The 54,373-nt window shown below is 40.1% G+C and overlaps 3 protein-coding genes and 1 long non-coding RNA gene across 4 annotated transcripts; 2 read left to right on the forward strand and 2 right to left on the reverse strand.

Annotated features, from left to right (window-relative positions):
• Window positions 1-5,957: 5,957 nt before the first annotated feature.
• Window positions 5,958-6,527, forward strand: LOC133905659 (monothiol glutaredoxin-S12, chloroplastic-like). Its single transcript, XM_062347427.1, has one exon. It carries the CDS (start codon window positions 5,958-5,960, stop codon window positions 6,525-6,527), a length of 570 nt encoding a protein of 189 aa, XP_062203411.1.
• Window positions 6,528-17,845: 11,318 nt separating this feature from the next.
• On the reverse strand, window positions 17,846-18,253 carry LOC133906656 (uncharacterized). The gene is made up of 3 exons (XR_009907825.1): window positions 18,194-18,253; window positions 18,040-18,100; window positions 17,846-17,940 (listed from the first exon to the last, which is right to left on the reverse strand). It is a non-coding gene; the product is annotated as an uncharacterized LOC133906656 (long non-coding RNA).
• A 715-nt stretch (window positions 18,254-18,968) lies between these two features.
• LOC133906655 (fatty acid desaturase DES3-like) lies at window positions 18,969-24,801 on the forward strand. Its single transcript, XM_062348617.1, has 8 exons — window positions 18,969-19,467; window positions 19,955-20,044; window positions 21,328-21,394; window positions 23,054-23,146; window positions 23,256-23,441; window positions 23,753-23,830; window positions 23,974-24,111; window positions 24,268-24,801. Exons 1-8 carry the CDS (start codon window positions 19,097-19,099, stop codon window positions 24,520-24,522), a joined length of 1,278 nt encoding a protein of 425 aa, XP_062204601.1. The 5' UTR covers window positions 18,969-19,096; the 3' UTR covers window positions 24,523-24,801.
• Window positions 24,802-41,857: 17,056 nt separating this feature from the next.
• Window positions 41,858-45,280, reverse strand: LOC133906505 (jasmonate-induced oxygenase 4-like). The gene is made up of 3 exons (XM_062348426.1): window positions 44,761-45,280; window positions 42,892-43,225; window positions 41,858-42,442 (listed from the first exon to the last, which is right to left on the reverse strand). Exons 1-3 carry the CDS (start codon window positions 45,264-45,266, stop codon window positions 42,116-42,118), a joined length of 1,167 nt encoding a protein of 388 aa, XP_062204410.1. The 5' UTR covers window positions 45,267-45,280; the 3' UTR covers window positions 41,858-42,115.
• Window positions 45,281-54,373: the final 9,093 nt, after the last annotated feature.

The following is a 54,373-nucleotide window of genomic DNA, read 5'->3' on the forward strand; positions in this document are numbered from 1 at the left end:
AACGTGGTTCCTAGATTCATCGTACTCTTCCTTGACTCGTACCTAATCTCGGGACGAGATTCTTTTAGGGGGGAGGTTTGTCACGTCCTAAAACTATAATCACATAATTAAGCATAATCATGCTTCATAAGCATTATGTTTGATTTGGAGTAATTTTGTTTCGAGCATTATAGCACTTGGTTTTAAGTCAATTGGATGAGAGAAAGAAATTCAGGATATAAAAGAAATGAATCCGTAGTTAAAACTAGCTTCTTTTTCTAGCATGTGGGGCCCACATGGGTGGTCAACCACTCCCTCTCTCCCTTGGACAGCAGCCCCACCTGCTCTCTCTCTCCGAGCACCCTCACTCAGAGATTTCGGGTATAGCCCAGAGGTTCTGGGTTAATTTGATTTAGATTTAGCTGAGCACCCTCACTCAGAGCCCCACCCAGACATTTCGGCCTAACTTGGAGGTTCTTAACTCAGCCTAGACCTTTTGATTTAATTCAAAAATGGATAAGAAATTCCACACTTTGGGATACAGTTCTTTATACTTCATCTATTTCACGATTAGACAATTAGTTGGTAGATATAATCGCGGTGATTAGATCTATAAATCGAAATTAGCATTATAGTTGGCTGGTAGATATAGCTGCTTGTGGAAGGCCTTCGGGGGCAGGGAGGCCAGAGGAGTAGAGGACATGGTCCCGAAGACTTAAGAGATCTACGGTGGTGAGTTATGGCTGCGGCTGAGGGGAATTGTTAGATCTATGGTTTGGTTTGGGAGGATTGTGCAATGATTTCTTCTTCTGTTGCCGTTGCTTGGGCTTAGGGACCTTAGGAGTCAACTTCTGTGGCACAATGAGGGTGTTGGTGTGGCGATCGAAGAAAGAAGACATAGGAGGCAAGAGTAGGGAAGGTTGGGGTTGGTCACTGTAGAGGACATCGTCAATGTGGAGGTGGGATAGGAAGGAGATGCCCTTTTTGGAGTGTATCCGATTCAACCATGATGGTGTGATGCTAGCGGCAGCAGGCGCTGCATTGAGCAGTGACTGGTAACACGACATCGCCTCCCTCTCTAACGAGCTAGAATAATGGTGGTATTGGGATGACTGAAGAGGAAGAAAAGGGAGGAGACGCATCTCTCAAATAAATAAATAAATATAAAAGGAAACATATAAGACACCATTAATTTCCCTGTTTAAATTGAACCAATCCATAAACATGCCATACGTTTTCACATATCAACACGTGTTCACATAATTACGATGGTACATATAGGTATAGTGAGCTTGGCACATCTGTTACTACCACACACAAGACTCTAGGTGCCAGAATGATAAAGGATATATAGGTTGTATTCAAGAAAAAAAACTCACAGCAAAAGTTCACCAACCATATGTTCCGTAAGAGGTACTCACAATAAGAATAACATGTGGGATCTAGATTCATATCTATACTTCTATAAAATACACGAGTTATGACAGATCCAATCAATCTCTACCATCCACCTGAATTAATCAAACGATCATCATGCAAAGTTGGACCTGTTACTCTCCCATTATGCCTTCTATACCTAGACACCCAATATTTATCTTTCATATATTCTAAAAATACATTCAATCTCCTATTATATGCCTTTCATACTTAGATATCTAATATTTGCCTTCCATATATTCACCGTCAGGTATCTCCAGAGGGTATGTCGCCTCCCGCACTTTGCCTACAACATCGGATTTTTGGAGAGGTTGCATCGCCACCAACACGTCGCCTCCACTGCCGTCTACCACGGAGGTCACCTCTATCACGTTATCTTTACACTAAGGTACTATGTGAGAATGATTTTCATCCCCTTACAAATCGGTCACTATCTCGATCTCCCTCACAACATTGCTACAGGCGGTTAACTCTAGACGATACGGACCCCTCCACCCTTCTATCCAGGTAGTCGTCATTCTCTTTCAATCTGAAATTACATGATCATATTGTGAATTTTGTATATGCAAATCTCTCTTTTATTATGCTATTTTTTTTTACTTATTCGGATCTCTATATTCTGGATTGATTACACATGTGTTAAACACATGTGCAGTTGCTAGTGTTATTAAGATGTTGGTAATACACTGTGGAAATGCGAAGTTATTTGATGATTTACATAGTTGACTCAAACTTATAAGACTTGCCTTTTTAACGCCAATTATAAAAGCATTCAGGGCAAAGCGAATCTAGCTTTGCGTCAAAGAACATCCAAGTACTCTTGTGCACAATCAACTCCATCCATGTAGCTTGTGAGCAATTTGAACAAATCAAGCACTACCTGACGATGGCAACGACTGTAGACTTTTGAAAGGCGCTGACGGTGTTAAGCATGTTGGCGCAGGCTTTTATGCATCTCTCCGTCCACAAGGAGTGAAGATATCTCTGCCTCGAGCACTAATGCACAAAGTAGGAAGAAGCTGTGGTCGTATATATGGACTGCAGATGTACCTCGAAAAGTCCACACTTTTGCATAGAAGCTAGCTTCTGATGCTCTTGCAACAAATGCAAATAAGAAGGGCAGGGAGGGAATAGCTAGATGGCCGGCAGTGGGTGGCGTCAGCAGTAGCTAGATTGGAGCCTGATCATGCAAGAGGAGAAAGACAAGGTTACCGTGCTCCGGCCACCATATGCTGCTTCGGCCAACGGTGGTGGCGAGAACGCCGATGATGACTTCGATGGCGGTAAACAGGAAGACAAGAGACGAAGGACGACGAAGCTAGAGCCATCCGAGTAAAACCACTACAACTTGTGAACTATATCTAGTACTGTACTGACTGCTGACTCTTGAGTACGCTACGGTAGAATTGGCGTAGTGCGACGTATATCCGGTTCTCCCGGTCGTCAGTCTGTTTTTACCGACGGTTACAGCAGATTCGAATAGGTAGAGGAAAGGAACCCGTATAGTATTACATGGTAGATGATCAATCCATTAAAAATGAGCTTATGATATTATATTAAAAGTGGCTCTTTAGTTTAGGGGAAAGATATTTGCACATAATTGAATCCAAATATGTCTTCATATGATGTTTAGTGCCAAAAGAGCTACTGAAATATCATGGTTTCAGGTTTGTGCTCCTCCTTGTCCCATTTTAGTCAGTTCTGTGAAATTAAATTTCCCAAAATAGGCCTTCTGACTATTTGACTAGCTCTCCAGGGGCGTTAAAATTTAAACACACTTGATTCAGTATCAACTCGTATGCTGCATTGCTTTTGTATTTACCGGCACGATGAATAGCACATATAATATTCTGCATAAGATAAAATCTGTCAACATTCAACAAGGCAAAATAATTTCCACTTTTCACATCTTATTTTGTTTAGTACTTGAATATCTGATTGCACTAACTTAGTGACATCTAAAGGTTGCTGTCACTGTCGGATCCCTCATTCGGATCATATTGTGCAACTCATACCAGTCCATGGATCAGTAGTTGGTACACGTATATTTCTAACAGAAGTAGACTTCACAGTCATATATCTATTAAAGTACGAAATTAGAGTATGAAACAGAGTTCATTACAATAAAGACCCATATGCATAATTAAACAAAGCATCACAACACAACGGAGATAACGCAAAAGCGACCCAAGCCCTACAGACAACTTGAGTGCAGACGAAATCAAACTTTTCTATTCTTCATCTTCACCGTCGATGAAGTCGGTCTCTGGATCATCTGAATCCACATATAGCAAAAGTGAGTACATAAGGTACGTAACAAGTCCTATCTCAAGGGAAGATATTAGATACATAAAGGTAGATTAAGGATAAGGTTGTAGAGTTTTTATGTTTTACAAAAATCTAGTTTTTTAATGCAAAATTCAATTTGCAAAGACTATCTTAAAACATTTTTTAGGGAACACATAAGTTGAGCTTACGGGGTGGTTGGCCCTGGGGGAGAAACTTCCATCCCGCCAGTTCCCACACTTCTTTTGCCAGTGGATACACAGTCCAGGATATTTCAGGGATATAGTCAAACACTTTTTGAAAACACGGGCACACTGCCCACTCACACGATAAGGAGATACACATTCCGAAAAGCTAATCATTGTGATCGAATCATAGCATGTCCTTGACCGAGGACACGGCTATCCGGATAGGTTTAACACTCTGTAAAGGTTGTACACTTTACCCACAAGATATGCTCAGACTCCAACCTTAACAACTGGTGGAACTGTCATAACGAGACGCAACGTCCTCACAACAAGCCACAATATCTACCCACGGGGCACTAAGATACCAGGGGTTTTAGAATATTCACGGGAAGGACCATTTGGCAATCCCAAGGCTCTGACATGACCTTAACAACATCACCAGCTGGACCTTGGGTTACGCACTGCTCAAGTCTTCTCCTGGTCCCCGTTGCCACTACCGGCCTCCGAGTAGGTACCGAACTAAGTTGAAGGGGTTGAGTCATGTCCTACCCATTCAGGTCATGTGGTTGTACGATTAAATACTAGGTAGTATGTCACAACAAACCCGTCCTTATACGATCGAAGCAAGTGTCTCCCAGCAAGAACACCACAAAGACGAACCTTGCTCTAAGGTAATTCCCACCTTTGTGGGGTACCTTATTCAAAAACACACTAGAATTTTTATGAACACATCTTACACACACACCAAGCGTACAACACTTCACATTTTTGAAAAGATATGATTAACATATTTAATTATCCTGGTTCTTTCAGTTGAGCAAATCAATCATAAGCATGTTAGTAAATGAGCATTCATCCAAACAATCATTATAGTTGATGTTGGGACCTTCTAGGGTTTCAACGGAATAAAGTTGACAATATCAAGGTATGGTATAAACAAGCTAGGTCATAACTACATTAGCATATTCTTTAAAATTACATTTATTAACTTAAGCATGCATATCTATATAATTAGAAACAATGGCTCTAAGGGTTGTGTTTGAAAACATAGGATCAACATGATCAACGTTGTAGGACTTGTCTTCTTGAAGTCATTGTCCGTTCCTTCTTCAAACTCCGGATCCTTTGTGCCTTCCTCTAACAAACGCAACAAATGACAAAAGCGCGCACATAAACAATCAATCAAATGATTATATTAAAAACTAATTAAATTAAAAAAATTATGAAATTGACATGATTGGGTAGATCTCGAATTTAGATGAATATCGGTAGAAGAATCGTCGAAAACGGAGTTAGGACGGAGGAGAAACGTGCTTTAGAAGGTTTGTCAAGAGAGAAAATCAGAAGAAAAAAGGAAAAGAGCAGAATATTCTTGTAATATTTCGATTTCAGCTCGGTTCTGGAGGCGGCTCGAGGTTGGGCTGGGCTCGGGATCGGTTTGGAGCTGCTGGGGCGGCTGGGCTCGGCGAAAAGGCTGGGCCCACCTGTCAGTGAGGGAGAGAGAGAGGATAAGGGGGAGAGAGACAGTCGGCTCGGGCGGAGAGAGCGAGAGGAAGAGGAAGGAGGAGGCTATGGGAGGGTAGCGGGTGACGGCGACGCGCTGGCGAGCGGCAAGGCAGGGCGGCGGCGGCCGGATCCGGCCCAGGCTAGGGTAGATCTGGCCGGCGACGACAAGGGTGACAGTAAGAAATCAGCGACAGGCGACGGCGGGAAGGTGGCTATGGTATGGCTTTCCGGTGGCTTCGGGTGAGAAGGGAGAGAGGGGAAGAGCGGTGAAGCTCACTAGCGGCAAGCTCCGGTGTGGTGGCGGCGACAGTGCTCGGAGAAGGAGTGGGGGAGGCGGTGGAGGTGAGGGAGAGAGAGGTGGTGTGGAGGGAGGAAGAGGGTACTATTCATCTTTACAGGGGGTGACGATATGGGCACGACAACGGTGTGGGGCGTGAGGCGAGGCGCGGGGCTCGAAGGAGTGGTGTTAGATGTGAGGATGGCTGCAACGCATGGTGACGGGATAGGCAGCGTGGCGTAGAGCAGAGCCCTGGCGCACGTGGCGGCGAGCAGCGCCGGGTCATGGGGATGGGACAAAGAGAGGGATTTCTGAGGACTTTTTTTCCCTCTGGGAAAAACACGGGTGTAACAGTCGCAGATGAGGAGACGCCAGATCGAACTGTCCTTGCTAATGCCTGGAAATCATGGATGGAAGAACATATAGAAGCCACAGGTAAGGCACCACCAGGGAATTTTGCAGGAAACACCACCTGGGTTGGTGCCCCACAGAGGCCTCCAGACTTGCAGTTGACGCCTGGTCGCCATGTTCAGCTGACTGTTCCACTAGAACAGCTGATAGATCGGTTGGTGAAGGAGAACAAAGTGGTAGCCTTCATCAAGGGATCTAGGAGTGCTCCCCAGTGTGGATTCTCGCAAAGGGTGGTGGGAATCTTGGAAGCACATGGAATGGATTTTGTAACGGTTGATGTGCTTGATGAGGAACACAACCATGGGCTGAGAGAGACCCTGAAGACGCACAGCAACTGGCCGATGTTTCCACAGATTTTCGTTGGAGGGGAGCTTGTGGGAGGCTGCGATATTATTTCATCCATGGCTGAAAAGGGGGAGCTTGCTGCCCTATTTCAGAAATAGCGCTCATGTGTTGGAAGTTTAAGTATGCACTCCAGCCATTTTTACAGTTTTACCTGAGAACTTTAACTTATCTCTTACCACTATTGTCCATTGCTGTAATCATACTTAGGTGGTTGCAAGGAAAAATTATTTGGCCTAAGATAATGGTCACTTGGATTTTCATGAGGCTGCAGTCCTACTGATGTGATATATCATATATCTGGTTATTTTTCTGAGAGGAGGCTTAGAGTTGGAGGTTCTCTGTATTTCTGCCATTGCTTCAGATCTTGTTCATGAATAAGTTGTAGCTTCATGTCAAACAATATGCTGCATACATCAGTGGCAGATTGATGTGAAAATGGTTTTAGTACAATAATGTTTTTTTAGTAGAAAAACTGGGCTGTAAGATGAAACTCGGAAAGGTGAAGTCGTGGTTTTTGCACAGGCTGCATGACTACAACACAAAATGTGAAATGATTGAAATTATTTTATTGTCTCAGCAAGTTATCTGTTATTATGATTTTAAATGACGATATTCTTCTTTCAATATCAAACAAAAAATGAAATGTGCCGTCAATATTTATTCTTACTTGAAGTTGTAGTTCTTTTCTTTCTTTTTTGGAGACTGGAAGTTCTTTTCCAGTTGCGCTAAAGTTTTTTTTGCAAGGTGGCTAAAGTACTTGGATCGTTTTGTATGGATTTCAGGATCTATTCAGTTTTCTGATTCGGAACTTCAGTTGTTCAAAGAAAGAAAGCTGGAGGTATCCTGTTCTAATTTGTAGGTTGCATTGATTGTTGTATGACTCTAGCAGAAAAGTTTGGCAGTTAAAGGAGCTCAGTTTTGTTCCCAGTTTATCTGAACTATCGCTCACTTAACAGTGAAGGGCACGTCAGTCATTGTAATTTTCAGTAAAGTGTCTGCTGGATTCAAGAAACCTGCTACATGCCTCCAGGTAAGTAGTGACTCGGCACATCTACCCTTGATTTCTGTTTGGAGCCCTGTTTTCTGAACTCAAGTCTGAATTGCATATCTTACTAGGTGTTTCATCCTTGACAATTGCTGCGACTTTGTGGGTATCACAATATGCAGATTGCAAAGATTGATATTATGGACGTGCATTCTTTTATGCCATGACTGCACTGTAATGTCATGAATATGAGGAGGATGAAAAATGAAGAGTCTGTTGGATCTGTAGTCATCTGAAAGCTTACCGTGACTTGAATGACATGTCACAACATGGTGAAACAACAATCGTGAGGAGCAGGGACATAACAACAGTCTTCATTGAAGGCCTTCTTTTATGCTATTGCAGTCCACTGGTGGAGTCTGATTGGATCTGGGCCTCCAGATGCGCTGATCCTATTAAGTCTCTGCTTCTTGAATGTCTTTCTGAATATTGGCAACGCTACTTGCATCATGCCATCTGTCTTCCAACAAATGAATTTTGAGATTTTGTAACTTGTACACCTATATATACTCTGCTGTTAGTTGGATCCCATTGCACAGATATGATAGCACAACCTCATTTTGCTGGTACTACATTTTTCCTTCAGTAGGAAAAGCGTGAAAATAAGCCCAACTACTAGAGACTGCTTGATCTTCTTTTCCAGTTGCGCTCAAAGTATTTTTGCAAGGTGGCCAAAGTGCTTGGATTGTTTTGTATGGATTTCAGGATCTATTCAGTTTTCCAATTTGGAACTTCAAGTGTTCAAGACAGGAATGGAAAGAAAGAATTCTGGAGGTATCCTGCTCTAATTTGTAGGTTGCATCGATTGTTGTATGACTGTAGCAGAAAAAGTTTGGCAGTTAAAGGAGCTCAGTTTTGTTCCCAGTTTATCTGAACTATTTCTCACTTAACAGTGAAGGGCATATGAGTCGTTGGAATTTTCAGGAAAGTGTCTGCTTGATTCAAGAAACCTGCTCCATGCCTCCCGGTTAGAAGTGACTCGAGACATCCACCCTTGATTCAGTTTTTTGAGTCCTCTTGCCTGAACTCAGGATCTAAATTGCATGTCTTACTGGGTGTTTCATCGTTTGCAGTTTCAGTGACGTTGCGGGCATCACAATGCAGATCACGATGATTCATATCTTGGACGTGCATTCTTGTGTGCCATTACTGCAGCGCCATGTCATGAATATGATGCGGGTGGAAAATGAAGAGTCTGCCGGATCTGTAGTCATCTGAAAGCGTACGGTGACTTGAATGACATGTTACGGCATATCAGGACAGTGCATGCGTGAGAAGCAGGGACATAATAGCAGTCTTTACTGAATGTCTTGTGCTATTTCACTGCACTGGTGGGGTGTGATCGGATTTGGGGTCTTTGTGCGGATCCAGATTCCGGTGCTGGTCCAGCCCTAGTTAGTCTCTGATTCTTAAATTTCTTTCTGAATATTGTCAACACTAGTTGCATCATGCCATCTGTCTTACAACGAATGACTTTTGAGATTCTGTAACTTGTGCACCTATATAAACACTGCTGTTAGTTGGATCCCATTGCACGGATATGATAGCACAACCTTATTTTGCTGGTACTTCAAATTTTCCTTCAGTACGAAAAACGTTAAAATTAAACCAACTACTACACATACATTGCTTGGTATTGAACCTTGCTTAGTTGTCCATTGCTTGTTTTCTAGTATAAAGCAGCATGCGGAAGTTGTGATCTGCTTCTTTCGGCAACTTTGTGAGAAGCACTAGTTGCCCGAGTTGTTGCATCATCAAAAGAATAAGTTCCATATATCCATAGACTTTTATTACACTTTGTTTGTTTGTATCCTTCCACTAATTTGTTGGTTCTTGTGCTTGTTAGGCATCTTCATAAGATAAATCTCCCTTTGATTAGGAAAGTTTCGTCCATGTGAGCAGGGAACTTCCTCATATGGAAACTATGCTAGCTGCACTCTTTCTTTGATTTCTACATGGACGTATGATAAATATGGTGATGATCCTGGCCGTAGGATGGTGGATCATCTATCAAGGCTAGGCATTGCAAATTACGTAGGTAGTAGTCTCTCATTCTCAAGCGTGTATGGACCACATGCAAACTATCTAGCTTGTTCGAATGAGATGCCTTTTGTTTTTCTTGTTTGCTTCATTGTATAGTTGTCTGATGTGCACATATACTAGCTAACTTTACTCTTGCTGGCTTACTCTTTTCAACTTGACAATAAACGTATGTACGTGGCCATATTTACATATGCGTGCTCTGAAACGAAAACGACATGTATTCTTCAAGTTCTTCCACCATCCAGCCAAGAGGGGTTCCCAAATGTACAAGTGTTCAAGCTAGATTGCAAGCATATTCGATATGAAGTCAAACAAATGGAACATCAGAGCAAAATTCAACCTACCACCACAAAATTTCATATATAAACTTGAGATGCACATTGAGAAAAAAAATGAAAGAGAAATTACACCAGAAAGGAAACCGAGAAAGATAAGGACAAAATAGAAAATGATAGAGCACTATCCTCTAAAATTGTGTTTCTTTTTTTGTTTTCCTTACATAAATCAATTCCAGAATTTGTGTTTCTTTTTTTGTTTTCCTTACATAAATCAATTCCAGTTGCTTTTTTACATAGAGTCTGTCTAGTTGTTTGTTGACATATTTTTGTTCCAAAATCTATCAAATTTTTGTCCAATCATATAGCACTATGTGGAGAATTTGAATGATTTTTTGAGATAAATCTATCAGATTTCCCTGGGCTGGATTCAATAATCTTAACGGGCTAGCCCGCGACATATACATAAACTAGCTGGGTGAGATCCACAAATTTATATATGGGCTAACCCACAAAACACAGACAAAAAAGCATCCATATACAGGAAGACCCACACAAAAAAAAGACAACATAAAACACACAAACGAGTTTGCAAAAAATCCCATAGCAAAAAAAATGAAAAAAGCCCAAAACGACCATCTTGCAGCGCAAGAAGAAGCCAAAAAACACTCCCTCATCTCCTGACTGCTCACAAACACAGACAAAAAAAAAGCTTCAAAACAATGGAGGAAGAAGAGAACATAATAGAACCTGGAGAAGATGGCGACCGAGAGAAGAAAAATGTAGGCAAGCAACCCAAGTTCAATTATCCAGCAGTTCATGATACCTCCTCCTCTTTCTCTGTTATACAACATGTTCTAAATTTGTAGCACCAGAATAGCTGATGCTTGCTCATCTCATCTCATCGAGGAATCAGAAAACCTTATCTTCAATCCTTCATGCATGCATGCAGTAGATCTTGATTCGTTGATTGTGGGACAAATTAATCCAGTTCAATAGACATAGATGTAAGATGAAGCTTAGGAATATGCATGATCTATCTCCAAACAACTATAATGTAGGCTTGTGCAACAAAGACAAACAGATGGAGAAAGAGATATAAAAAGAGAGGAAGACATAAAAAAAAAACAGCCAGGAAAGTAAACCCAAACTCACCTCCAAACACGGTCTAAAAAATATTGTCTTCCTGCATATAGTCTGATGATCCAATCCTACAAAACACACAAAAAAAAAACACACACAAGTGATCACAGATAAACATGTATATCACAGAAGTGGAATATGACAGATAAATGCTACAAATTTATATAACAGAATATATGTATAACACAAATGTTTCAAACTAAATATGAGAAGTGAGCATATAAAACACTCAATCTTTCTGTATATGTGTATGAAAAAAAATAAAAGATACATGTATATCTCAAAAAACTTCTCTCTGTTATAAAACAGACAAGTGTATTCCACTAAAAATATATGAACACAAAAAAAATATCACACAAAATAAAATGTACATGTATACCACAGAATACATAAATATCAGAGATACATACACAAAACTAAAAAATATGAGGGGAGACAAGAGTAAAGGTATGAAAAAATGAAAGAGATATGAATACTCAGATGCACAAATAGACAAAAAGATATAGAAACACATAAAGATTGAAACAGGTAACAACAAAGACATACAGATAAAGTGAAGATAAGAAGGGAGATAAACAAAAAGATAGAGAAAGAAATACACGAACATAGAGATAATTAAACAAAGAGCTTACAAAACAAATATATAAATAGAATAACAGACATAGATATGAATACTCAGATGCATATGGCCATTGGATACAACAAACAAAAAGAGAGATACATAGATATACAACAGACGAAAAAGAGAGAGATAGAAAAATAAACAGTTACATTTTATCATAACAAAAGGTAATTGTTTATTTATGCAAATATCTACAGTGAATTAGAGAGAGAGGGAGGGGAGAGAAAGAGATAGAGACACACAAACAAACATACACATAAATAGAAAGAATAACAGCTATTGACAGAATCAAAAGATAAAGACACATAAGAGATATAAACAAAGGCAAATACATACACAAGCATACAGAATAACAGAAATAGAAAGAGGGACACCTATTGACAAAATCAAAAGAGAAAGAGACACAAGATATATACACAATCAAACATATACACAAAGATAAACATATACACAAGAGATATACATAAAGACAAATATATACACGGCATAAACACATACACAAACAAACATAAATAGAGATAGAGAGAAATTGAAAGAGAGAAATAAAGAGATAAGAGACAAACACACAGAGAGAAATAAAAAGATACTTAGAAAAGAAAGAGAGAGAGAGATAAATAGAGAGAGAAACAAAGATAGAGATACTTAGAGAGAGAGACATGACATAGACAAAACACACACAAACAGAGAGAAAGAGAGATGACACAATAAAACAAATAACCTATTGACAGAGAGATGACATAGAAATAGAGAGAGACATAGATACATATAAACAAAGCAAACATATATAAATTGAGAGAGGCATAATTAAACAAAGCAAACATATGAAACCTCTTTCTATTGATAGACAGAGATACCTATTCAAAGAAAATTAAAAACATATATATAAACAAAGCAAACATATATAAATACAGAGAGCCATAGAGAGACACATAATTAAACAAAGAGAGATAGAAACACACATAAATGAGCTTACATTTCTATTTCTACCTATTTATCTGTCACGGAAATAAATACCCAAAACAAAACAATCAGCAATGTATAAATTAACTTGATTAAAAAAACAACACAATCATCACTGCAAAAATAAATACCCAAAACATAGTCAAAATATATTGCTCTGTATCCAATAAAGACATTTGTTGCCTACATACGTTCATACATTTGACTGAGAACAAAAAAGAAAATTTACCTTGCATGATATGGCTAGTACCATGTTAGAAGACTGCATCAATGGGTCTTTCCTCAGCTAATATACCTGACCAAAGAACAGAAGATTTCATATCAATAAAACATAAAAATTACTACATACAAGATATACAAGAGTGGCTATAGTGACATGAGTAAAATTCATACAAGATATGTGAACAAGCTTGTCTATGTGTGGGTACTGGACACATACATTCGTATGTACAAATATCCCATAAATACATAAATACATACATACATACATTCATACATACATATGTACATACATATACGTATGCGTGCTTAAATTTGTCGTATGATTAGCTCATCTCTTTTTGCAAGCAATTCATCCCTCTGATCTCCCACACCCCCAAACCAAAAAAAACTTACATATTCTAAAATTTTTGCAAAACATGTTCAGATGCAATTGATTTTGACATAAATTCAGAAACAGAAACAGGAAAAAAGAAGCAAGACAATCATTTGCGGAGACTATTACCCCTGGTGTGATTTGGTGAGTGCGTAACAATATTTTGATAAAAAAAATTTGCAAACTTCCTTACAAAAACTATTTCTAAAAAATACATTGATGCAGAAAAAGCATGAAAAAAATAAAACAATATGTCTAAAAACCAAATTAATCTTATTATTCGTATGACACGGATTGAGAGCAACAACTTCACAGATCATCTTACCCAACAAACAGACGCAGAGAGTCTGCAATGGATACACAATGAGGTATTCCCCCTCTGTTATATTATATTTAAAACTTAAAGAATTGAAAATGGATACATGTATATTTCTTGTAATAAATATAAACACATTATATTTCTATTTTCCATAAAACAAAACAAGAACAACCAATTGGGGGCTACACAAGACTCCTAACAGATCCACTTCCATACCAGGTATGAAAAAAACAATTTGTAGAACAAAAAATCATTATAAGTTGATGGTAATGCTTATGACTATTATTATCGTCAATCAATTATAAGGTGGAGAACAACATATTTGTGACAACAAGCAGGTTAACTGACAACAACATAACATTGCAGCTAAATGATTTGTCAACCAAGGTATTTTATGTCCCCTCAAAAAAGAAAAGCATAATGCAATATGTATAAATGTGAAAAAAATAAAGACCTCAATAGACAACTAACCTTCAAATTTCAATGCCGATACAACCTTATGCCAGTGTTAGTGGAGACACAACATTCAAAAACAATAAAGAGAGACAGTCAAATAGTTTCATAAGTCATGAGGTAGCGCCACCCTTCATAAATAAAAAAAGGATGAAACAAAAATAAAGAATGTGAAATGGATACTAACCAAATGTTTTGGTAGATGGAAAGTTCAGAAACGTGTGTTCAAGAAGAAGGACAATGGAATTTAGACCTGATCAAAAACATTGAAAAAAATCCGGTAACCAAGCTGTCCAAACAAAGATATTCAATACATATATCACTGGAGTAAATCATCCCTGGTCTATTTCTTATGTATAGACATTAAAGTTGATATTATTGATGAGTAAAGAGCAATAATATGTGGAAGCAACCAAACATCAAACATGGCAGCTGTTTTATGTGAGCAGGAAGTTGGCCAGATAAGAAAAGAAGCAAGACATCAAGAGGAAAGATGCAATGAGGGTGCTGAACTAAATGAAGACGACATAGATAATTTTCTGGAAAATGAGAGAATGATAGCAACTCAGAGCAATAATGTGCAAATAGATAGCGAATGCACCCCAACAGTAGGGACGAAATTCAAAACCCTAGAAGATGCTCATCGTTTCTTTAACTTCTATTCATATTTGGCTGGTTTTGCAATAGTCATAGCACATAGTGCACGCACACAAAGCAAAAAATAAATAAATAGGTGGTACGGATTACATACAAATGCAATAGACAATGGAGGAACCAACAGTCAAAAGGAACAACAGAAGAAGAACAAGAACAAGGAGATGAAGAGGTGGCTGCAGAAAGAGACACAAACATTCTCATTAAAACATATTGTCAAGTTGTGATGGTTATTTCAGAAAGAAATAGTGTATGGAAAATTACAAGAGTAAATCTAGATCATAATCATCCATTGAGTCCAAGCACGCAAACAAAATTCTTTAGAGCTCATAAAGATATGACTGAAGAAGAAAAAAGGATGATAAGGACCTTAAATGATTGCAACATACCTACAAGAAAAATGATTACTATTTTGTCATATCTTCTTGGAGAATTGGCAGCATTACAATATGGATCAAAAGATGTCAGCAACCTAAGGACATCAATTAGAAGACACCAAAATGATATGATGCAAGCAATTGGTTTCTTCACGAGAAAAACGATAGAAGATCCCACATTCTTGTACAAGATCAACATGGATAACAGTAATAGAGTGAAATGCATATTTTGGACTGGCACAAAGGCAAGAGAATACTACAAATTGTATGGTGATTGCATCAGTTTTGACACTACATACTTGACAAACAAATACAATATGCCATTTGCACCTTTTGTGGGAATAACAAGTCATGCAAAGACATGCATATTTGCTTGTGCACTAATCTCAGATGAGAGCACAAATACATTCAAATGGTTGTTCATAATTTTTCTGGAAGCAATGGAAGGAAAAATTCCAAAAAGTATCATAATTGATCAAGATGGTGCAATGCGATCAACTATAGAACAAGTGTTTCCAAAAGCAAGCCATCGTAATTGTTTATTCCACATAAAAAATAAAGTGAAGTAGAAAACTGGAAGAATATTTTAGGACAAAGAACTACATATGGAATTTGAGGACATAGTGAACAACTTGCTGACAGTGGAAGAGTTTGAGAAATTATGGACAGAAATGGTAGACAAGAATAACCTTCGTAATATAAGATACTTGACACACATTTGGAATACAAGACAAAGATGGGCACCGGTGTATTTCAAACATCAATTCTATCATTTCATACAAAGCACTGCAAGAAGTGAATCAACAAATGCAAGGTACAAAGCAAATGTTGGACCTACATATAGTGTTACTAGCTTTCTAAAGGAGTATGAAAGGATACAAGAAACTATATTTGACAACGAAGAGCATTCAGATCATGAATCAAACATAAAAAAGGCCATCAAAGCTTTGGTCTGGATATTGGATAGAAGAACAAGCAATGCTGCTATACAATAGAAAAAATTTCAAAAATTTTCAGTTTCAGCTCAAAGGTACAACAAAACTAGATGTGACAGTCGTAGAGAGGGACAAAACATATCAGGTTTACAAATTAGATTATCACAAAAAGAAAGAACATAGAAGTAGGGCTTTCATTGTGATGATAGACTTAAATGCAGAAGAGTACACATGCATTTGTGTGAAATGTGAGAAAGATGGCCTCTCATGCTCACACATCCTGAAAGTAATGTTGGAGCAAAAAATCAAAGAGACTCCAGATAAATACATAATAGAGAGGTGGAGAAAAAGAGGAAGGAAGAAAGAAATATCAAGCACATCAAACACACATGTGGTTTATAATGTAAGTCTGAGATTCAATATACTCTCCAGAAGGCTTGCAGATATTGCATCCAAAGGGGCAAGAACAGAAGGCAAATACAAGTTTGTGCTTGCAAAAATTGCGAGAATGGAAGAGCTAATGGACAACATTGATGCAGAAGAATAACCACAAAGTTCAACAGACTATATACAATCAAATGAAAATGTGCAGATAAATGGAGAAGACATAGATTCAGAATCAATTATCCAAGTGCAAGATCTAGATGTGACAAATACAAAAGGGAGACCACTATCAAATAAAAGATGGATGCCAACTGTTGAAAAAAATGCTAAGTAAGCAAAAATTGATGGATGCCAACTGTTGAAAAAAATACTAAGTAAGCAAAAATACAATTGTGGACATTGTGGAGGGGCAGGACACAATGTTCACGATTGTAAATTCAAACACCTACAGTTTGATTTGAGCAAAAAGAAGCAGAAGAGAAAGAAGAAGGACATCAACACTACTACAGAAGGTAAAAATAGAACCATTACTGCAATTTTTATAAAAAATTTAAGGTAACTAAAAAAGTTATGACTGAATTTGTAGCTTTTACTATAGTCTAATAAAGGATGAATTTGTAGTAGAAGGACAAGAACAGAAAGACAAAAGGAAGAAGAGAAATACAAATGACAGCTCAACTCAAAGACAATGAGAAAAGCATAACACAGGACTAAGCAAGGATTTATATCAATAATTTGTACTAAAATAGCAACAATATTTCATCAAGTATTATCTGATGAATAAACTACAAAAGTACTATGATGGTTGATCATTATGTAACTAAGTTCTTCATTACAATATATTTCGTATTATCTAAGGAACATATATGGGATACTTCCAAGGATCATATGTTTTGTGTATGTGCTGCATTTTGTGTATGGGCTACTTCCAAGGATCAACTCTATAAAATTGTTGGTTACAATGGGGCCATTAGTTAGTCCAATGTTTGTATAGATCTACCTAACATGAATGAGTATACAAACAAAACTACAAGAAAAACAAAATAATAGAGATGCAGGACCACATCTCCCAGCTTTATCAACAACAATAAGGCAGCTTGAGGGCTCAACACAGAGTAAACCACAAACAGCAGGCATATAACATTATCATGCAGCCAACAATAGAGATACAGGACCACATCTACCAGCTCCATCAACAACATAGAGGAGCAGCGCAATGACATCAAGCCTCCAACATCGAAGCCTCACCTTTCATCAACTCGGCAAAAAGAACAAGCCAAGCAGCACACCTTAGCTAACAAATATTACTGAAGAATGATAAGGACGATATCACTAGGACGGCAACCAAGTATGCCCAGCTATCACTAGCATCACAGAGGGGGTGACAAAAAGTGGTAGCTAACCATCACCTATCAGCAGGAAAATAATAGAAAGGCAACAGGCATTCTTCCCAGAAGCACAACTACCAGCAATAGGTAAGGCTGACAAACAACATAGGTCAGCCATATACCTCTCAAAACAATAGGGCTATCATAGGCAAATTTTGGAGGCCACAGCTCAGCTATCACAAGCACAAGCAACAGATAAACAGAGATTTGTTTGTGGATTAACCTGACTGATTACAATGGAAAATAGCGAGTGCGCACGTCAGAAATCCGAAAATAGCTTGCTGCTCCACGAAGAAACTGCCACACCTGAAAAAATTGCTACTCCCCATCGCCAACATGAAAGCACAAACAAATCAGAAGGGATTAAACCCAACAAACACTATTTAGATCAATGAAGCAAAAATCAAATGACCTTACCGAAGTGCAGAAACAACTAATTGCATCTCCCCATGCCTAGCTGCTTGCAACAGACCAAACCCTAGCAGCGAAAATAACCAAAAAAGAGAAGAAATCAAAGGAGCACCGGTCAAGGAGCGATGTGAGAAGAAATCAACAATAACCAATAACACACAGATCAAAAATCCACCGAGTGGCCCGCTCATCGTGAGCTGAACGAGCGCACGATCTGGACAAGGAATGGAGGATGAGGAGAGCGAGAAGAGAAGAGAGAGAGCACGAGTCTTCGAGAAAAAAAAGGAGGAGAGAGACACCTGTCTGCTGGTTAGGATAGAGTCGATGCTGCCGATGCAAGATAGAGGGTGTAGAAATCGAGGCTAGAAATTTCAACCCGGGTACAGGCTGGCATCCTTAATGGGTTGTGGTGCAAGTCGATTAACAATAAGGAAAAAAATCCACAACAGTTAATCAAACCGAGTGAGATTTTTAAAGCAAATCAAACGGTCACAAATTTGACAGATTTTTCATCAAGAATCTATTGACAGATAAATAGCAAAAATATTTTACATAATACTTGATCACATCATCTCCTATATAACCAATAGTTTTTGGATGTTTTATGGTAATTTATACTACATCAGTTTTAAAATAGTTAAAAATTTGGTTAAATACTTGTTTTGTAGAGGTTTTTTCTAAATACTAGGAGAATTAGCCTAGGATTTTTTAATTTTTTTAAATAAAAATTTGCAAATTTATACGCCCGTTCATATTTCCAACGGGCGATATGAGTCCAGATTTCAATGTTTTAAAACGGGTGTATATATTTTCAATTTTTTATTTAAAAATAAAAAAGTTCATTAGCCTAGATCACGATGGCTGACGCCAAACCGTTGAGCCGAGCGCGTGGATGATGACCATTGAGTGGGCCGGCCAGCTTATAAGTAGGTGCGACACCCTCCCTCTCGTCGGAGACCGAGTCACGTGCACCTCCTCTCTCCTCTCCCCTCCTCTCCTGTCCTGTCGTGTCGTCGTCCACCGCGCCCGCGCCGTCTTCTCCGCCTCCGTCCGGTCGAGACCAATGCAGACGACGCGGACGCAAAGCCAACCAACGCAACAACCACCTTCGCCGTTAGCCATGTCGTCCGCGCCGAGGAAGGCCACGAGGCGCCCAGACCAGGAGGCGGCGGCCAAGGCCACGGAGGACAGCCGCCAGTTCTTCGACGCCGGGAAGCCGCCGCCTTTCCGCATCGGCGACGTCCGCGCCGCGGTGCCGGCGCGCTGCTGGCGCAAGAGCCCCTGGCGGTCGCTGTCGTACGTGGCGCGCGACGTGGCCGCCGTGACCGGGCTGGCCCTCGCGGCGTCGGCTCTGGACAGCTGGGCGGCGTGGCCGCTCTACTGGGCGGCGCAGGGCACCATGTTCTGGGCGCTCTTCGTCCTCGGCCACGACTGGTACGCCCGTCCGTCCGTCCGTCCTCGTTGAATTGGTTGCACACACCACAGGATAAGATGTTAATTAATTGCCAATAAACACCTTAATCAATTACCCCTCTAGTTTAAAATAAATATCGTTTTAGATTAAGTACAATCAACGATTTCAATTTTTAATTATAAATTATTTACGTATTAAGTTTGAATATTTAAAAATAATATAGATAAATTTATCTTGAAAAATATTTTTATAATAATATATTTTTATTATATTTTATTAATATATTTTAACAAAAATAAAAGTTAAAATTGTAGTTTAAGAATCATGTCAATATCTAAAACGATATTTATTTCGGATAGAAGGGAGTTATATATATATATATATATATATATATATATATATATATATATATATATATATATATATATATATATATCTCCTTACTCTGGTGTTAATTAATTTAATTAATCAAATGTGTATCTCGGGTGGTTGCATATATTATTGCAGTGGTCACGGGAGCTTCTCCGACAGCGTGATGCTCAACAGCGTGGTGGGCCATCTCCTCCACTCCTTCATCCTCGTCCCCTACCATGGATGGTAGGTTCGGGAAAAAAAAATCGGCAGCGTGTTTATCAATGGACCTATAGAAATATTTATTATAATTATTGGTATTTTATTTAAAATTTATTTGGTATATTTAAAATATTTGATAAATCATGTTTACCTATGAACTCTAAATTTTATTTATTAATAAAAAATTCTGATAGGTGCTACATCTCTCTGTTGCATCATGCATCCTTAATTACATGTCTTCATTAACAGATAGATATATAGATGCACGTAGGTACCTAATTAATCTAGCTTATGAGCATGTGATGTGACCGCAAGGTTGACTTTTTGCGCGACTTATATCGGTCTTTGGCGTCTTTAGTTTAGCTTCCAGTATAAAATAATGCATGGTTAGAGCACGTACAATTAAGTGTTTAGAGGAAATATTTATAAAAAAAATATAGTTCTTTTCTCAACAATACTGTCACATATGCTTAGAAAGAAATAAGGATGTTTATTTAAACATCACTGCTTATATTAGATAATTAATTATATTTAAACATGTAATGTATTAAAAATTATATTTTTTTAATGTTTAACACTCTCTTTCTTTAAATATTTAGCTATAAACCACTAGTATTATCATTTCCCTTAGTGTGTTTTTTTACTTGGTTTTCTTCACACTTTGGGAAAGGATCAACATAAAAATTAGGCACACAATGATCGGTCAGAAGTCGTTAGATATTTATTCTCTCTGCTTGAATTTAAAAAGTTCATGAGACAGGGAATCTCTGAAGATATAGTAGTACTGTAGTAGTATATGATACTGGAAGACGTCGATGCCAAAATAGGAGTATTTTGGACTTCTATTTAACTCTCTCTTGTGTGCATAGTAGAGACGTTCAGTGCTATTGTGTGCTAACATTTTTACTGTTTCATCACTTCGTTTTAAACAAGGGTTTGTTGTTTTTTAAAGGACGGGTGTGCTTTATTATAAAAACTCTTTTCTTTTTTAATTAATGACAGAGTATCTGCCTTTTTTCGAAAAAATATATATTATCTTAGCTCCAGGGTCCAGGCCAATTGGCAACAATTTGAATACCATTACCTCAGTGCAGGCGGCTGATATTGAACGCAACACAAATTAACGTATGACTAAATCAAGCTCTGCGTTACATATGAATAATGCATATTGAAAATTTTGTTTGCAATATATCTCTCCCTCTGATTCATCCATCTTTTTTTTTTGCGAGGGAAATTCATATATGCAGGCAGGATACTCTGCCATTAACCTATTGATGTGATTGATTGGTGGTCATATATGCATGCAGGAGGATCAGCCACAGAACACACCATCAGAATCATGGCCACATCGAGAGGGATGAATCATGGCACCCGGTCAGTATAAAATCCAACACATCTGACACTATATTTGTGCTATTCTTTCCGAATTTCGCCGTTACGAACAATTCAGACACAGAGCAGATGCCGTTCGTTTGGTCCGATCTGAGCCAAAAAAAAAAAAAAACACACCTTAAATTACTTACGACAGACCCATCACAATAGTAGTAATTTTACGAAAAATTTACTGACCGTCCTTGTGTCTGTCTGCCAAAGTGTCGATGGAACAAGCAGCAGCTTTCAATCTGCATATACATATGGGGGCACATGGCATGCAGGAACAAATATCATGCTGCTTAGCAAACATAGCTCGATGTGGTCCATCCAATGAATAATACTCTCTCTCATTATAAATACATATGGTTTTGTAAAAAATTCGGTTAAATTTTTAAAATTTTGATTAACAATAGCTTTTGAAATATTTAGTTTGAAAATCTTAAAATTATATGTGTAGATTTATCTTGAAACTGTATTTATAATACCACAAATTTAATAATTTTTATAAATATATTCTAATAAAAAATAATATTTAAAATTATGTATTAGAGATTATGTTTTATTTCAAATCACATGTATATATGAGTGAAGAGTGTAATAATTAAGAGTCCCACCAGCACTCCAGCAGTCGACCAGCGACAACAACTAGCAGCTGGCAGATCTTTGAGTTGATGCTAAAGCAGTAATCTGCACGGACAGATCTTTGAGATGCGCATCGAATCTTATGTGTTTGGATCTAAGCTAGCATTTTATAATGTAAAACCCTTTGACATGTAGTAGCTCCATGTGATTTAGCGCTCTGTCACCACAGATCTGCCTTGCCCTTTTCAGAATTAAAGAAATTTAAAGGGTTTGTTTGGTAGAGTTCTTTTATTTAAATTCTCTATGAAGAGTGATTCTCTGAATAAAGTGATTTTTTTTAATAATTCTCTAAAATAAAATATATGGAGAAAGTAGTGAATCAGGGAAAGATGTTTTTTTCAGCTCTTTAACCTCTAATTCATTTCAGATAATCACTTTTCATTTCAGATAATCACTTCCACGAATTTTCACTCAGAAAGAAAAATAATTCACCCTCAAGTCTCGATTGCATCAGTCTTGTCAAGATAAGCATCGGTTCATTTCGCTCTTTATTCTATATCGCCGCGAAATTCTGATGGAATATATCCCATCCACAGTTCCACACATGCATGGCATCTGGTTCCTTCCTTTCAGCTGAAACTAGCAAGATGCTTAGATTGGAGTTGTACGAGCATTTGTTCATTCACACATGGTCTAAAACCATACTACATTCGGTCATAAATATACCTTATTTTAAATAAGGTATGATTAAACTTTGAAAACTTTAGAAATTTTAATCAACAATAATTTTCAAAATATTTAGTTTTAAAACATAAAAATTATATGTGTGAATTTATCTTTAAAATACTATCATAATCTTATAAACTTATTGGAAATTATAAATACATTCTAGCTGAAAATAGTGATCAAAGTAAAGCATCAAAGACTATATCATATCTAAAACGTCAAGTATTTTTGACGGGGAGAGTATTCATTTGGAGTTGGTGTAGTATTATGCTTGGTTCCAGCTGCATTCTCAGTTTGAACTGTTAACTAACTGGCGATGTGCAAATATGTTTGCGTTGGAGCTGCCTGCAGATCACGGAGAAGGTGTACCAGGAGCTCAAGCCACGCACCAAGAAGCTACGCTTCACACCCCCGTTCCCATTGCTTGCTTTCCCTGTCTACCTCGTATGTACCTGTAATCTTCAGCTGCCTCGTTCTGAAAATGTTGAGCCCACAACTGAATTTGGAGTGGTGAATAGACTGATGATGCTAGCTGCTGCAATGGTGGATGCAGTGGCACAGAACCCCCGGCAAGAACGGCTCGCACTTTCTTCCGAGCAGCGATCTGTTCAGCCCCAGGGACAGGAGCGATGTGATGGTGTCAACAACCTGCTGGTGCATCATGCTCGCCTCGCTCATCGCCATGGCGTGCGCGTTCGGCCCGGCACAGGTGGTCAAGATGTACGGCATCCCATACCTGGTAGGCAACCACTGATTTGCACCTCTTGCTTGTAAGCAACTCGTACCAGTTCTAATAAGGCAACTGACTGAACTGTCGCAAAAGATGTGATGTGTACTACCAATTTTGTTTTACAATTTTTTTCATCGGCGAAAAGACTAAAATTCGTGAAATTTCGTTGAAATTTGGATCATTTTCATCATATACTCTATGAGTCTGAAATTAGATATTTTGTTCCCCTCTAACATTCTCAAAATTCACAAAATTTTGTCGAAATTTCAGTGAAATTTTAATGGCCGCTACCGATTAAGTTTGCAACCGCATGCATGCAGGTGTTCGTGATGTGGCTGGATTTGGTGACCTACCTTCACCACCATGGTCACCGTGACCTCCCTTGGTACCGCGGCGAGGTACTGTCACTTACTTACCTTCTTGGAATCCTGGTACACCATTCATCTTTGGAAGGAAGGAAGAAGAAAGGTGCCACTGTCCCAGCACTGTTGGTTCATGAATCATGTAGCTCATAACGAATGCTCTGCGATGCTGAGTGCAGGAATGGAGCTACCTGCGTGGGGGCCTGACGACCGTGGACAGGGACTACGGATGGATCAACAGCATCCACCATGACATTGGCACCCATGTCATCCATCACCTCTTCCCACAGATTCCTCACTACCACCTCGTCGAAGCCGTAAGTTTCTTCATCTGCTGCTGCCGCTGCTCTGCTCTGAATGCTTACTGTACTACGTACACTAACACTGCTCACTGCTTCTGTGAGCTGAAACAACTTTAACATTCATCTTGTTTGTCCTGTCAAATAAAAATATTTTTTTTATAAAAAAAACAGACCAAGGCAGCGAGACCGGTGCTGGGCAGATATTACCGGGAGCCGGAGAAGTCAGGGCCGCTGCCTCTTCACCTCTTTGGCGTTCTCCTCAGGAGCCTCAGGGTCGATCACTTTGTCAGCGACCATGGAGATGTTGCCTACTACCAAACTGACCACACCTTGAATAGCAGTGACTGGGCCGAAGCCGATAAAGTCAAATGGCAGAAGAACGAATGCTTGATTGATAGCATATATAGCCTGCTGAAAATCAAATAAACGGCAAGGGCATATTGGTGCAGCTCTGCGACACACAGGATGCATCATTGGTTGGTAGATTTGGCTGATCAGATTCAGATAACCGGAGTAGCTATCATATCATTACACAATTGTGATTTGTACCAGCTAGATAGCTGTTGTTTCAGCTTTGGAGCTGGTGGTTCTGGAAGTGGAAATGTGAAATGAACATTATTTCGTGAGCCGAATCAAGCTCTCTGTACCTTAATTATTCCCGAACTGGATTATTACTATTGATTTGATGCTGGTGGAGTTACACAATTTTTGCTACTGCTCTATCCTTGTCTACTTGCTGCATGCAGTACCAGATGGTACATGCTCTGCACAGTAACCATTCAGCAGGGAATTAAACTAGTCTGGAACTGCTGTAAGTCATCCTCTCAACTACTAGTTTAGTTGTGCTCTGCACGGTGCTAGTACCATGCATGCTCAGCATAGAATTAGAATTCAAATTGAAATATATACCTTAAGTTCCAAATCACACCACGGTTCATGAATCATCATGCATGTTCACAGACAATTAACCACAACATCTGAAATTCGTACACACCGATTACTAGTTCCAACTTAACGGGTCACAAACGATGGACTGATAGTCTGATAGAGAAGCATGCGTGCATGCATGTCAGGATGCGTGCACAGTACTTGAGATAGATAGATCAGCTGCAGGGCTGCCCGTAAACCGCCGGCAACTCCGGGCTCACCAGCTGGGTTGCGGGCGCGATGGGGAGGTCGCCGCGAGGGTTGCAGAAGAAGGCGATGGTCAGGCATGCGGTCGTCGCCGGAGTTGGCCCGCGCGCGGTGCTCCACGCTCTTGTAAGTGCTCGCTGCCAGCCAGGCCAGAGCTCGTGTGTCTTTTTTTTTTCGTTCCCTTTGGTGCGCAGCAACTCGTCACGTTTTTTTGCTCATAAACTAATTCATCAAACTTTATTTTGCCTATTTTTAGAGTATCCAACTAGGAGTATTACATATTTGACGTTAACAGAGGTAGACACGTGCATACACACAGATCGATCCTTCACTTGAGTTTTGAAGGAACATCATTAATCGGAGACATTTTGCTATCTGTCTGTTTTTCGAGAATGTGCAATGCAGTATTTCATTAAGAGAGAGAGCGCGATACAAAACAGTGTGAACAAAAACAAACAACGCAAGAAACTAAACTAAAATACCGCGAGGAGAGTAGGGCTGTCAATTAGACCGGCAGGTTTTGCATCCGATGGGTCTAGATTCGTATCTAAATTTTCATCCATAGGTTTAGCGGGTCGGGTACCCGATATAGATCGGGTCGGACTTGGGTTTCTGAATTCACCTGATGGTCAGGTTGGGTACCTGTGAAAACTTATATAGATCGTTCAATTTCCATTTTTCACCTAGCCCGTCCGGCCCATCTACAAGCCCAACACTCATCTCTCTCCATCTCTCTCTGCACCCTAGTTTGGAGTCATGGTCAAATGTGACAGCGCCGCCAGCCCATGCTGCCTCACGCCACCGCCCCACTCCGCTTCACACTGCCACCGCCACCCTGCCCTGCTCTGCTCCACACTGCCGCCGTTGCGCCCTGCGTAGAAGCCTCGTGCCACCATGCGTTGGCGCCTCCCCGTGCAGCAACCGCCACCGCCACGAGCCCCCATCTCCACCCCACGTAGCCGTCACCGCTAGCGCCTCCCCACACGGCTGCTGCAACCACGTGTAGTTGTCACCAGCGCCGCGCAGCCACACGTTGGTGCCTCCCTGCACAACTACCACCATCACGCTCCCCCATCTCCACCTCATGCAACCGTCACCGCCTGACGCCCCCATCTCCACTGGCAGCTGTTGTGAGAAATTTGAGAGTACGACCCGATAGGCACCCAATGGGTGCGGATTCGAATGCCAGTTTTTGTCTATTTTCTATGTCGGGTGTGGGTCAGGTTGAGTGTGGTAGGTTTCCGGTCAGGCATGGTTTTGCTCCATCCAGACCCGACCCGACCCATTACCAGCCCTAGAGGAGAGAGAGAGAGAGAGAGAGAGAGAGAGAGAGAGGAGAGAGAGAGAGAGAGGGAGAGAAGGAGAGGAAAGGAAGACACATAAACAAAGGGCCGAACAAACATTGTCGAGGCGCACACATGAGAATAAATAAGAAAAAAGACAAAATTCGACCTTTGACCGACAACATGAAGGCGAACTCATCCCTATTTTACTGTAACCAACAAAATGACCAGGCCCGCTCTTTACCATAGTGAGGCCTCCACCTCCATGATTGCATTCACCAATGTTGCTAGAAGTAGTGCTTTTCCTCAGAAAATCCTAGCGTATCGTTAGTTCCAAAGCCGCCACAACACCAGAACTATCAATGAAACTAATGTCTTTCAATGTTCTTTCCTTGCCACTTTCCTATTACACAGCCACCACTCAACTACGACGTCAACCCTTCTTGGTTACATCTACCAATGAAAATGACAGAGGACACGAGCCTAAACTTCTCAGATGTAGACATAGGTGAGGAGTAAGTGATCAAGCCCCTCCGGTTGCTGGGAGCAAAGCATGCAGTTTCCATGATTTCACAAACCATGGTGTTGCAATCTTTCTGAAGTCCAACACCAGCCGTGGAGAACCATCCACATGAAAAAGTGACACTTCTTAGGTGCCTGGACCTTCCACAATCGACGTGCTCCCATCACCGCAGATTGCCCAAGGAAGAACGAACAATATGCCAATTGGGTGGAGTATTTTCCTGATTGTGTCCACTTCCAGTGGAATACATCCAGAAGATCTGGCTGCAAGTTGATGTTGTTGACAGCTTCCCACAAGGACATATATTCGATCAACACTTGAACCGTGAGCTTACCCTAGAGATCACGAACCTAGCGGTGTCCATCTAACCCCTCATTGATTGTCCTACTGTTCCAAATGTTCTAGGCACAACTACCCGGAGATTAGGCACAATGGAGCATACCGAATGACCTTGGATCCATCAGTCCCTCTAGAACAATGTGTTATGGCTTCCTTACTTGCACCATGAGTGATGCATCAAAAATCTCTTGCATCTGTGCATCGACCGTAACAAGCATTAGCGACCAAGTTCGCGTAGGTTCAACTCAGTGAAGCTAAAGCCACCACATACGTAAAGCTTGCCCAAACAACGTTAGGTCCAACATGACTAACCCACCCAGCTCAGTTGGGAAGCACACCTTCATCCATGCAATCAAACATTTACCGCCTAACACCACTATAGTGTCACGCCAAAGAAAAGCCTTATGTAGCTTGTCGATTGTCCATATCACCCATGGTGGGACATTGATACCATGGACATATAGATCGGAATGGAGGTGAGGGTGATATTTGTGAGGATGAGACAACCACCGGACATCATCAGTTTCTCTTCCATGCCGCCAAGCGATCCATGATGGTGTTGACTAACGGCTGGAGCTTGAACTTTATTAGCTTGGTAGCTGAGAGAGGGATTTCAAGGTACTTGCAAGGGAACTCTGACACTTGACATGGAAACATAGAGAGGGTGACATCCAGCTCATCTTGAGTGCACCGAATTGGAGATAGATGTCACTTACTCATGTTTGTAGCCAATCCTGATGCACCATCGAAGAATCGTATAATTTCTTTGATTAGTGACATATCAACGACCGGGGGGGGGGGAGAAAAATAACCACGTCATTCGCTTAGAAGGATGTGTGATGTGAAATGGCACAGTGGCCAAGTTGCTAGAAGAGTACCGTGTCATCTGCCTTGGAGATCAAGGCATTTAGGCATTCCATTGCAATGAGGAAAAGCATCGGCGATATCAGGTCACCCTACTGTAATCCTATATTGTGATAGATATGCTAACTGGGTGTGCCATTGATCACAACTTTTGTACTCGTTGCAGAGAGAAGGGTCGAGATCCGATCTATCCACTTGCAAGAAAAACCCATGTGTTGGAGTACCTCAAGGAGGAAAGGCCAGGAGACAGAATTGAATGCCTTCACGATGTCCACCTTGAGTAACAATCTCAGCAATTTCTTACCATACAGAAGCTTTTTCGCACTTTGAATGAACCAAAAGTTGTCATGAATATTGCGGCCTTTTATGAATGCACTCTTGTTCACCTTCACCAGCTTATTCAATCTCGGCGCCAGCCTGGTCACCAATGCCTTAGAGAAAAGCTTTCCTAAATTATGAATCAGACTAATTGGCATGAAGTATTTGATCAGTTGAGCATCCGAAGTCTTCGATAGCAGGGTTAATAGGGCACCATTAATGAGGTAAAAACTCCTGGAGTCCAACTTGGACTAAGCATTAAAGGCCCTCATGACATCATGTTTGATAATAGGCCAGGCCGTTGTAGCGAACATGGCCCTCTTAGAGTATGTATGTGATTTTGGTGATTAATGACAATATAGTCAATAAGACTAACATATTTATCAAGTATAAGCTTTAGTAGATCTCATGGATGCTATATATGAAGAAGCCACTGAAGTTGGGACAAAGATTGATTGAATTGGAGAAGCTCCAGAAAAAAATAAACTCACCGAATGGTCTGGGGTTCAATACAGTGCCCACACCAGATCATTTTGTATATGAAGTGGTTCTGCAGTTCAACACACCGGATGATCCAGTGTTAAGAAGAAGTGTACACACCGGAGTGTTTTATAAGAGAAATACAATTCTCAGAAGAAGAAGGATGAACCCAACAGATGGTCCGATGCTCAGCAAGATGTGCACACCGGAGCATTTTACAGGAGATTTTTTCAGTGACAGAAAGAGTTTGGACACCGGATGGTCCAGTGATGAAAAGGAGTAAACACCAGAGTATTTTTTAGGAGATATTGTAAATTCTAGTCTGGTGTGGTTGTATACATTAATGGTCCGATGATCAGAAGTATACACATCAGACAATGAACAGTTAAGAAGATGTGGAGCGGTGGGCTCAAGTATACTCACCGGATAGTCCAGTGATGGAGTTCAATGTTATACCAAAATATCCGGTGTTCACAATAGTTTTGAGTGGGATTTCAATGGCTAGTTTTCTACTGTTGTACATATTAGATAGTCTGGTGTTTGTACTTGTGTTAACACCAGATCATCTGGTGTTCACTGTCTTTTATGACTGTTGGAGCAACGGCTAGTGCGCAGGTTTGATGCTATAAATACCCCCACTTGGTCATTTGAGTGTGCTGGAGTTTACGAAAGTGCATAAAGTGGTTATCTAAGGTAATTAAGCATATGATTAGAGAGTGATTAGTACTAATAGACCTAGAGAGAATTGTTGCTTGATGTTGCTACCTAGAGAGAAGATCAAGGAGTGATCCTATATTGTACCAAGTGGTACGCCGGCACCTTAGGCCTTAGTGGCTTAAGTTTGTTGACCCTCTGACCTGGTGTAGAGCGGCGGCAAGACTCTTGTTCAGGGACGCTGAGACTCTTGACTTAGTGGCTCAAGCTCTGAAGTGAAGATGACGGCAAGTGATCGGAAGAGAGACTTGTGATAAGGTCTTGTTTTGGTGGCTTAGCGGCTCAATATACTTGAGGCCTAGGTGGCTCGAGGGTTGTGACTATGTGTCGTCCGAGAGCTATAGCCTATGTGGCTGCTCTAACGTGGACTAGGGGTGGCGTTTATATCATCAATACCACGAGATAAAAATCTCTTGTGTTGAGTTTGCGCTCTCTACCTTATTTATGTTTCCGCATTTACTTCTTACAATCTATCCTTGGAGGTTTACCTTCATAGAGTAGTTTTCTAGAATTGGCTATAGGTTGCAAACCTTTTGAATGGTATAGTAGACACACTAGATGAATCTAGAGCATATTTAGATAAAAATTAATATAGATTTATCTCGTGAAGTTTTTTGGAGCGTCACTCGAGGCCGATTCATGTGGATCACTATAGAATCTTCTAGAAGCAAGCTAGGCTACCTTTTGGCTGAGCGAACTAGTCATGTGCTGTGTTGCCCCAACGCAGGGGCATTTGGTGAGGAGCTACGGTCCGGTGAATAGGTTTAACTGTCCCAATTCACCCCCTCTCTTAGGACATCACCTATCTTTTCAATTGGTATCAGAGCCGAGGCTTACACTTTTCACAAGGATACGCCAATTCAAGTGGCATTTGAGCTGTATTCTCATTTTGATCGGTTAGGCTTTACCACCTAGTGAGTTGTGAAGTCCGAGGTTGGGATGGATACCAGTAGTGCTCCATATTTTGGCGGTACTCACCTCATTGAAAAATTTTAATAACTTGTTATTTGCAAGCCAAATGTTTAGATGTTTGGACAGTCACTGAAGAGGTGATGAAGCAACATGTCACAAACAAAGAGAGAGACAATTTGATGCTTTAGACTAGTCTCATTGAAATCCATTTAATTGAGTATCCTGTTATCATCTATAAGTATTGATACATTTAATTGAGTTTATTCTCTCACCAATACTCATGATATTTAGACTAGTCTCATTGAAATCCATGAATGCACAAAGGATGTACGCAATCAGAAATATCATGTGCTAGTCTCTCAACTCAATGGCATTAAACAACTTTCCCATAAAAGTGCTAATGGCATGTACTCACATTTAAATATTCTTATCAATAAGATCAATGGGTTAAGTTTGATGCCAATTAGAGATAATCAAGTGGTGAGAGGAATATTTCAAACTCTTCTTCCGAAGTACAAGTTGATAGTCTATATCATCTACGACAACAACAACATTAGCAAGATGACTCCAACTCAAGTTCTCGGCAAGATTGCCCATGAGATGACCATGAATATGAAGGTTGAAGGATCATCCTCATCCGATGCTAAGAACTTTGCCCTCACAAGCAAGAAAGCTTATTGCCCACACAAGAGAGAAGATGAGAAGGCAAAAGCAAGAGTCAAGCTCAAGCGAAGATTATGTTAATAAAGATGAAGAAAGCAATGAAGACAATGAGCAAAGCACCTCAAGTGATGAATTAATAGATTATATGATCGCCAAGCTCATCTCAAAATTGGAGGAAGACCTCAAGAAGATCAACACTAAGATTGATCATCCAATCTCCATGAAAAACTAGGTTAACACAATTGATCATATCAAGAAGGAGAAGATGACTAAGAACAAGAAGGAGACAAGAGAAAGAGACAAAGCATTCGCAAATATAGGAATATGGGTGAGTGAAGATGAAGATTCAAGCTCAAGTGATGAGAACTTCATCATCCACTCCTCCAAGAGAAGCTATTCCTCAAGGTTGTCATCACACAAGTGTTTTATGGCCAAAGGTATGGAAAGCGTTGTAAGTGGTAATAAATCTGATGATGATTCACCCTTTCAAGAAGAACTTCTTTAATTAATCAATGAGCAACAAAAGGCCTTAAAGAAACAAGCTAAAGAGCTTAAAAAATTCAATGTTCTTAATGTTATTTATGCTTCTTTTGTTTCTAATTATAAATAATTGTTGAGCAAATTCGAATTGCTAAACAATGTGCATGAAGAGCTTAAGGCAAAACTTGAGGGCATTGAATATCAACCTAAGGTTACTTTAGAGCAATCTATCTCTCTATTTGATTTTAATCCTAAGATAGGTGTTTTTACTTCTTGTGATGATTTGATTAATCTGTCTAGCTCACCCTTTTGAAATGAGACATGTGTTGAGAATGTTGTTATAGAATCATGTAATGATATCATTACACAAGAGAATGATGAGCTCAAGTAAGAAGTAGAGAAGCACAAGTCAGCTCGGGGGATTTAGAGACTTGACTCACAAGATAAAGTGAAGGTTCAAGCAAAGAGATCAAATATACAAGATTGGACGTATTGATGAAAACATTGATCGGGGGATTTAAAGACTTGACTCACAAGATGAAGTGAAGGTTTAAGCAAAGAAGTCAAATATACAAGATTGGGCGTATTGTTGAAAATATTGATCATCATATACCCAAATTCCCATATAAAGATAAAAGAGGTAATCATAGCTAGATTTTTGTTCATGTATTTTGCTTTTGCATTTAATACATTTGCCTTATCAAGGATTGCATGTGCATATTTTATTTTCTTGCAATGTCTAGTATAAGTTTTTCATATGGTATGTTGCTTGTGTTTCTCTTTAATCCACGAGCAACCTCATGGTTTATTAGTTGTAGGTTCTTTTTATGACACTTATTTTCAAGTTTTTTATTTATGTGCCATGAGTCCAATCTATAGGATAAATTATTGTTATTCATAATAAGTGCATATCTCTCACAAGTATTCAACACTTGTATGTACACATTTAGGGGGGAGCATATCCTATGAGTTGTGATTTTAAGACTAACATGTGTTGCAAGTCGTATCTTTTGTAGTCTCATGGAATAATCTACAAGTCACTAGAGGTATGTAATGCTTAAAGGCTTCAATTGATATTACTATCAAATAATTTGTACGTTTAAGCTACATATATGCATAATATAGCTTAAACTTCCTATCTTGACATATTATTTCGTGTGTAAATATTGTAACATACCTACAAGTAGTTCATCACAAGTGGGTCTAACCATATGCCCACACATAGAGGGAGTTTAGACCATATTATGTGAGTTTCATTAATTATGATCTATATCCATTCCTACAAGTGGTATCATCTTATTAGATCATGATTTATGAAGCTCTCTCCAGTTTGCTCTAACATTTTTTCTTAAAGTCAACATGTGTTTGTAGCCTTTTTGAGATTGCTGATTGAAGGGAGAGAATTTTAGCGACTAAAGCAATATGGTATGCCTAAGGGAAGAACAAGCAAGGAAGCAAAATGCCTAGGAACGCCAAGGTTGATAAATGGGGACAAAATGAAGGAGCTTTTGCATGGGTTGATCAAGGGATATAGTGGCGATAGGGGGAGAATTGTCTCCATGACGGCCAAAATAAAATGGGGACAAAATAAAGGTAAGAACAAGATATGGCAAAGATGAGATGTTTTCCTTACAATTGCTATCATTGTTTGTTCTTACCATTCATCCAGACAAGTAGGTAAAACCTTGTGCCATTTACATTTGGTTTTCAATTGGTATATTTTAGTATTTGCCTCTTGCTTTGGTTGTATTGTCATCAATCATCAAAAAGGGGAAGATTGTACCGAATAAGGTCCTTTTTGAGTATGTATGTGATTTTTATGATTAATGACAAAATAGTCTTTGGGATTAACTTGTTTTTCAAGTATATATGAAGAAGCCACTAAAGCCGGAACAAAAATTGATTGAATTGGAGAAGTCCTATGAAAAATAAACTCACCGGATGGTCCGGTGTTCAGTATAGTGCACACATTGGAGCACTTTGTATCTAAAGTGATTCTGCAACTCAACACACTAGATGGTCTGGTGTTAAGGAGAAGTGTACAAACTATAGTGTTTTACATGAGAAGTGTAGTTCTCAGAAGAACGATAAACTCACTAGATGGTCCGATGCTCAGCAATATATGCACATTGGAGCATTTTCCAGGAGGTATTTTCAGTGACAGAAAAAGTTTGAACACCAGATGGTCCTGTGATGAAAAGGAGTAAACACCGGAGGTTTCACCAGAGTATTTTCTATGAGATGTTGCAAATTCTAGTCTGATGTGGTTGTATACACCGGATGGTCCGATGATCAGAAATATACACATCGTACAATGAACAGTGAAGAAGATGTGGATCGGTCGGCTCAAGTATACATACTGGATAGTCCGGTGATGGAGTTCAATGTTACACCGGAATATTCGGTGTTCACAATAGTTTTGAGTGAGGTTCCAATGACTAGTTTTCTACTGTTCCAATGACTAGTTTTCTACACCGAATGGTCCAGTGTTTGTACTGGTGTTAATACCAGATCATCCGGTATTACTGTCTTTTATGACTGTTGGAGTAACAGCTAGTGCACGGGTTTGAGGCTATAAATACCCCTCATTCGGCCATTTGAGTGTGTTGGAGTCCAAGGAAGCTCATAGATACTTGAGAAGACATCCAAACCACCAAAGTGTTTAAAGTGATCATCCGACAATTAAGCACATGATTAGGGAGTGATTAGTGCTAATAGGCCTAGAGAGAATTATTGCTAGGTGTTTCTATCGAGAGGGAGGATCAATGATTGATCCTACATTGTACCAAGTGGTGCGTAGGCACATTGGAGTCGTGGTGACTCGCCGGCACATTAGCCCTTGGTGGCTCAAGCCTGTTAACCCTCTGACTTGGTGTGGAGCAGTGACAAGACTCTTATACGGGGATGTGAAGATCCTTGCCTTGATGGCTCAAGTTTCAAAGTGAAGACAACAGCAAGTGATTGGAAGAGAGGCTTGTTATGAGGTCTTGCCTTAATGGCTTAGCGGCTCAACCTACTTAAGGTCTAGGTTGCTCAAGGGCCGTGACCGGATGCTATCCGGGAGCTATAGCCTCGGTGGCTGCTCCAATAGAGACTAGTGGTGGCGTTTATGCTATTGATACCGTAAGATAAAAATCCTTTGTGCCTGGCAATAATCAGTCTGAAATATCCAGGCCTAGCTGAAAGGGCATTAATCGATGTCTATTACCTATAATTAGCTTTGAATTGAATTTCAATTAATCAATTCACACGGTTTAGGTACTTATTACTAATTCATCTTCTTGTTCCCTACTACTGAACATATATATATATATATATATATATATATATATATATATATATATATATATATATATATATATATATATATATATATATGCAACACGATCAGACCAAGGCTGGCCCTGGGGGGCGAGCAGTGTGGCCGCTCCAGGCCCCCAACTCGTAGGGCCCCACCTACCCCCCGGGCGACAAGGCCTCACCCAGTGCCGGCCCAGCAGGCAATAGCCCATCGTAGATTCGTAGTGCCGCTTCTTCTGTTGCTAGCGTAGACAAAGTTGCAACGCGTGTCGTTCCCAATTCCAAGTTTCCAACGTGACACGCGAGATTGCCTTTGACCTAGCAGGCTAGAACCCACCTCGCTATCGCCTCGCCACACCATTGCAAGTCAGTGGCTCAGCGCTTGATGAGACAGCGACTGGACCATAACATATCGTCATATCACGTCAATTGGCACAACAGTTGGGATTTGGGAAGCGGCAAGCGATCCACGGCTTCAGTCAGCCACGCGCGTGGAGGCGTGTCGCCGCTGCCCACCGTTCTAAAAACAGGTAATGGATTACTGGAGACATCGTCAGGAGTCGACTGTGAACCACGCTCACGGAACCAGACCGTGCAGCGGTCTGCTTGACTGCTTGGCACTTTTCTGCTTGGCACTTGACAGTTGGACTGACTGGATTTAGGTGAGCAGCAACAACACACCAACACCACATTGCCTTGCCTTGCCATGATTCCATCGTTGCTTTGCCAATTGTACTTGTTAGTGACAATCTGACAGATAGTGACAAACACCTTTGGCTTTGGCTAATTGCCTAATTGGCTTTGTCAGGTTAGTTTGGAGCCTTGCCTGCCTTGGACGAATCAGTAATCAATGATTGCCTAATTGCCTAGCCAACTAATTGGTAAGATTTAGATTAGTTTCAATTAATCCGATCTTTTTTAGTTTTGTAACTTTGTAATTTATATGAGTTCAACCACTAGCATATTAATCTTTTCAATTAACAGTTCGTCCTAAGTATCATGTCATTGAGAAAGTACGCATCGGGTAGCGAAAAAAGGAAAAAGAGAAAACGGGTGGATGAGTTAATAGAATCACAGAAGGGGGCAATGGACAAATGTTTAAGGAGTAATACGAGCAGTTCAAGAAACCCGGATGAGTGGGCGATAGTTGTTGTGGAGGAACAAACTAATGTGAACAATGAAGACCAGGGCCCTACCCCTACGAAAGACAATGTTAACATCAACGAGGATGATAACAATGTAAGTGGTCATGAGAACATATTTAATCATCTGCTACAGAATCTACTAGTGTTGATGAGCAACCGGTTTTTACTACGAATATTTATGATCCAAGAAATTAGGATAATCTTGATAACAAAGCTAGGGACATATTAGTGGAGAAGGGGCCTATAAGAGAAGAAAATATTGTATTCCCTTTAGATGACAACTCAAGACATTTTTCGTATGCTTATTTCTCTAGAAAAATGAGCAATGGAGCGGTTCATGACAGAAAATGGTTAGTCTATTCGAAGCACGTTGATAGAGTGTTTTGCTTTTGTTGTAAGATTTTCAATTCTAGAAATTGCAAGAGTTCATTGGGGCGTGATGGATTTAGAGATTGGAGGCATATTAGTGAGAGGCTAAAAGAACATGAAGTCAGTGTCGAGCATATTACCAACATGACCTCTTGGAATGAACTGAGAGCTAGATTGAGGAAAAGTGAAACAATTGACAAAGATTTACAACAACAAATCACAAAGGAGAAAGAACGTATAAGGCAAGTTTTACTAAGAATAATTTCCATTGTCAAATTTCTTGGTAAACGTAATTTGGTTTTTAGAGGATCCAATGAGCAACTCTATAATGATCAGAATGGCAATTTCTTAGCTTGTGTTGAGATGGTTGCAGAATTTGACTTGGTGATGCAAGACCATCTTAGACGTATTCAAAATATTGAGATTCATTATCATTATCTTAGTCATAAAATTCAGAATGAGTTGGTTTCTCTTTTAGCTTCTAATATTACAAATTCTATCATAAAGATCGTTAAAGAGGCAAAATATTTCTCCATTATCCTTGATTGTACCCCGGATGTGAGTCATCAAGAGCAAATGAGTTTGTTGGTTCGATGTGTTAATATGTCCGATGGCAAAATAAAAATAGAGTATTTTCTGGGTTTCTTGATGGTGGATGATATATCTGGTTCTGGGCTTTTCAATGTATTGATTGATTCCATCAAGTCTTTTGGTCTTAATATTGATGACATTAGGGGTCAAGGTATGATAATGGCTCTAACATGAAAGGAAAACACAAGGGGGTGCAAAGACGGTTGATTGATATTAATCGAAGAATTTTATATATGTCATGTGCTTGCCACAGTCTGAATCTTACTCTTTGTGACATGGCTAAATCCTGTGCTAAAGCTATTTTATTTTTTGGAATTGTGCAACATATATATGTATTGTTTTCTGGTTCTACCAAAAGATGGAAAGTTTTGCTTGAACATGTTCCAAGTTTAACTGTGAAATCGTTGTGCAATACTCGTTGGGAGAGTCGAATCAAAAGTGTTAAAGAAATTAGTATCAAGCTCCTGAGCTAAGGTCGGCTTTGTTAAACTTAAGGGAAGTTGATGATACTGATCCCAAGGATAAGAGCGATGCAAAAAGTTTATTTGAAGTGCTTGGCAGCTTTGAGTTTATACTTGGTATGGTTATTTGGCATGATATTTTATTTGTTAACATTGTGAGTAAGAAGTTGCAATCACCGTTCATGTGCATTGAGTCTACCTTACAGCAAATTGAAGGCATAATAAATTACTTTCGTAGCCATAGAAATGAAGGATTTGCTTCTAGTTTGATCATAGCCAAAGGTATTGCATCTGAAATGGGTGTAGATGTATCATTTCTAGTAAAGCATCGTTCTATTAGGAAGAAACAGTTTGATGAAACTGATTGTGATGAAGCAAATTTGCAAGCTGAGAGGGCTTTTGAAGTTGATTACTTTTTTGTTATGGTTGACATGGCAATCACTTCATTGAAAACTAGATTTGAAGAACTCCAAGAATTAATAAGTATATTTGGATTTTTAATGAGTTCAACAATATTGAAGTCATTGGATGGTACTGAGCTAAAAGACCGTTGCACTAAATTTGCAGAAACTTTCTCTCTAGAGGGTTCATCTGATGTTGAGTTAAATGATCTAATTTCTGAGTTAAGTGTTATGCAGTTGACTTTACTAGATATACCAATGTCTGCCATGGAGATTTTTGAGTTTGTTAGAGATGCAGATTGTTATCCTAATATTTCTGTTGCTTATCAAATCTTATTTACTGTGGCTATGACTATGGCATCTGTGAAAGAAGCTTTTCAAAGTCGAAATTATTGAAGAATCATTTGAGGTCTACAATGTCCCAAGAAAGGTTAAACGGTCTGGCAACTTTATGCATTGAGAGAAATTATTGGATGAGATTGATATTGATACCATCATCAATGAATTTGTATCTAGAAATGTCTGAAGAAATTTTTAAGGTAATAAGTATGAAGTATTCCATATAAATATTGTTTTTGGATGCAATTTAAGTTTTTATCGGTAACAACTCATATATATTAAGAGCCCCTATGTTTAGTTTCGCACTGGGCCCCTGAAATCTCAGGATTAGGCCTGGATCAGACTACTGGGGGTGCAAGGAACCCTCTTAGTCTATTGTTATATGCACAGTGCTTAACTACATGCGCGCAGCTAGTACCATTGTCACGTACCTAGATGATCCACACACCGATCAGTCAATGGAACACCTCAAATCACCCGGATTCATCCATATCACTATCCAAACTAAGTCAGATTACAAGCTCTCGGATACAACTGAGAGAAGAAGGCTTAGACTGGGAAGATAGAGTCTATAGACTAAGAGGAATGGAAGGAACCAAGAATCAGAGAAGAAGCACACAAGGGATCGGAGGAGGAGAGGAAGCTAGAGGTAGGAGAATACCAAGGCCGGTATTCTATTCTTCGATGATGCTTCTGTTCCACCTGGCTTCATCTCATATGCCCCTTGCCAACATCAGCCTATTGGTCCCACCTGACAGCGATGGTTGGCCCACTCGACAGCTTGTCTATGACATTCGCCTCCTAAGAAACTAAATTGAAATATGACTTGGTTTACTTGTGATGAGTGATTGACATTGGTATTTATTTGGCTTGATGATCTTCGGTTTTGCATGACCTTTGATGTGATTTGAATTGATTTGGGATTTCATTTGAGTATATTGATTATGGATAAACTGAAATTGAAGTTGAAGATATGTGTTTGCTTATCTCATGATGTGCAGCTGATAGATGCAACTTGGCGATCAACGACGGGATGATCGGGACCAAGCGGAATACTTGGTGCCAGATGATCAAGGAGGCCGAGCGAAATCAAGGATGATTCTAGCTGAACATGTAGAGGTCAAGTAGAGCATGAAAGATGGATGGAGATAGTGTGCTGACAAAGTCAAGCGAAGGAGATGCCGGTGCAAGTGACAAGATGGCCCGAGGGATCGAGAGCGGGAGAGACTTGTCGGCGATCAAGATCGCATGACGGGGTACACATGTCGACATCAAAGCGCTTGCTTATGAAGGCGACGAGTCACGCTTTGAGAAACATGCAGACAGTTTTGCGATTTGGTCACAAAACCATGGGAGGACTGGAGGAGTACGTGACACCATCGCGAAGCTTGCATCGAGACGAAGCTAAGTTGTGAAGGCGCCACAGATGTCTGATGAATGGAGAAAAAATTGACCAAAATACCCTTGGTAGTAAGTAGGAGTATACTACAAGAGAGAGGTATTTTGGGAAAAAGCTAGGGAACTTATGGATAAAGTTTTCTAGATCTATAAATAGAGAGGTAGGGCTATGAGGGAGTTTGAACTAGCCACTTGAGCCCCCTTGTGCCACCCATTTGAGAGCTTAGAGCTAGGATATTAGAGGAGACGATGAGTGCTTAGCCTATGTAATAGGTGTGAGTTTTGAGAGATACATCTTTGTAATTCGCTTAAAATAGGACTGACCTCTTTGAGTAATGAAGTTTATATTTTTGCATATTCTTGAATTCCCCTCCTTCTGATTTCCCTCTATTAGTTCCCTTGCAAGTTTGCAAGTTTTTCGATTTCTAGTTTTGATTTTAGTTTTGGATTTTTAGGCTGAAATTTCAGCATCTTGTGAGGTCATTCTTCTTGTTGCTAGAGACATAAAATTCGCATATACATGCTTATGTGGTGGGGTCTTGAATTCCTTTGCCTCTAGACAATCAACTTGGAGAGTTTCGTTCGGTGTTCATCTTTTCTTGTTTCTTTGCAAGTTGTGATCTTTTGAGTGCTAAGACACATGGATTGATCTTAAATGGAACATATGGTTCATATACCATCTGTGGAGTCGTGTTACCTTAATTTTCTCTTGTTAAAACTTCTCTCTATTTTTGCTTTGGCTTGAGTTTTGAGGTGTGTTGTGTGATCCAAATAGGAGAAGGTCATCGATTTCACAAGAAATTTATTGAGACGCCTATTCACCCCCTCTAGTCATCAATCTTGTTCCTACAATTGGTATCAGAGCCGGTTTGATCACTTGTTAATCTTAACCAGCTTTGCGATCCGTAGGTGATATGGAGAGAAGTGGAAAGATTTCACTGTTTGATGGCCGTGATTTTTCGTACTAAAAGATGCGCATGGAGGCTTATCTCTTAAGCAAAGAAAGTGCAATTTGGGAGGTACTTGATTCCAACTACAAGATCTCTATTGCTCGCACGACTCAGGTTCAAATCGAACAGTATAAGGCTAACAATAAGGTCAGAAATATTTTGTTCACAAACCTGAGTCAGAATGAGTTTGACATGGTTCAACACATCCTACTGCCGAGAGATTTGGACTACTCTAGGTGTCTTTCATGAAGTCACTACTCAGATTAAGGCCAGAGGCCAAAGCACATACAACCAAGAATATCAAATGTTCGTGCAAGGTCCCAGAGAGCTTTTGGATGCCATGTTTGCTCACTTTGATGAAATTGTTAGCAATCTTCAATCAACTGGTGTTTTACCCTATTCTAATCATGAGAGAGCGATCAAGCTTCTCTATGCTCTGGATCGTAGCATATGAGAAGTGAAGATCTCCAGTATTGAAAAGTCATCAAGTTATGACACGTTAACTTGTGATGAACTCTTTAGCAAGCTCAAGTCCACCAAGGTAGCTAATGCGGCTCTGATTGGTCTCAAAAACCCCCTATCTCAGAACGTGGCTTTGGTTTCTGGACCTAGCGGTGGCAACTAGTCTGGAGTTAGTGTTTCTTGTGCTAACACTTTATCTAGTGGATTTGCTTTGTCTTCCTTTATCTCTATTATAGAGGAGCAGGTGGGTGTACTTGATAATAAAGATCTTACATTGATCGTGAAGAAATTCACCCGCTTCTACAACAACCGTCGAGATCGGAGGAAGAGCAGTTCTCGTGCCTGCTTTGAGTGTGGTGACACCTTCCATTTCAAAGTAGATTACCCTAAGCTCAAGAAAAAAAAAAAGACCATAATCACGACTACGACAAAAAAAAAAGTGCTTCTTCAAGATAGAGTCTGTCAACATCAGCCTGTTGGACCCCGGCTTCCTCTTATACGCTACTTGCCAACATCAGCCTGTTGACCCCACCTAACAGCGATGGCTTGCCCACACGACAGCCGTTCCGTGACAACCATGCATATGTACACACAATTGAAATCCGTACTAAAATATATAGATAATCAAAGTTCCAATCACACCATGCATGCACGATTATTGAATACTCGTGCATGTCCATACACGTTGCTCACTGACAAACACGTACCACATCTGAAATTCATACACACCGATTACATTACTAGTAGGTGTAACCTAACAGACTGCCTGCAGGCTTGCTAGTTATTCTGGAATCACAAACATCGACCGATATGATGGACAAGCATGCATGCTTGCATTTGTACGTACACAATATATACTTGGGATATACAGATCAATTAGCTGATCGAGCAGCTTATTCATCTGCTGCTGCCTTGAGATCATCCTGCAGCTTGATGGCCGGCGCGCTGCTGCTGCTGCTGCTGCTGCTGCTGCGGAGGGAGAGGGACTCCACCTGCGCCCTACCGCGGGCGCCCTTGGTGCGCACGTACTTGCGGTACTCGTCGAACGTGATGGCCGGCTGCCCGTACACCGCGGGCGACTCCGGGACCACCAGCTGCGCCGCGGGTGCAATGGGGAGGTCGCCGCGAGGGTTGCAGAAGAAGGCGATGGTGAGGCGGTCGTCGCCGGAGTTGGCCAGCGCCCGGTGCTCCACGCTCTTGTACGTGCCGTTGCTCAGAATCTGATCGTTCCATCCATCATCCAATCCATGCACATATGATCATCCTCCGTGTTCAGTATATACAAACGATTAAGTAGTGCATAAAATATACTATCTACTGTACCGCAACTTACGTGTGTGCATGCATCATTGCATGAATTTTCTTTTTCTCTTTCTTAGACAGTGCGCGCGTACATGGATGATGTGCGTAGTCAAGAAGCTTTTAAATTATTTGCAAGAAGTATGGTATACTATGGGGTATGTATTCAGTTTCTTTTGACTTCTTGGTATACTATACGCAAACAAAATTAGTATTAAATACGTACATCAGTTCCATGCATGCATGGGCACAAATTGTGGTTGAACTCTTAAACAGTAACCCTACTTGAATCTAAAGATGACCTCATTTGAACCAAGAGAAAATCTGCTCCCATATATATCTGCGAAATGTAAAAGTTCAAAAAGATCACCTGAATTTGATCTCCAACATTCACAACGAAGGCTCGTGGGATCGGCTGCACCGTGACCCATGTGTTCCCCTTGCGCACTTGTGTCCCCTTGACGTTATCATCAACAAGGAGCAAGGTGATACCACCGGGATCAGAGTGAGAGGAGAGGCCAAGAGTGAGATCAGGCTGTGGGCACTTTGGATAGTAGTTCACGCGCATGCTTGCTGAGATGCCGTCACTTCCACCAAAAGCCATATGAAAGTAGTCCTCATCTAATCCTAAGGTGCTTGATATAGCCTTGAGCAATATTTCACAGAGATTCATCAGTTCACATGTATACTTCTCGGTGACCTCCCTGCGCATATGCATACCAAAAGTAATTTAAAACAAGGACAAGACGCTTGACATTTGAATTCAAGCTTTTTACGGTCCTTGGGAAGGTACAAGAGGCACCAAAATTATAACTTGAGTTTAGTACCTGAGGTACTAGTTTTCAGTAAGTCCTAAGTTACAATCAACGGTACCTCAGTTTTCAGTATGTCTTAAGTTACAATCAACGGTACCTCTTAGTACTACTACAAAAGGATGGTAAAAAAAAAACTCCTTGAATTTTGCTTCATAAGAGCTTTCACTTAGAGATGGTAATGGGTCGGACTGAGTACGAGTTTAGTCAAAACCTACCCATCATGAAATTCAAAACTCAAAATCCGACCTGCACCTAAAGTACTAATCGGGTTAAATTGTGCCCCCACACCTGAACTCGCTGAGGACCCGAAACCTAGTGGGGACCCGTTGAGTCTTATCAAAGGAGGAGCTGAGGAGGTGGAGGGGGCGGAGGGGGCAGTACGGCTAGGCGCTGAGGGGGCGGCACGACGATGGGGAAGCGCGGAGGGGCGGTGCCAAGGTTGGCGTAGAGGGGCGGCTAGGTGGCGCTAGCGCGGAAAGGGTGAAAGGCGGAGGGGGTGGTGCGAGCAGGCGCTGAGGATGCGGCGGTGTCGGGCACCAAGGGAGTGACGCGCCAGCGGGGAAGGGCGGAGGTGTGACGCACCGGCACGGAAGGGAGAACCGGTGGAGGGGCGACGTCGGCGCTTGCACGATCGGATTGATTGGAGTGGAGTGGGCCGTTCTGGTGTTTTGCAAGATCGGATTGATTGAGTGGAGAGTGGGTCGTTTGGTTGCAACTTTAAAGCGAAGAGTGGGCCGATTTGCTTTGTTTCAGGTCCCAATGGGTACCCACAGTGAAAACATAAACCCATCCCCAACCCACGCAGTATTGGGCCCCCAACCTGCCAGACCCACAGACGCAAATTTGAACCCTCACCTGCCTCTGTGCGCAGAACCTGTCGGGGACCCGCACCCACCGGGTTCATTGCCACCCCTACTTTCACTCATGCCCATCATATAGCAAATACTCTCTTCGTCCCAAAATATAGGATGTATTAGTATTTGAAAAGGTCAAACATAAATTTTGACTAATAATTAATCAAATTATACACATATTTTAATGTACAAAATTTATATTAATAGATCCGTATTTCATAGATCTTTTAATATAATATTATTTTTTTAGCAATTAATAATATATTGCAAAATAAATTAATAATCAAAATATATTTTAAAGACTTTTTCAAATCTTAATACGCCCTATATTTTGAGACAGACGGAATAGTTCTTTTGTATTTCAAGGTCCATGTGTAAGAGTTGAATTATCACACACTGATAATAAGGTTAAAAAAAATCTAATGGGATAATAAGAACTAGAATCAAAATACACCTTCCTAAGTTGGTTCGCAGTTGGCATAACAAATGATTGGACAGCATAACAACAAATGCATAAAAATAATAAATATGTTATGCAGAGTAAACTTAAGCTAAAGATCTCATGTATACCTCAGGTGACAAGGCATCTTTGGCCACTTCTCTAGGTTCTTCATATTATTTGGTAAGAGGTTTAGAAAGTAATAGTCATTCCAATCCAAGATTGCCCCTTTCTCAACTCCAAGGCGGCTTCCATAGCCCTCATATGTCACTGGTGAGTTTGCATACAGCTTTTTCTCTTCCATTGGGAGGTCAAAGAACTCCCTCCATGTTCCTCTCATCCTCTTCACAGCTTCGATATCCACACCATGATTCACTACTTGGAAGAATCCCCAATTCCTGCATGCATCACCAACAGCTTCTAGCACCACTTGGCGATGCCCAGGGATATCGGAGAAGCCGGAAAGATCAATAATTGGGATGCTCAGATTAGGATCATTCGTGCTAGTCATGCTACCGCTAGGACGCTCAGATGGTGGTTTGATGTATTGTTGTGGCACAGTACGCATATCAGAGTTGGAAAGGACTTGTACTGGTACAATGGGTTCTGGCCAGCCATGGAGATTGATAGTAGCCATGGTTTGGGAAGTGATAGTTTCTTTGGTTTGTGGTTGTGGGGAGGTGAATATGTGGATATATATAGCAAGAGAAATTGTTAGAATACCTTTTCTTTTGACATTTGGATGTAAATTGGAAATAAGACTGCATTGCTTTATCATTTTCTAATGTATATATTTTTGCAAAACAGACCAATAATTGTTACTTTTGTCTTGGTATACATGATTGTCAATTTTAACTTGAATTCTGATATAAATATAACATATAGCTTATATCAGCTTCATCTTGTATATGGGCCTCTTGTCTTCATTATCTTGCACTACGTGAAAAAAGTCATGAGTAACAAGTGATAATTATTATGGATGACGGGTAACGCCCTTGTCACCCCGAACGCATCACTAATGACTAGTCTAAGTGATCGGTAAGGATCCGTCACCAATAAGATCATTGGTAATAGGGTCACAACTTGACCCGTCGCTTATGACTGATGAACGTTTTTTTATTCTTTACGTGAAAAAAGTCAAAAAAAATTCACCCGAGCCATCCCAACGCAAGGGCTATCACCACTCGTCACGTGTCACATGTTATTTTTTACATTGCTTTTAAACCATGCGTTCAATAGGAATCAAACTCGCAACCTCCGCTCGTGTGCGTTGTCCCTTACCACCACATCATCACATGCGTTCTGAAGGAAGTCGAATAATTTATTCTTTTAATATTATTACCAAAGGTCATAAGTGATGGGTCATAGTTATGATCCGTCATTTATAACTTTTTTTATCAAATTGTAATTTAATATGTGACCCAGAGTGACCTTCGGTAAAGTAGACATAACTTTTACATACGGATTCTGATTTTAACTTTTTTTTACTCTACGGACATCTACAGAAAAAGTTATATCTGTTTCTCCCCGAACTTGTCGGGTTCGATGAATTTTTTTGGGCTAAAATTGGCTTGAAAGATTGAGTTCTCCCTACTTGAAGTTTCTGCACCATTTTCAGAACTCGCGTTTGTGTCCAGAGCCGTCACCCCTTAGATCAAACTTGAGCAAAAATTTATAATAATTCATATTCTAGTGTTGCTGAGGTGAGAAAAAATAAGAGAAAAATAAAATAAAAATAAAAATAAAAATTATAGCATCATGCTATGTACGTATCAAACTAGTCATTAGTGACAGGTCATAATTTAACCCATCACTGTGATCCATCATTAATGACTCTCTAGAATAACCTATCACTAATAAATTGATCATTAGTAATAGGTCATAACTTGATCCATCACTTATGACTGGTCAAGGATGGTCTGTCAATTATGACTGACCTAGGATAACTCGTCACTTATGAATGGTAATAAGTGACGGATCATAATTATGACATATCACTATTATTATAAGTGATAGATCATATTACGACTCGTCATTAATTTTGTGTCTTATTTATCTATTTTTTATTAGTGTTAGTGGATACTTACAGAAATTGAATCTAGTATAGTTATTAATTTGGAACATATATGTGAGAACCAACAAAACATACACAACATCTCATCTCTAGATCGATATACATGGAATAAATTAACCAAAAACTAGGCCATAGAGTAGTTAACCATAGAATCATGGAAGTTACCATTATTTATCCCCTCGAGTACCCCCCACACACACACAATATATAGAGAGAGAGAGAGAGTTTCATTCTCTTTCGCTTCCATACTCTCGCCATGATAAAAACAACATGCATACAATTAATCAAGAAAACCACAAAGCAAAAGTACCCCATATGCATATACTATCCTGTAAAACTTCAGATTCAAAGTACAGGTGAGCTCTGACAAACCCAAAAACAAACAAACTTTCTCTCTCTATTTTGAAATGTACTTATCAGATTTTTTTTTCTAACTCCTCTTCTCCTTGTGCTGACTAAGTTGTCCCTAAAATTTACATGATGAAACATTTTTTAACAGTAACAAAAAATTTATTTAGGAGAACATCAAATTTATTTTCATGTAAATATTTTTTTATTGTGAGGGTACAGGGATCACCAAGAGATGTGAACGCAGTAAATATAATCAGTTCATGGTCCCCTTTTATAATAATTCAGTCATTCCCTAAACCACTGCAAATTAAAACCATAATAGTAATACTCTTTCAAAAATAGTGATGAAATGATAAATTGAATCAAATATAGTCTTGTCAGGAACCATTGATACACAAAATATATAGTAAACAAATATATGTACACTATATTTGTAATCTATATGACCATAATAGAATTTCATTCTTTCACCATTTCGATATGTAAGCTAAAGTTCAAGCAACGATGTGGACATCATTAATTTAAAATCACTACAAACATGTGACCAATTGACTGTATCACAAAATGCATGGATTGGTACAATTCAATTGATACGGATGTCCAATTTGTTACCAATTAAGCTATTATGAGGATGGGTTGCATTTTAAAGTACTTAAAATATTTTTTTTTTATTTCTTCATACCCATCTAGTTGACTGAATCTTTTGATGTTGGCATATATTAACAAAGATACAAAGGCATAGTGCACATGTGCATATCTGTAGCCTTCTTTTTTTTAAAGTAGGTTAGTTCAAATGTTGCATGGGTTAGTGTAGTGGAATACCAAAAAGAGGAGCAAGCTTATTCCATTCTCATGTATATTTTTTATTGAACCAATGTATACTAAATTCAAAAACAACCAGAAACCTTTTCTTTTGTATGCCGAGATTGGTAGTTCAAAATTAAGGAGCTGTAGCATTTATCAAAAGAAAATATGGCGTTCTCCAATATATGTAACTCAAACTATTCAATGGGAACTATGTAAATTGTCAAGAGTGAGAAGAGTTGGTTCAGAGTGTGTTCCTGACGTGAACAGTGACAAAAACATGGGTTTAATTTGAACTCTGGCCCTTTCACCAAAGCAACCAATAAATTGTGTACTTGCTTGGTTCGCTGAACAAATGACGTAATTAAAGATCAGCATGTGTCGGAGGATTAATTCCTGTCGCAGGGATCCCGAGAGACCCCTTTTTAGAGATTCGATCGAGTGGATGATCCTGAATAAGTTCGTCGGAGAAATAAATGGAAGTGAAAGTAAATACAACGGCCGGTGGTGGGAGGACGATCGACCTAGTGCAAAGGGAAGTAAATGCACCGGAGTACATATCAAACTAGTCATTAGTGACAGGTCATAATTTGACCCATCACTGTGACCCATCATTAATGACTCTCTAGAATAACCTATCACTGATAAGTTGATCATTAGTAACAGGTCCTAACTTGATCCATCACTTATGACTGGTCAAGAATGACCCGTCACTTATGACTGACCTAGGATGACTCGTCACTTATGAATATTAATAAGTGACTGATCATAATTACGACATATCACTATTATCATAAGTGACATATCATATTACGACTCATTATTAATTTTATGTCATATTTGTCTGTTTTTCATATAGTGTTAGTGGATACTTACATAAATTGGTTCTAGTATAGTTATTAATTTGGAACATATATGTGAGAACCAACAAAACATACACAACATCTCACCTCTAGATCGATATACATGGAATAAATTAACCAAAAACTAGGCCATAGAGTAGTTAACCATAGAATCGTGGAAGTTACCATTATTTATCCCCTCGAGTACCCCCCCCCCCCACACACACACACACACACAATATATACACAGAGAGAGAGAGTTTCATTCTCTTTTGCTTCCATACTCTCGCCATGATAAAAACAACATGCATACAATTAATCAAGAAAACCACAAAACAAAAGTACCCCATATGCATATACTATCCTGTAAAACTTCAGATTCAAAGTACACGTGAGCTCTGACAAACCCAAAAACAAACAAACTTTCTCTCTCTATTTTGAAATGTACTTATCAGATATTTTTTTCTAACTCCTCTTCTCCTCGTGCTGACTAAGTTGTCCCTAAAATTTACATGATGAAACATTTTTTAACAGTAACAAAAAATTTATTTAGGAGAACATCAAATTTATTTTCATGTAAATATTTTTTTATTGTGAGGGTACAGGGATCACCAAGAGAGGTGAACGCAGTAAATATAATCAGTTCATGGTCCCCTTTTATGATAATTCAGTCATTCCCTAAACCACTGCAAATTAAAACCATAATAGTAATACTCTTTCAAAAATAGTGATGAAATGATAAATTGAATCAAATATAGTCTTGTCAGGAACCATTGATACACAAAATATATAGTAAACAAATATATGTACACTATATTTGTAATCTATCTGACCATAATAGAATTTCATTCTTTCACCATTTTGATATGTAAGCTAAAATTCAAGCAACGATGTGGACATCATTAATTTAAAATCACTACAAACATGTGACCAATTGACTGTATCACAAAACGCTTGGATTGGTACGATTCAATTGACAGGGATGTCCAATTTGTTACCAATTAAGCTATTATGAGGATGAGTTGCATTTTAAAGTACTTAAAATATATTTTTTTTTATTTCTTCGTACCCATCTAGTTGACTGAATCTTTTGATGTTGGCATATATTAACAAAGATACAAAGGCATAGTGCACATGTGCGTATCTGTAGCCTTCTTTTTTTTAAAGTAGGTTAGTTCAAATGTTGCATGGGTTAGTGTAGTGGAATACCAAAAAGAGGAGCAAGCTTATTCCATTCTCATGTATATTTTTTATTGAACCAATGTATACTAAATTCAAAAATAACCAGAAACCTTTTCTTTTGTATGCCGAGATTGGTAGTTCAAAATTAAGGAGCTGTAGCATTTATCAAAAGAAAATATGGCGTTCTCCAATATATGTATCTCAAACTATTCAATGGGAACTATGTAAATTGTCAAGAGTGAGAAGAGTTGGTTCAGAGTGTGTTCCTGACGTGAACAGTGACAAAAACATGGGTTTAATTTGAACTCTGGCCCTTTCACCAAAGCAACCCATAAATTGTGTACTTGCTTGGTTCGCTGAACAAATGACGTAATTAAAGATCAGCATGTGTCGGAGGATTAATTCCTGTCGCAGGGATCCCGAGAGACCCCTTTTTAGAGATTCGGCCGAGGGGATGATCCTGAATAAGTTCGTCGGAGAAATAAATGGAAGTGGAAGTAAATGCAACGGCCGGTGGTGGGAGGACGATCGACCTAGTGCAAAGGGAAGTAAATGCACCGGAGTTTAGACAGGTTCGGACCGCACAGAGGCGTAATACCCTACTCCTGTGTGGATGTAATAACTGTCCTGAGGAAGTCCCTCAAGGATGTTGCTGGTTACAAGAATATTGTGTCTAACTAAGAGCTTGAGGCTCCTTGTTCTTGGGGCTTCTGTGCTCGATGCTTGCGGTCTCTTGGACGTCTCGGATGTATCTTTTTTCGGACTCTCTTTCGGTCTATTCTTCGTTTATTGGGGGGGTGGTTCATTGCCTGTTCTCTTCTGTGTGCCGACTCTTTTATGCATTCGCCGGCTGCGACATGTCCCGAACGGGAAGGGGGGGCACAAGTTCCAAGACGTCATGACTGGGAAAGGCGTCATCATTTTCTCTGGGCGAAGTGACCGGGGAGGTGGAAAACGCGGCGCACGCCCGATCACTTGTCACCATAAACGCCCTGGCAACGGGCGCCGTTGAGAGGGCCCACCGGGCAGCCACAGAGCTACCCGGCGTGCCCGCCCTATCTTGTTCTTCTGCCACGGCAGGGCGGTAGGCGGAATGCCTTGATCCTGGCGATGTTATCCCGAGACACACTGGATGACACGGGACGGGACCCGTGCAATTAATAGCCCCACGCCTCTCTGCCAAAACGTGGCAGGAACTGACACTGCGGCGGGAGCAGTTGGGAATGTCAGGCCGCGCACGCTCATTAAATGCGACCTCAGGCCTCTGACTGATTGACACCTCATCGGCGGGCCCCTCGGGGGCCTTTCCGGGTCGTCGGGGCACCGAGCGCTCGGGGGTACTGTTCACCTCCCCGAGCACTCTCTCCCGATAGTTCTTATCCTTGTCCTCGGGGTACCGGGTGCTCGGTGGCACTGCTCCCCTCCCCGGGCACCCTCTCCCGAGCACTCTTGCACGAACCTTCTGGGAACCGAGTGCTCGGGGGCTGCTACGTGCAGCCCCGAGCACTCTCTCCCGAGCACTTTTGCACAGATCTTTCGGGGAACCGAGAGCCCGGGGGCTGCCACATGCAGCCCCGAGCACTCTCTCCCGAGCACTTTCACACTGACCCTCGGGGAACCGTGCGCTCGGGGACTGCTGCGCGCAGCCCCCGAGCACTCTCTCCCGGAACTTAGCTCTTCTGATCGTCGGGGGACTAGGGTGCTCGGGGGTGACCGGGCACCTCCCTGAGCACTTTCTTCCCGGTACTTAGACTCTGCGGGTCATCGGGGAACTAGGGTGCTCGGAGACCAGGCACTGTGGCCCCGAGCACCTTCTCCCGGAACTTAGACTTTCCTCACCTCGCAGGAGGAACCTCGCGGGATGGTGACACGTGGCGGATGGCTGGCCTGATCTTGAGACTCAAGGACCCTCGGTTCCTAATACATCGACAGCATGCATATTACCTATTTAACTCAGATAGAGTGACAGAGACCATAAAGTAATGAGTACAACATATATAGGATATACAAGTGGAGCTCTTTTAGATTATGTCGTACATTATAGAGTCAATTCTCTCTTTCACATAATTCAGGACACGTTCACAGACTACGAAAAGAAAAAGGAAGAATACTAAGATAAGCTTCAGAGGGAGCCTCAAGTTTTGCATTATAGTATAGTAATTGCTATTGCTTACCACCATTACAGAATCTGGTAACACGTAAATTTGTTCCTTATCGCTTGATCCATTACATTCAAGATTAGATAGCAGCCGGGCAATTAAAATGTGCTTGAAACGAAAGTCAAGCCTCTTGCAGCAATGATGTGCAAGTTTCTGGAAATTAACACCCAACCACCGTTAGTAGACTATATATACTTGAGAATAGTCATTGTGACATGATCAAAATAAATACTATATGGTGATCATATTGACCAACGTGCGCAGTTGTCCAAGAGGTTCTATGTTCTAGGAGGTTCGCAGTTCAGCATTACATACTGTATTCTATGTATCACATCATTGAATTTTGTGTTTTGAGTTGCCTTGATCAAAGCCCCACTACATGAAAAACAGACAGAAAAAACACTACATAATATGATCCGTCACTTATGATAAAAATGACGGATTATAGTTGTAACCCGTCACTAATACAAGTCATTGGTGACCGGTGAAAATTTGACCCGTCACCAATGATGACTCATCACTCACAGTTCATCGTAGGTCAGTCATTGATGACGAGTCAAGTTTTAACCTATCACCAATGACTAACTTATCGGTGACGGATCTCATAGACCTGTCATAAGCGACGAGTCTGATAGGTCGGCAAAATAGTTGAAAGGATCTTTTATCCGAGTTCTTTCAAGACGCACGTGAGGTTGAGGTGGTTAGGCAGCTACGTGCGCGAGGGGCCGTCGCAAGTTCGATTTCCACGGAACGCACATTCTAAAAACAGTCTAAAAAATGGTAGAGACACGTGACGAATGGCGATAGGCCTGAGTTGGATTGGCTTGGGTGAAAAATATTTTTTGACTTTTTTCGCATCAAAAAGCGTGAAAATCGTATAATAGTCATAAGTGACGGGTCATAAATAAATCATAAGTGATGGATCACAGTTGTGACCCGTCACCAATAACTTTAATAAGTGACGGATCAAAACTTGATCCGTCACCAATGACTTTATTGATGACAGATCTTTACCCGTCACTTATTATATGTCATCAGTGACGCGTTCGATGTGACAAATACGAGATCCATCACCCTTATCTATTTTTCATATAGTGCCCTTTAATCCATGTTTCCTAGCTAGACAAGTAATTTTTTTGTTACAAGTTTTATGCATGTACTCCGATCCCTTGGTTATCATTCGCACATGCCGCGCATGCATATATTCAGATTTCACACATTACTGAAGTTGTGTTACCGTACGTGCATCTTGCAGGGCAGGACAGCCATGTCGCGCGGCACTGCTGCATTCTCCGTGCTTCTGGCTGGTCACCGGCCGGCGAAGGTTGAGGCCGCCGGCGCACATACGAGCTAACTAGTGATTGAGCTGGGCTACGTTGATGGATACGGACATGAGCTCGGTGCATGCCGTTGTCCGGGCGACAGGCAGCAACTCGATTTGCAATAAGCCAATTAGTCAATCTGCAGCTCCTACACTGCACGCAACTGCATGCATGTCTTCATCTTGCCAGCAACAACAGACAGGCATGCTACCAAAATCGTCGGCATAATGTTTGTATAGTCAATATGCACGTTGTGGATTGAAAGGATGTAACACGCATGTAGCAGGAAAGCGAGACCAACGAATGATCAAAAATGGATATTTGGCTTTTGGACACGTGCATAGGTTTGCTGCGTTAAAAAAAACGAATACCTGCTAGCGTATGGACTTGCGTCACGCACTCTTATCTCCATCTGCTGAAATAAACTGTAGATCATCCTGCATTTCGAAATCAACTACGACTAGGAAGGATGTAAGTTTTGTACTCTCTCACATGGTAAATGTGATCGTTTTAGCTCCCTCTTAATTATTTTTTAAATATAAATTATTCTTAAATTTTTATGTACTTTTTTTTCTTTTATTTTTTTTTTCTTGTTCAATGAATACTACCACTCTCACAAATTAATAAATTATTTTTTTCAATGCAGAATAAATAAAGGAAACAAGATTATTTGATCTACTTTCTTAATCCTTATGCACAAGTCTAAAATGATCTGCATTTGCAATCGAAAGGAGTATTTTTGTTAGTCATTAGACAATCTCTAACCATATTCCCTTTATTTCGTTCACTTCTCCGTTCTCGTTCCTTTTATTTTCTCTCATGTCCAACAGCTTTCTTTCAATAGAAATCAAGAAAAGAAAAGAGAAAAAAACCCATCCTAAAAGAAATAACTTTAAAAATCCTTTTGTGACAGAAACTGTAAAGTAAAACCGTTAAAACGCTAAAGGAAACAAAACTCACTTCACAACGGGAATATAAACCCTGAAGGGAAGCCTTAGGGTTAGTCTTAG

This window comes from Phragmites australis, chromosome 23 (assembly GCF_958298935.1).
Source record: "Phragmites australis chromosome 23, lpPhrAust1.1, whole genome shotgun sequence".
Taxonomy (NCBI): Eukaryota; Viridiplantae; Streptophyta; class Magnoliopsida; order Poales; family Poaceae; genus Phragmites; species Phragmites australis.

Excerpts from the sequence above, each read along its gene's own strand:
- LOC133905659 (XM_062347427.1), top strand. The coding sequence starts at position 5,958 with ATGGGGATGGGACAAAGAGAGGGATTTCTGAGGACTTTTTTTCCCTCT.
- LOC133906655 (XM_062348617.1), top strand. The coding sequence starts at position 19,097 with ATGCAGACGACGCGGACGCAAAGCCAACCAACGCAACAACCACCTTCG. Across the intron at positions 20,045-21,327 it reads CTCGTCCCCTACCATGGATG|GAGGATCAGCCACAGAACAC; the intron begins GTAGGTTCGGGA and ends ATATGCATGCAG. Across the intron at positions 23,442-23,752 it reads TGTACGGCATCCCATACCTG|GTGTTCGTGATGTGGCTGGA; the intron begins GTAGGCAACCAC and ends GCATGCATGCAG.
- LOC133906505 (XM_062348426.1), bottom strand. The coding sequence starts at position 45,266 with ATGGCTACTATCAATCTCCATGGCTGGCCAGAACCCATTGTACCAGTA. Across the intron at positions 43,226-44,760 it reads AAGATGCCTTGTCACCTGAG|GGAGGTCACCGAGAAGTATA; the intron begins GTATACATGAGA and ends GCATATGCGCAG. Across the intron at positions 42,443-42,891 it reads ATGTTGGAGATCAAATTCAG|ATTCTGAGCAACGGCACGTA; the intron begins GTGATCTTTTTG and ends TGGAACGATCAG.